The sequence below is a fragment of the Pelobates fuscus genome, chromosome 8, assembly GCF_036172605.1.
Source record: "Pelobates fuscus isolate aPelFus1 chromosome 8, aPelFus1.pri, whole genome shotgun sequence".
Classification (NCBI taxonomy): Eukaryota; Metazoa; Chordata; class Amphibia; order Anura; family Pelobatidae; genus Pelobates; species Pelobates fuscus.
Window position 1 is genome coordinate 59,360,744 of NC_086324.1, and position 72,089 is coordinate 59,432,832.

The following is a 72,089-nucleotide window of genomic DNA, read 5'->3' on the forward strand; positions in this document are numbered from 1 at the left end:
TTACAGCTAAACACAAACACCGCATAAATGTAACAGCCCTGGTCCTTAACGGTAAGAAAATTGAAAAACGGTCTGGTCACTAAGGGGTTAAAATGTTTTTTGATTTTGTTATAGAACATTTGTTTAAAATCGATTCAGGAAGAAAGACAAATATTGTCTGTTAACATCATCTGACAAATGTTGGGCAATTTTTGATCTCAAAAAGTTGTTTAGGTTCTTTAAACTGGTAAATATTGTTTATGTACGATGCATATCAAATGTGGGATCCCTAGCCAGCTGACCCTTTGCTCTGGTGGACAGACAAACAGTGAGACAGATGGACGTAATTTGAAACATACACATACATACCTATTCACCTTCAACCCTATGCGATCAAACATTTATTGAGACACCTTGCTCCTATAAGTTGCAATGTAATTGTTACACTTACCTGTGTATTTGCTTTAACCCTGACTCATAGAGATGGAGCCTACAGTTAGTAACCTGTTACCATTAAAGTTACCATTAAAGTGGTATATATTTGTATTATTTGTTTTTCTTCACGTTCTTATTAATCATGCTCCAGAACCTACTTGTCGGACACCAATATGGGCTTCTCATAATAACATATTGGATGCCTGAGGCATAAATTGCTATGGATTTTTGCAATTATCCTGATCATGCTTTCCTCCAAAACATCCTGACTTTTATACAACCTACCTTTCACCATGTTTTCCATTGTTGGGTCATATTTTGTTATTCATTTATTACCAACATTCTGAACTAGGGAATATAAAGAAGAAATAAAAAATAGTGTACATAAAGACAGAGACAACCTATCAAAATTAACGGTACTGGAGATAACACATGATTTCAAAACAAAAACATAGCAATATATTACAGTAGCAAAATTGTTAAAGGGACATTACAGGCTTCTTGCTTGAGGAGCAAATCTGCAGGACGTCAGGATCATGACTTCATATCTTGGTGGCCAGCACTCAGTTCATCCTGTGGGGGACAGACATGATGCAGAAGACATGAATCATCAGCCCAGCACCAGCACAGAAAGACATACTCTTGTAAGGGATGTGTACAGTGAGTCTTGTGTCTCAGTATGGGGTCAATGTGTGCTAGTGTGTGTGCCATTGCTTTTGTCAGTGTGTTTGTACTGGTCAATTTGTATGTTAGTGTATGTTAATGAATGTGTGTGTACATTATTGATTGCATGTTAGTGTTTGTGTTTGTATGGGCTACTTTGTGAGTGTCAGTGTGTGCGCTAGTGTGTTTTAATGTGTTAATTAGTGTATGTAAGTGCCAGGTTTTGGGCTTCTGTGATTTTGTTTTAATGTGTGTGTGTCTGTGTCCACATGTCATTGCTTTGTATGTGTATCTGAAAGCATGTGTGTGGGTCAGTGAGACTGTATGTATGTATGTATGTATGTATGAGCATCAGTGATTGTGTTAAAAAGTACATCCACCCTTTAAAAATATTCTTTAAGTCTCTCTCTCCCTCTGTCTCTTTCTATATATATGTATATGCAGTTGTTATCAAAATGAATTCCCAGTGAAAATAAGAATTATTGTCAACATTTACAGACTTCCAGATGTTTACAATGTGCAACACAAACAAAACCAATTGAAATAGCTCAACACAATGAATGGTTTCCCCAAATGTAAATGAAAATGCAACTTGTAATGACTTCTCCAATCTCAAAATTATTCAAAACCCTAAAGAGAATGCCTCACAACAGCACAAATATGTACAACATGTGTTGTATCAAGCACACCTGATGCAACTTATTAAGGGCTTCATTAGTTGCACCAGGTGTACTTGAGCTGGAACACTTGGGGTTTGTTGAGTGTCACATTTGACTGTATGTTAGAAATATGGCTAAGCCAAAAGAATGGTCCACTAAGTTACGAGAAGAGATCATTGCCCTTCACAAACAAGCAACAGTATACAAAAAGATAGCAAAGGCACTGAAAGTTCCTAGAGACACCGTTGAAAGCATAGTTCGCAAGTTCAAAGTTGAAGGAACAGTGATTACACTACCTGGACAGGGCAGAAAAAATAAGCTATCACTGGCTGCAACCAGATTTCTGAGAAGGGAGGCTGTGCAAAAAACCCTTGAGGGACTGTAAAAGACGTGCAGCAGTCCCCTAGCCACCACTGATTAAAATGAATTACACCTTCCTCCCTCACCTTAACAATAGTGCCAATGTGGGGCTAATGAAACTAATACCTGAAAATAAAATTATATAATTGCCATCTGAAGTCTTCTATCTTCTAACGCTTATCTTCAACCCCAAAAAGGCCATATGAGAATCAAGAATTCCTGACTCAACTAATGAAAATAATAATAATAATCATTTGCAAAAAAATAAAAACGACAAAAAATATTCAAAAGTGTGATGCAATAAAATGTGCCTACATGAAGCAATACAAGTATGCACACTCTGAGAGAATTGCGACTTGACAGTCAGAGCGGTCTGATGGGCTAGTTTACTATCCAGTCCATCACATGGCTCCTATAAGGTTTATCTCTGCTATGAGAACCCAGTCTGCTGCAAGAACTTGTGTTGTAAAGATTGATTAATTATATTGTGTAGTGTTTTTTGTTTTATTTGTAGTTTTTTTTAATTTCATTTAGTTGCGTCGCTTGATGGTGGATTTTTTTTATTTGCCAATTTTTTGGTCTGAAGAGTTTGGAAAAAAAATAAAAGATTTCAGATGGGTAAGTGTAATTTTTTACTGTATAGTTATTAGTTGTATTGCCCACCCTCTCACTATTAGTAGGGTTAGTGGGGTAAGTAGGGACATTTACTTTTATTAGGGGTGGCTAGAGGAGGAAAGAATGTGGACATGCCACTGTTTGGGGGAGCGAATAAGTGAGATAGACAGGCAGTGAGAGAGGCAGCTATGGAAAGTGTGTGTGACTGAGAGAAGCAAAGACTGAGAGTGTTATGTGATTGAGAGAGTGGGAGTGTACAGGGTGGCCCATAAGTCCCTACACATCCATATATCTCACTTCTTCAAGAAAGCATATCAATTAAACTGTTAGCAGGTTTTTATCCCCCACCCTTCATGACACCTCTCCTGCAACTGTCAAAAATTACCTACTAAGCCCTCAGCGAATACTTTTCTAACAACTTACTTCGTACCCCTACTTTTATCCCTACTTGTGTCACTATACCCCACTCCCTCTGGAATGTAAGCTCATTGAGCATGGCCATCCACCTCTCTGTTCCTGTACGTGGAGTTGTCTGGTTACAATTAAATGTCTGTTAGTCCACCCTTTGTACAGCGCTACAGAATCTGATGGCGCTATATAAATAATAAAATAATAATATCTTATGTATCCAGTGTATATGTGTGCTGGATGAGTAGGTACTTATGGGCCACCCTGTACATGTGACCTATCACATCAATTTTGAGTTTCCCGCTTGGTGATGCTCTCTGTGCCATGTGACTCCGGTAGTCACATGTTTCCTAATACATGTTACTAGTAACATATTCCTACTGATTTGAGGCTCCAACCCTTTACTTCCTGTAGCAATCTGCACCATGTGACCTCTCCAGTCACGTGACTGCAGTGACATCACGGGGCCTTCAGCTGGATGGGAACTAGCCGCTACCCAGGAGAGTCGGACAGGCTCAGAGCACCGTGGATAGAGGTGAGAGAGAGAGAGAGATCTGGATCCATTGTACTTGTGTCCCTGGGCTATATAGGAGACAGGGATGTGGTTATTCTATATAGAATGTTGGTGATCACCAGGGTTATATTCTCCTCTGTGCTGTGTGACAGGCAGGGAGTATTATGTGACAAGCAGTGACTGCTTGTGCTGAGCAGGAGAGCGACTTAATATTATTAATAGCGGATCTATAGACAGACACTAAACTCACACCAGTAGTAAACTGGAGCTAAAATAGCCGATATGTGACTACTGCGAATTTGGGAGAATCAGATCATAAATATTGCTTCCAGTTTTGCTTCTCAATTCCCTGCAGTTAGGAGTTTTTAAATTAAGCTCTTTATGCTCTTCCATATCTACTGGTGGTCAGCCCTGGTTATTTAGTATGTGTAATCAACATGCTGCAGGGTAACCTCAGCTCAGACTGTCAGGATTCTTCTTTTGGTATGCAGTAGGTTACAAAGCATATATGTCATGTATACATAATGCTAGCTGCTGCTGGATAGTGACCGCGGTGGTTGCTTTCCTGACAGCTATAATTGCATCCTGCCCCTTTAAGATTATAGCTCTTATCCCTCAGGTTCAATGTTAACCGTGCTACTAGAGAACAAAGGAGGTCGGGATAAAATGATTTCTGCTTGAGTACTCAGCCCAGGTGGTGGACTGGGAGATAGTGTCACAGCATGACATGCCCAAAGAGAGAGAGAGAGAAATGACACACTGGCATTAAGTAGAAAATAAATGTTGGTTGGTTTCTAAGATTCTGAGCAGCTTAAAAATTCAGAAAATTGTGTTACATGCTGATTAAGTAGCCAAATAATGTTCCTGCAGGGTTGTTTATTAATGTTAATTGGCTGGAATTCAAAATATTAATTCACCAAACATCAAGTTGTCATTCCTTGAAAACCAATTTGCAAAATTAAGTGATTATAAATCTCTGCAGTCACACTATAAATTCTCTCTGCCATCACCTGCAAATTCCTTTGCTACCTCTTCTCTCATTTCCCTATTTTATCTTTAGATTGTAAGCTCACGGGGAGAGCCATCTACATTTTTGTGTCGGTCTGTTTATATTGTATTGATTTCCAAACTGTACAGCGCTGTGGAATATGTTGGCGCTTTATAAATGCAAGTAATAAAAAAATAAAAAAAACTGCTATTTTTATTGGGGGAGGGGGGAGGGAGTTAAAGGGACACTATAGGCAGCCAGACCATTTCATCTCATTGAAGTGGTGTGGGTGAAGTGTCCCTGTCACCCTTAGCCCTTCAATATAAAATATTCAATTTCAGAGAAACTGCAATGTTTACAATGCAGTGCTAAGACTGCCTTTAGAGGCGCTTCCTGCTGTTTTCACAAAGTTTGATTCCGTGAAATGACGCTGGATGTCCTCACGCTTTTCACGAGGACATCTAGCGTCCTCAAAATCCCCAGAGGAAAGCTTTCCTATGAAAAAGGCCTGATGCGCTCGCAAAACACATTAGGTATCCCCTTTGACGCTGATGTCGAAGGATGCAGAGCTAGAGCCAGTAACGAGGGACTTCCGTGCAAGCCCTTTGAGTGCTGCTGAAGGGGGGCCGTGAGGGGAGGGGAGCAGTGGAACACTTTAGTGTTAGGAATACAACTGTGTATTCCTAACACTGTAGTGTTTCTTTAAAACTCCCAAGTGAATTATACATTTTAGGCCAGAATAGCAAATTTGAAAACCTAGCTAACTTGGATAATTTTTCCAGTTCAGTTCTTTTCTTTTAGCATACATTTTGAAATTCAATGCATTTCACATTTTAGTGTGTCATTTTGACAGTATGTTTGTCGAGGTCTGTTTTGTATTGGTTTAATCTCTGTAAGGCCCAAGCATTCCTTTACATACCTGGTGGATTTATTTAGCCTTTTTTTTTTTTTTTTTTTTAAATTATTGGGAAAGTATTAGATTTCAGCACAAAAAATAGTATTTTTATCTTGAAACTATTAACTCTGCTCACATATGGATTACCTTTTTAAAACTATGTCCTTAATTTAATAATCTTTCCAAATAATTTAATACTGTTCGAGAAACTTTCCAAATGATTTATCCATTGAGGTCTCTTGGAAGTTTTGTAGATAAATCATTTGGAAAGTAAAGTATTGGATCATTTGAAACACTTATTAAATGGAGGCCTCCTTTGGCATCGCTGTAGCGTATATTTAATGCAGTGTTTGCTCTAAGTCAAATAGGCTTTTTTCAGAGATGTTGTGTAATGAATGATAAATACACTGTTCTCAACCTATTAAACAAGCAGATTTGACAGACGCAGATTGGTACGCACACTATTATCCACACTCAATGAGGGAAATAGTGTTGTCAAAACCTTTCCATCTAATTTTTGGTGCAATTTATTTAATGTCGGATTTATAGACATAACATGGCTGAAAGTATTAAATGCAAAAATTATGAGTTCCTATATCCAAATATCAGTTGGTGGAGTAGATAAAGATAAAATCCTCTTTTAGTGTAGTATTTCTTGACATTTTGGTACTTTGCATTCCAACTTGTCTTTTTGCATGAACGTTTTAAGGGATTATTCGCTAAGTGGTGTATTGAAAAGAAGGCTGCAAAATGCAGGATAACATATGTGACTATAGCAGAGTTGGTTAATTTGTTTACTTAAATGAGAAATGTTGGCCTAAATTTAGCTATTTGATTTTCAATTTACTGCAAATCAGAGTTTTGACAAACACCAGACTATGACTAAGATGGAGAATTTTTCCAGATCTGAGTATTTTGCATTTTAATTCTCTACAATTCAGACTTTAGCGAATAACTTTGATTTAGTGTGTGCTGCTTGAGTGCAGCTCAGTCCTGCAGAAATGTTTTGTGAATAGTTTTTCCTATTTTTTGGGGGGGACCTAAAGTAATAGCATGCGATAGCTATCTCACCTCTAAACTGGTCACTTCATTACTTTTTTGCAAGGGTTCATGCTTGCATTGATTAGATTGGGATATAACAGCATTGCTGTCTGTACCATTGTTTAGACCTTGTTTTACAGTTAGCTGCACTGCGATCGAGGGGGATACTATCTAACCCCCCCCCTAGGTGCAAGTTGCTGCATTACATAAACTAACAGCCATCTTATGTCCCAGTAAATCTGTTGCCACTAGCGGCATGGTTGCTTTATTGTGTCTGAGGATGTGAATTTATAGGCTTACAGTTGTATAAGCGACACTACAAGTCACACGACATTCTAACAACCATTCAAGCCTAGTCCTTGTGACCAGTCTCCTAGTTATACACTTCAGCTAGGTATACCTGCAGTATACCCTCGGAGCTACTAGACTTGACCCTATGTATAGTTATTAAAGTCACTAGTCTACTGCTATTTAAGAGCTTTTTTATAAGTAGCTGTTTATTACTAGGATACATCAGAGGTGAGCCATTCTGGCTTGATTGCACCATATAGACTATTCTATCTCGTACCTATGCTATCTCATTATCTACTATATTAACGTTGGTTTATTTATTTATCTATCTATTTATTTATTTATCCTATATTCCAGTTTATACTCTGCAAGTTTGGAAAATATTCTTTTTCCCAACAATCTGAGTATTTTTGCTTTTTCCTATGTGTAAAAACAAGAACTGACATTGAAAGCTCGATCTGATGACCACAGGTGGTTTTACACAATCAATTAAACTTTTCTTATCAAGAGCCTTAAAGAGCTGGTACTGTATCTCCAGATAAAGTCCTTTATTGTATACACATGCAAGGTCACAAAATCAAAGGCCATTGCTGCTTAATATTAACTCCAGATGAGGCACACGTGCCAACTAATGTTTAAATGCTTCGCCAGGTGCCCAGTAAGACTACGGCCTAACAGTAGTGCTTTTGTTTACACAACTTCATCAGTGGAAACCCTGTAAGAATTTTATTGCCTCTTGCAAAATACAGTTATGTGTCTGGAATGAAGAGCTTGCTGGATTGGATTATTATTTGTTTTGGAGTTGGAGGGGGTAGAACACGTGACCTTTCAATATGTGAAAAGTCCCTTTTGGTTACAATAGGAAAGCTGATCTCTATGCCAACTGATTACAGAACATAATCGAATGTCTTCATTAACCGTTGCTTGTCAGCTGCTTGGCTTTGAGTTATGGGCAAGCTGCCACTCTGTTGCGTTAATGGGATTCTTTTTAATAGTGATTGAGAAGCAATCACCTCTTCTCAACAGCGTTGATAATGGAATTTACACTTCTAAATTATCACTGCCATTTCCGTCTAACTGGACAGAGGTGACAGGCCGAGGACATTCGGCTACCCCACCCACAGTGTTCTCATCCAATCATCTGGTCATAAACAATTTCACATCAAACTTTGGGATAGCGCCCAGATTATTATTACACCAAGCTGTAAAGGTTGTTACTTGGATTGTCCTTTTAATGAAACACTGTGGCAGATTATCCGAAATCAAATCCAAATAATATTCCCTTTGTGCTTTTCACAAGTGCTTATTCAGTAAAATGTGAATTGAAAACAAAGTTGCAAAATACAGGCTAAAATGTAGTTAAAGAATTTTCCCACATTTGGTATTTTTGACTACATTTACCAGTTTGGCGTTCAGTTTACTACAGATCATTGTTTAGTGAATTGGCTCATTAGTGTTTTTCTGCGTAATTAAGCATAAGCGTTTTTGTATTTAAATTCAGATATCGCAATCCGACACACTAGGTCAAATAGCCACTAGGCCGAGCTATAATGGTTATGTTGGTCAGTGTTCCTTGAAATACATGTCTCCTAGAGTTGCTCAGTTTGTAGAGGGGAAAGTGTGTGTTAGGTAGATGTAAGGGTAAATGTGAGTGTTGGAACTCACAGCTCCAAAAATAACCTTTAACCCCTTAAGGACACATGACATGTGTAACATGTCACGATTCCCTTTTATTCCAGAAGTTTGGTCCTTAAGGGGTTAACATGCAGAGCTGTAATTGTCAGGATTTGCTATAGTACTGAACCGAAAAAGTTAATAAACTTAGCTGTCAGTTTATCTAAACAGTTGCAATAATTTACACTGAGAAGGATGTCATAATCACCAATCTATGTGATGCACAGAAGGACCCTTACAGGGTTATTCAATAAAGTGAGAATTGTCAGGAAATCCACTTGAATTCAACATCAATTTAGAATTTAGGGCCAATATAACAAAACTGAAAAAAAATCAGCTATTTTGACCTGAAATTTTAAATTCACTTAGAATTATTGATAATTCTCACTTTAGAAAAATAACCGTTTTTAGAGTATCACTGGTTTTGTTCATCGCCCGTCTGAAGCAGTCTCGTAATCAAAAAGAAAAATCTGTCTTAAAGGAACAGAAGCATGCTTCCTTTAGCTTGAAATCTCTAATCTATCTTACTTCAATAAGAAACATCTGTGTTTTGCAAATATTATTATTATTATTATTATTACCGTATATTTTTTATTTAAAAAAAAAAAAAAAATGTATCTAGTGGTATACTTTACAGGTGTAAATAAAAAAAATAAAAAATAAAATATATATATATATATATATATAAAATTAATTATATGCTGTATTAACGGCTGCACTCAGTCTTTAAATAAAATATAACTTATTTCAGAGTTGTAAAAAACAGGATCTACGTTTCAGTCCCAGTTGGGGACTTTCATCAGGATCAATGTTGCAGCCTGAGTGCAAGGATTTTTTTGTGTCACTTTACCCCACTCCCTCTAGCATGTAAGTTCATTGAGCAGGGCCCTCAACCCCTCTGTTCCTATGTGTCCAACTTGTCTAGTTACAACTACATGCCTGTTCGTCCACCCATTGTAAAGCGCTGTGGAATTTAAAGGACCACTCTAGGCACCCAGACCACTTCAGCTTAATGAAGTGGTCTGGGTGCCAGGTCCAGCTAGGGTTAACTAATTGTTTTATAAACATAGCAGTTTCAGAGAAACTGCTATGTTTATCAATTAGTTAAGCCTTCCCCCTAATCCTCTAGTGGCTGTCTCACTGACAGCCGCTAGAGGCGCTTGCGTGATTCTCACTGTGAAAATCACAGTGAGAGCACGCAAGCGTCCATAGGAAAGCATTATGAATGCTTTCCTATGTGACCGGCTGAATGCGCGCGCAGCTCTTGCCGCGCGTGCGCATTCAGCCGACGGGGAGGAACGGAGGCGGAGAGGAGGAGGAGAGCTCCCCGCCCAGCGCTGGAAAAAGGTAAGTTTTTACCCCTTTCCAGAGCCGGGCGGGAGTGGGTCCCTGAGGGTGGGGGCACCCTCAGGGCACTCTAGTGCCAGGAAAACGAGTATGCTTTCCTGGCACTAGAGTGGTCCTTTAATGGCACTATATAAATAACATAATAATAATAATAATAATAATAATAATAATAATAATAATAGAATATAGTGCTCACTGTATCTTTAAGTGAAGAAATAAAAGTATGAAATGTACTTGCAGTATACCGAGCAGGCTCACTGTATAGCGTATGGGTGGTATAAGGATTCTTTGTGCTTCTAGGGAACAGTAAAAAGCGATGATGTCAGGTCAGGTATTTAAAATAATAAAACAAAAAGGAATATGGCAGCTATGGTATGGAGCCAAAAAAAATCCTTTATTTAAATAGAGTAAAAAAGTTTCTAGGCGCGTTTCGCCTATACAGGCTTTTTCAAGTAGAAACTGGTATACAATCTACACATAATTGTCATATCTGTTTGTGTATATATATATGTATGTATGTGTGTGTGTGTGTGTGTATATATACCGAAATTAGGCTTATCCCGTAAAAACATTTTTATAAATTTTTTTATTTTTGTAGTTCATAGTTTAACAGACATGCTTGCATTAACAATTCAGATGATTATATATCACAATGAAAGATAGTAAGGATAACATGAAAAATCAAGAACACAGCACTTGGAGTGGGGGGAGAAAGAAACACTATGGGAGGGGGGGGGAGAAAAAAACACTATGGGACAGGGGAGGGGGAGAGAGGAACATTAACCGGGGGGACCACTAAAAGAAGGGAGAAGGGGAGTTTTTCACATTAGATTAATTACATTAATGAAAAAGTCTAATATTAATAAAATTATAGAAGAAAAACATATTTTAAATGATTTGGGGAAAAAAGTATTGCACCCGGCCACTTCACTTTTCTGCTGCCTGAGGGAAAGGATTTCCAGCATATTTTTTATATTCTCTTTGAATGCACGTTTTGATGCTCATTAAGTACCATTTTGCCTTCTATGCTAACTGCTTTGTCACTTGAGTTCTTGAACTCTCTGTTCTACAAGTGTAGGCTCTCAGGCAGCTGATAAAATAAAGAGGGTATTTTGCACATCGACGTGTCAGAATGTGGTTGTATTACTTCATATACCAGCAGGCAGGAAGCTGATCTACCGTTTCCTCTACTTCACCGTTGTACATTAATTTGTACATGCATGTTCCTATTTATAGTAAACATTTTATGTTGAAAATTATGACTAGAGTTTTGGATCAGTGGTGGCCACTATAGAGTTGTGGTTTCATATTTTCTTTTTTTTTTTCCGTTATTAAGCTAAACTTTTTTTGGTTACTATAGTGTCCCTTTAAGTCTCACTTTATTACATAGCCCTATAAATGTCAGTTGAGCAAGGAGCTGCAAAGTGTAGCACTTTGTGCACTTGTGCACCAGGAGCAAAAACAAGGCATGGCAGCTCTGATCTAAACAAACAAACATTTTTTTTTTTTTTAGACAATCTTTATTTTTCAAAGAGTTTTTTTTTTTTCCTTTTACACAAATAGTAAGTGGCAAGGTACATAACAGTAAAGTCAGTAAACATATGAACAGTAGTACTTCTCATCCAAATAGTTTTTTACACATATGGTAGGTGGCAAAGTACAGAACAGTGAAGTCAGTGAACATATGAACAATTGTACTTCTCAACACACGGTCAATAATCTATTACATACTAAATGCTTATCTGTTCAGTTGGCAGAAGTAACATAGCAATTTAATCGGTGTCTACAATTTGTATGGACTGAGAGGCGTGTAGAGCAACGGTGGTGGTGGTCTGAATGAATCTCTCCACCTGAGTGGTATCTCCGGGCCTCAGTCCGTGGCTTCTACCGTGTGATTTATACATTAGGACGGCTCTGCGTCACATTAGTGTGGGTGTGTACTGCCATGAGTAATCATTGTTTGCCGTGTTACATCTCCCTCTGTACCACTAACGCCCGTTAGTTTTCCTACATCCTCTGTGTGCCCTTGGTTCAGAGTATGACCGGGCTCATCGCTGAGCCGCACTATCCGGGAACACTTCTGGGGTAATAGGTACTCATATTTGCCCAAATTCCAGTCCCAGGTTGACCTCAAGAATGTGTAGGCGAGGGCCTGGTAAGCTAACATTTTCACGTTCAATTTTTGGCGTGGGTGAGGATTGGGCTGGGGGTATGTTTGCTTATGGTACCCTAGTGTCAGCAGGAGGCTCGAGTCCGTCTAGAGTCTGGCTAGGTAGTCAGGAGAGTTACGTTATGCATGTGACCTCCGGTCTTACGTCCATCATGCCCCACATGGCCTCTCAAGTCCATAGTCTCGTGTTTGCTTGCCAGTGAGTCCCTCTCAAGGGTCTGTCCAAGTCGGTCAAGGGGGGAATGTCTGTCGTCCAGTCCGGGGAAGGGGTGAGGGACGGGGGAGGGGGGTGGAGGGGAGGGTGTCTGTCGGGGTTAACCGTGCGCTTGGTTGGTCCCTACGGTTCCCTGGGATGTTCCTCGGGGATTGGTGGTTCCGCTGGCCAGATACACCTCCCAGGGATACCAGGTCAATGCACACTGCTCTTGTCTGCCATAAAGGTCCGCCGTCAGGGACTCCATCGAGTGGATTTCCTCCACCTTTGTTATCCATTGCTGGAGGGTTGGCGCCCCCCTCTGTTTCCACATTGCGGGGAGAAGGGCCTTAGCCGCATTAAGCAGGGGTAAGGTTAAGGACTTCTTATAGGTCTTGATGGGCACGGTGGTGTGGTGTAACAGCATCGTTAGGGGGTCCAGGCGCATCCCTGTCCCTGTTATTTTGTTTATCTCTACCCTGATTCTCTCCCAGTATGTGTTGATGTCTGGGCATTCCCACCATATGTGGATGAATGTGCCTCTGTGTGTGCCGCATCTCCAGCATGTGTCCGGTGTGCTGTCGTTCGTGCGGTGTAGTATGTCTGGCGTTCTATACCAGCGGGTCAGGATTTTGTAATTTAGCTCTTGATACTTCGAGCTGATGGAGCACTTGTGGGTGAGAGTGTAGATTTTGTCCCATTCCTGTGGGGTGAGTGTGTCCCCTGAATCTGTCTCCCAATGCCTCCTGAACTTAAGGTCTACATCCCCAGTGGTCTGGGCCATGAGCCAAGCATATATGGTAGAAATCCCTCTGTGTATCTGTAGTCTATGTGTACAGAGGAGTTCAAAGTCGGTGAGAGGCCTGAGTAGGTGCCCCCGGCCAGGTAGAGAGTGATAGTATGTGTGGATTTGGTGGTATCTGAACCGTTCAAGTAACGTTGGAGGTCTGTCCGGGCATAGCTCCGTGAGTGGTTTAAGTCCCCGCGTGTTACTCCATTGGTGCAGGTACATCCAGTCAGCCTGCTGGAGTCCAGCTAAGTCTCGTCGGGTCAGTGCGTCTGCCAAGTCTGGGTTGTGGGTGATGGGGGTTAGAGGGCTAGGGGAGGTAGTGAGCCTCATTTTGTAGCGTACGGCTGTCCATACCCTGATCGAGGCGTCAATAAGGGGGTTACCAGTGCGTAAGTCAGAGTATGTGGCGGTGTGTAGCCACAGTCTGGAGGGAATTTTCCTGTCCGTTTGATCCAGTTCGAGGGTTACCCATTGCTTTGTGGGGTATTGTACGTGCCAGTCTGCCAGCCTGTGTAGGTGTGCGGCGCGGTAGTAGGTCTCAATGGAGGGCAAACCCGTGCCTCCTTTCCGCTTTGGGAGTTCCAGCGTGGATTTTTTAATCCGGGTCTGGCGGGATTTCCACACGAATTGTCGAATAGCAGTCGACAGGGAGCTAAAAAAGGCTTTGGGCACGGTGATCGGTACTGTTTGGAAGAGGTATAGGATCCTGGGCAACACGTTCATCTTGATCGCATTGATGCGTCCAAACCAGGAGATATAGTAAGGGGACCATTTCTTGATGTCCACCGTCAGGGAGTGTAGCAGTGGTTGGTAATTGTGTAGGTATAATTGGGATGGGTCTTTGGGCAGCCAAATTCCTAAATATTTCAGTTTGGTGTCACACCATTTGAAGTGGTATTGGGAGTATAGGTGGGGTGGGGGGCCGCGTGGGGGAGGGAGGTAGAGGGCCTCTGACTTATCTGTATTGAGTTTTAAGTTGGAGAGTGTTCCGAACTCCCGAAATGCTGTGAGGAGGTTCGGCAGGGATATCAGTGGCTGAGTGAGGAAAAACAGCATATCGTCGGCGTATGCTGCCACTCTGTATTCGTGGCGACCATGGGAGAAGCCGGAAATTCCCCCATTCCGTCTGACCGCCCCCAGGAAAGGTTCCAGGGAGAGGGCAAACAGGAGGGGGGAGAGCGGACATCCCTGTCGAGTGCCGTTCCTGATTTGAAAAGGGGCGGACAGTGCTCCATTGATTCGGATCCGTGCCGTGGGATTAGTGTATAGGGAGAGCATCCAGGACAGCATGTTGGGGCCAAAGCCCATGTGCGAAAGGGTGCTCTCCAGGTACGACCAATCCACCCGATCAAAGGCCTTTTCAGCATCTGTCGACAAAAGCATGAGCTCCCTACGTTGCGACCGCGCTATGTGGAGAATGTTCAGGGCCTTTATCGTATTGTCTCTCCCTTCTCTGCCCGGGATGAATCCGACCTGATCGGGGTGTATGAGGTGTGGGAGGTGGCGCGCAATTCTCAGGGCTATAGCTTTCGCAAACAGCTTCAGGTCCGCATTCAGTAAAGAGATAGGGCGGTAGCTCGCGCAGTTCGCCGGGTCCTTCCCCTCCTTAGGTATCACGGTGACTATGGCTGCTAAAGTGTCAGTGGGGAAACGGCCCCCCTCCAGTATGGAGTTGAGGCCAAGTAAAAGGTGTGGTAGCAAAACATCTTTGAACGTGCGTAGATACAGTAGGGGAAGGCCGTCTGGGCCCGGTGCTTTGTGGGCTTTGGAAAGTTTAAGGGCCGCCGCCAGCTCTTCCGCCGACAGGGGACGTTCCAATTCTTCTCGCATTTCCGTGGTCAATTTTTTATCTATGTTGCGTTCTAGGAACTCAGCGATCTGCCGGGAGCGCAGGGCTCGGGCAGCGTCTGATGTGGTTTGGGGTATGTTGTACAGTTCCGTGTAGTAGTCTACAAACGCTTGTTGGATCCCGACGGGCAGACGGGTTTCTGTCCCGGCCTTGGGTCTAATTTTATGGATGTGGCTCGCCCTCCTCCGGTCTCGGAGCTGGCGGGCCAGCAATCTCCCGCTCTTATCGGAGTGTTCAAAAAAGAACCTAGCCGACTTCCTAATGGTGCGCAGGAGGCCCTGGGCTAGTATGTCCCTCCTCTGTTTCCGAAGCGTCGTCAGTCGGAGGAATATATCCTCGTCCTGATTTTGCTTGTGGGATTGTTCTAGTGTCGCGATTTGCGTGTTCAGTGTGTTTAGTTGTCGTGCGTTGTCCTTTTTCCGCTGTGTGCAGACCTTTATATAGTGACCCCGTATGACACATTTGTGTGCCTCCCACACTGTCAGCGGCTGTACATCAGGGGTAGTGTTTGTGTCGAAATACTGTTGCAATGTTAGTCTGGCCGGGTCAGTGTCCCCCAGGTGTAGGAGCATGTTCTCATTTAGCTTCCATTGCCTTTCAATGGGTTTGTACAGTGGTGATTGTATCTGGACCGTGACCGGGGCGTGGTCTGACCCCGCCATCAAGCCTATAGTCGCCTTACGGAGCAGTGGCAGGGCTTCTTGTGCCACAAAAATGTAATCAATCCGGCTATAGCGCCGGTGCACAGCCGAATAATAGGAGTAGTCCCTACAGTCAGGGTTAGCCGCCCTCCAGCAATCAACTAGTCCACATCGTGTCAGAGCCCTCCCGGCAGCGCGGATGCAGTGACCTGGTATCGAGCTTTCCCCTCTAGAGGTGTCTAGTCTAGCATCCAGTGGCATGTTAAGATCTCCTGCCATAACTAAGAGTCCCTCCCTGAAGTTATCTAGTTTCGCAAGAGTTTTGGCTAGAAAGGTGTGTTGGTTGCGATTCGGGGCATATAGGCAGGCGAATGTGTAAGAGTGTTGTGCTATTGTCCCCTTCAGGAACAGGTATCTACCCTCTGGGTCTGGTCGTTGGTCAGTACATATGAACGGGGTGTTATGGGAGAATAGGATCGCCACACCCGCTTTCTTTTCGTCTGGGTGGTTCGAATAGTATCCCGTGGGGTATCTCCCGTTTTTAATGGTGGGTGCCTCCGATCCCCTGAAGTGCGTCTCTTGCAGGAACGCGACCGAGACACGCTCCGACCATAGGGTGCGGAGTATTTGGGTTCGTTTCTCGGGCACGTTCATGCCTCTAACGTTATTTGACCAAAGAGTGAGTGGTGCCTTTTCAGCTTTAGGGCTCATCCTCGTCTGCACGGGGTGTGGGGGGGACAGTGTCGTCAAGGATGGGGGGGGAGGGGTATAGGAGGGGATGGGGAGTACAGTCGGGTCGGTGTCAGTGGGGGTGTCAGTCCGTGTGGTAGGTAACAGGTACTCGCCTCGGAGTTAGTCGCCTCCCGGTGTTCAGTCCCCTCGGGGTGTGTCACCAGAGTTGCCTCCGAGTATATGTATAGCGCGAGTCAGTTACAAGGGCACGTGGGTCGCCCGTACAGGTGTGTTCCGTCGTGTGTGTCACCCTGCTCCCCTGGATCCCAGCACACTGAACAAGATTAGTCGGAATCGTCCCTATCAGTCCGGGGGGCTCGAATGGGGCAGTGCCCCGTAAACCGCCTAAATGCCTCCCTAGGCCTTAATGGCCCCTTAGTGGGTACGAGTTGTAGCGTTTCAGCTCGATAGTCCCCATTGGGACCGGATGCAACCTCGGGCTCCCACCCCGGCCCTCCCTCCCCCAACCAACGGGAGCCGTGGGGTGTCCCTTACTCCCATGTGGGTGCGTGTGCGGCCAGAAGCAGCATAAAACTTATAAACAATAGAAACAATTTAAACCTTAAAGCAGTACATTACAGTTCACAACATGCAAATTCCCCTTTAACCCCCCTCCCCAGGGGCCGCTTCTCTCCCACCCGCTCGGCTGTCAGCAGGCCTGGGGCCGGGCTATGGTGCCTACGGGCAGGGCTACCATCACTGGGTTGGGCAAGATCAGGGGTGGTGCGCCTCCAAGCGTAATAGGGCTCAGTTAGGGGTGAGTCCAGGATCTGTCCCGGGGCACTGCTCAATGCTAGCTGCTGGGCTTGTATAACATGGGAAGTCCCTGCCCTCGTGTTTCCCCGGGTGTTTCATGAACCCACCAGATCCCCCCGCCCCAATCGTGTGATTCCCTCCCGTGTCAGTGTCATGCATTTCTGGGCTGTTCATTAAGCGTAGGGGCCCAAAGTAAGGGGTCAAGTACATACCCAGCGGGTCGGTAGCAGCTCCGGGTCTAGTAGCTGTGTGCTGTTTAGGCAGGCCGGCTTACGGCGTAGACCCTGGGGGGAGTAAGGTTGTCCGTCTCGGTGCCATGGAGTGTCAATGCGTAGGGCTGGGGTGTCGGGCCGACAGCCGGTTGCCCATCCTGTCGGGTTCCGGCCCTAGGGTAGATCATTCCTCATGGCTGTCCGGGCCACCCCGGCGAAATCCAGCTCCTGTGAGGCCTGTGCCCGGTCTGTCACGTGGTGCATTCTGGCGCGTTGGTTGCGTTTCGAGGATCCAGTTTGACACTGTCACTGCTGGGAGGCCCGCGGCCCGCAAGAATCGTGGGACGTCCGCTGGCCAGCGCACGATGTGCCATGTGCTGCCCACCTTCGCCTGCAGGCTAAAGGGGAACCCCCATTGGTATTGTATCCGCTGATCTCGGAGCATGGTGGTGAGGGGGCGTAGAGCCCTTCTCGCTTCCAGCGTGAGCACAGAAAGATCTTGGTATAGGGAGATTTGGGCCTCCATGTAGGTGAGGTTTTGTCGATTCCGTGCTTCCCTCATTATGTCGTCCTTCAACGAGTAGGAAAGCAGGTAGCAGATGACATCCCTTGGCGGGCCTTCTGCGGAAGCAGGGCGTAGTGCTCTGTGGGCCCGTTCAATGCCAAAGTCCGTTGGGGCCCTGTCCCCTAGGATGAGAGTGAACAGGCCCCGGAGGAGTTCCGGTAGTGCCTCCCCGGTGGACTCAGGCAGCCCGCGTATGCGGATATTATTTCTGCGTCCGCGATTGTCCAGATCCTCCAGGTTTCTCCTTAGCTCCAACAGGACATTGCCCTGCCTGGTGGCGGCTGTCTCAGTAGCTTGGTGCTGCTGTATGTTTTGGGCTCTGTCTGCCTCTAGCTCTTCCACCCTGCGCTCCAGAGCTGTCAGGTCTCTCCTCACCTCCATGACCTCTTCCCTGATCGCAGTTCGGATTTCCGCCAGTAAATCAGCTTTGTCCGTCTTGGACATCATGTTTGCCGTTATTGCGGCTATGTCCGCCGCCATTTGCGTGAGGGATTCCCCCCTGGTCGGGCTGCTCGTGGGGCTCTCAATGTTGCGCTGTTCAGGCGAGGCCGGCGCCATTTTGGCCGCGGCCTGGTGCGCCCGCGAGTCTCTCTGAGTTCCGAGGTACCCGTCCATGGGTCCCGCGGTTCGGCTCGGCGAGCCCGTCTGGGAGGGTCCCGGGGTGTATGGTTTTCTGGATTTACCCATTTTGGGTCGATTCCGGCTCGAATATCGGTGCTATAGTGTGCTGGGGCCACGGAGCTGCGGTTAGATGCGTCTTACTCCATGCACGGTCCGGCCACGCCCCCACAAACAAACATTTTAAACCCCTTAATTAAGGACCAAACTTCTGGAATAAAAGGGAATCATGACATGTCACACATGTCATGTGTACTAAGGACACATGACATGTGTGACATGTCATGATTCCCTTTTATTCCAGAAGTTTGGTCCTTAAGGGGTTAAGGGGATAAATTGGTAATGGTTTAGTGAAAGTATGCTTTTGTACCAGAAAGGGAACATTCCTTAACCCCTTAAGGACACATGACGTGTGTGACACGTCATGATTCCCTTTTATTCCAGAAGTTTGGTCCTTAAGGGGTTAAGGTTCTGTTCTTCGTCCCTTACTGTTCTCGATCTATACTGCTGCCCTTGGTAAATTCATCAGCTCCTTCCTTCCAATACCATTTCTATGCACATGACAAGCAAATCTATCTGTCCTATTCTGATCTCACTCCACCACTCTTGATTTGTGCCCCTAACTGCCTCTCTAATATTTGTAACTGGATTGTTGCTCATTTCCTTAAACTTAACTTGTCCAAAACAGAGCCTCCCTCAGCTCTACCATACCTATCTGACTCCAATTTCTCCTTCACCCCTCAAGCCCAATCACTTGCCAAATCCTACTGCTTCCATCTTAAAAACATAGCGCACATCCTCTCCTATCTAATGCTGGATGCAGCTAAGGTCCTGGTAGATTCTGCTATCCTCTCTCACCTTGACTTTTGCAATCCGTTTCTCAGTGGTCTTACACATTCCCAGCTGGCCTCGTTACAGTCTGAAATGTATTAATAAATACTGACTTCCTGTAAGATTTAGGCCTAAATTTAACATTATGGTACTTGCTTACAAATCTCTACATAAACACTGCTCCTACGTATCCTCCCATAGAACTCCCTTCTTTGCTCCGTTAGACTATCACACAGTCTCTGTTCCTTCAAAAAATAAAAACTGAAAACTCACTTTTTTAGGAAAGTATATTCATTAAACAGTTTTTCTTCCCACATTTTGAAAACCTCATCCTATTTCCTCTCATCCCAAGAATTAACTCTTCATTGTTAACTACTCTAGCAACTTGTTTTTTTTCATGTCCGTGAAATACATCCTACCCTTACCACTTGTGCCACTTTCCCCCCACTCCCTCTAGAATGTAAGCTTGTTTTAGCAGAGCCCTCAATATCCTCTTTTGCTGTCCGTCGAAATCATCTTGTTGCAAATACATGTATGTCAGTCCACCTATTGCACAGCGCTGCAGAACTTGTTGGCGCTTTATAAATTTAAGAATATTCACAACGCCCCAATGCTAATCTTTTTCCAGGCTACCTTTATCGCCACTAAGACAACTGGTTCTCAAGCATCTTTGAGGTTCCCACAAAATTCCCAAGCTCGCCAAGCTTATAGTACTAATCAATGAGGTACGTCTGATACATGGATTTTTAAAACTGCATTTAACAGCATTCTGATATTTCAGATTATATAAATCACTCACTGCAGGGTGCAATAGATATAGCACTGGGAACCAAATAAACACTTTTTTTTCAAAGCAAAGGCCTTAAGCCTTTTTCCCTAATAACTGAGACAGTTGCCTCAACACTATCTTGTAATTGACATAAATCAACATGCACCTTTCCAAATTCTTATCAATCAACCAATACCGAACCATTTAGAAAGTCAGATGTATGAGCAAACCGTCACGCGTTCAGTTTAATTAAGTTGTAGCAGAAAAGTACAAATAAAAAGTGTTCATTTGTGAAAATGAAGCAAATAAGGCTGTTCCAATTTCTATTATTTTTTTTACTAATTTATTTTTGTTTTTTTGTAAAAAAAAATTTGACACACTGTCTCTAAAATGAAGTTGCTCTGGGTGGAAGTGTTTCTTTAATGCCCTCTGTAGGCTGGAATGTTTAGAGGGGCCATGTCAAACTTTTTTTTTTTCTCTCTTTTGGTTTTCCTTTCTTTCTTTTCTTAATAATTATACTCTGCCCTCCCTTGCCAATTGCCTCTATTTAGCATATTTTCTTCCTTGTGTTGGATCTCAATATCTGGGGGCGGCCATTTTGTTCTCTTCTTCCCAGTTTGCCCTTTGGTGGGATTCATTGTACTGATGGATTGTGGGTAAATTGGATTGTCAACTGAAACTGAACCTTGTTTAAGCTCCACCCATTGTCAACTTGACTGCTTTATGTTTTGTTTTGTTTATATACACTTTATGAAAACTCGAGTGCTCAGGAAAAAAATATATATAAAGTGATTATGACACATTAAATTTATCTAATCTGCTACTATAAAGCTTAATTCTGCTGAAATTCTGCTGACAGCTGCTTTCAATCAAACATTTGTAACTTTAGTTTTGAATACGAGTGAATATAATTTATTCTAAGGCTTTAAAAATATGTATACAATATATTTATAATAATATTGCAAATAACTGAATTTAATGTCAGTGATAAAAATCACACACACACTTCTCAGAAATTGTTGTCTGACTCTCGAAAACCAGACTCAACTTTCTGTTAAAATAGAAAGAGAGACTAAAAGTAGATTATTTATTTATAGGATTAAAAGGCGGTTAAACAAGTTTCTATTTTTTTTTTCAGTTCATTTCAGTCCTAACAAGCGTTGCAAATGGCAGATTACACCCATGGGAGTACAAAGAATAGGTCATCATAAACAAAAATTAAACCTTTATTTTGTATCTCAGACATAAGTCATCGTTCAAGTATTGCAGCAGGTAACCTGTACATCTAGTAGTAAAATTAGCTGTTGCCTTTTTCTTACATCTTTTTGGCTATGTAACATATGTCCAAATATATGTGTAATAAATTGTGGGAAATTTTTGCTAAATTTTATATTTATAATTCAATCTCCATTTTAAAAAGAGTTTACAGAAGTGAATATTTTTAATAGAGGTTTTTTTTACAGGGACTATACATTGCTTTTAGAGATTTTTAATAGTCATATGAAAATTCCTTGAACAGAAACTAGTGACTGAAGTGGTCTGGGTGCACTGTCCCTTTTGCACTAAGTGAGCTCTAAGTCTGCCCACAGTGGCTGACACCTAGAGGGTTTCCTGGTTTGAAACGGACCTTTGATCCGGTATCTGATGCTGGACGTCCTCACACTTTGCGGGGGGGGGGGGGGGGGGGGGAGGAGAGAGAATCTAACGCACATACAGCATTTGCTGTGCATGTGCATTAGAGCCCACTATTCGCTGGACGGAGGAGGAGCTTCAACCCATCGCCGAGGGACATCAGCGCTGGGATAAGGTGAGTAAATAAGGGGGGTTTAATCCTTTATTTACTGGGGGTGAAGCGGTGCGAGGGAGGGGGAAGGCAGGAGTAGCGATAGTGCCAGGAATACAAAACTATAGTATCCCTTTAAGCATGGTTGGGAAAAACATGCCTGAGGATATCAGTGCAATGAAATATATTGTACAGTCTACAAAAATTATTAAAAAAAATATACATTACATCCAGTAAACACCATTCACCCAGTGTGTATAAGTTGTCTTCTGAAATTTAATGTCTACCTCATTTCACTTCATTACTTGCTCATGATATACCCTCCTCTGCAGTTTTCCTCCTGCAGGTATTAAAGGAACACTATAGTGTTAGGAAAACAAAACTGTATTTATAACACTACAGTGTCTCTCTGCGTGCCCTCTTCCTCCTCACAGCAGCAAATAAAAGGTTGATTTGTTTTATTTTTTACATTTACTCTTAACAATTACTGATGTAAGTCAATGTGGGGGGGTCCTAATGTGCACACGCATTAAAGGACCACTCTAGTGCCAGGAAAACATACTCGTTTTCCTGGCACTAGAGTGCCCTGAGGGTGCCCCCACCCTCAGGGACCCACTCCCGCCGGGCTCTGGGGGGAGGAAGGGGTTAAACTTACCTCTTTCTCCAGCGCCGGGCGGGGAGCTTTCCTCCTCCTCTTCTTCCTTGCGACGTCATCAGCTGAATGCGTATGCGCGGCAGGAGTCGCGCTCGCATTCAGCCGGTCGCATAGGAAAGCATTTACAATGCTTTCCTATGGATGCTTGCGTGCTCTCACTGTGATTTTCACAGTGAGAAGCACGCAAGCGCCTCTAGCGGCTGTCAATGAGACCGCCACGAGAGGGTTTGGAGGCTGGATTAACCCTCAGTATAAACATAGCAGTTTCTCTGAAACTGCTATGTTTATAAAAAAAAGGGTTAATCCTAGAGGGACCTGGCACCCAGACCACCTCATTAAGCTGAAGTGGTCTGGGTGCCTAGAGTGGTCCTTTAAACATTCCACATAGGAACCAATGCTTTCCTATGGGGATTTAGAAGATGCCATACGTCCTCATGCAAAGCACGAGTCAAACTCAATGGAAGGCCAGGAAGCACCTCTTAAAGGACCACTCAAGTGCCAGGAAAACATACTCGTTTTCCTGGCACTAGAGTGCCCTGAGGGTGCCCCCACCCTCAGGGACCCCCTCCCGCCCAGCTCTGGAAAGGGGAAAAGGTGTAAAACTTACCTTTTTCCAGCGCTGGGCGGGGAGCTCTCCTCTCCGCCTCCGTTCCGCGCCTCTAGCGGCTGTCAGTGAGACAGCCACTAGAGGATTTAGAGGCTGGCTTAACCCTTATATAAACATAGCAGTTTCTCTGAAACTGCTATGTTTATAAAAAAAAATGGGTTAACCCTAGCTGGACCTGGAACCCAGACCACTTCATTAAGCTGAAGTGGTCTGGGTGCCTAGAGTGGTCCTTTAAGGTTTAACACTGCAATGTAAACAAACATTGAAGTTTCTCTGAAACTGCACGGTTTGCAGCTCCAGGGCAAAAATGAGACATTGCACCCAGACCACTTTAATGAGATTAAGTGGTCTTGGTGCCTATAGTGTCCCTTTTAATCAATATTCATTTCATCATATTGTATTGGTTATGTGCAAAACTAGTTAAGTCTAAATTTAACGCACAGGTGTCAATAGTTCCAATTTTGCAAGGACTGTCCTTTAATTTGGAGTCCTGTGGACCTGTAATGCATTCTCCGGTTTGCTGGGCAGATTTCAGGATACAGGAGAAGGCAGGGCACCTGGACCAAGCTTAGATTACACCGTGCATTGTTTGCCTTCAGGTGGAAGATGGCCAGTCAGCCTGGCCACCCACTTTATGGGCAGGTCTGCCACTTTCTCTATTCGGCCTGCACAAATCCATCCTGGATGGTGGCAGGCAATATTGGCAGGCATATTAATCCTCTATATTCAGTATGCTGTTTTAAAGCACTCCCTACGTGATGGGAAATATAGCTTATTTATAGTGATGGCTATCTTTCAACCTACAGTTGTGAATTATCAATTCTAAAATCTTTACATGTTCGCCTTCCTCAGTTCAAACTCACACCTTTACTGAGATGTAAAGACGACAAACCATAAACATGTTGTGGTTAAGGGACGGAGCGACCAGCAGAGTGAGTTGCAAATATCCTGAGCTCTGTGCATATGGACTAAAAAGCGTTCTTCTTTTTTCATTTAATGTCCACTTTTTACTCCCTGCATGTAATTTGCAGTCATGGGTAAGAAAAGTAAGAAGTTGAAAGCTATTTCTAGAGAGAAAACAAAATACACCTGACATTTTCTGCTTCAGAGACTGCGGCCTAAGATGGAGCCTAACCCCAATCCATAACTCCCCTTCCTCAGATGATTGGAATCTAAATGCAAATGTATATGGAAAACAAAGGCATGTGTAGTTTCCCTCCAGACCTGGATCACTAAGCCACATATGGTGACATTGGACCTCCTTGAGAACATTTGCACGAATGTCAGTGCACCTTGACTTTGAAAATGGGAGGCACTAGATCAGGGTCTGGCAAGCTTTGGCACCCCAGGTGTTGTGGACTCTATTTCCCATCATTTTCTTATAGCCGTAATGCTGGCAAAGCATCAGGGTAAATTTAGTACACAACATTTGGGGTCCCAAAGGTTGTCTACCCCTTAACTAGGTCATGCAAATAGGAGGAAGAATCTGAAAATACAGGGCACCCTGAAACCGTTGACAACAGAGGACTCCTCCCACATTCTCAGGAGTACCCTATGTCATCGAAAGTAACTTCCCTTTCAAAATGTATTAATCCTGTTTCTATCCTATGGAGTAAAAGAGGCAGTGATGGCAGCCACTCAGGGTAAGGAACCCTTTACTTTTTAAATATCACAAGTGACATTCTTTCAAGACCTTTGCAGGTCCACATTACAATGGAAATAATCTCTCTCTCAAGTTGCAAACAATTTACAGGACTTTAAAATACCTTACCATTGGGGCCCGGCTAGAATGCTGGTTGCCACTGAGGATGGAGCTATATATAGGCTCTCAACGGCAGCTGAACCCACTGCATTTGAACAGGCCTTGGAATTCCAAGGCAATCGAAGAACACATGGCTCTCCAGCATGGACAGCATCACTTCATTTGTACCTCAAAGTTCTATTTTTTTTTTTTTTTCCACAAATCGGTACCCATTGTGATTCATCTGTACTTTACGGTTTGCTTCCATGCTAGCCATGGCCCATTTAGCTTTCAAATTATATCTAAATTTCTATGGCTTCTAGTTACTTATACTTTGATTTTTTTTTTTTTTCCATAATTTTCTCTCCTTTTCTAAATGCCTCCACAGTTACTGACATGTTATTTTTCATGCGCAGGATACCTATTTTAGTCCTTTTTCTTTGAATCTTCCATTACATCTCGGAAGCTTGCTATTTCTAATGTCATAGTTCTACTCATGCATTTCAATATGTAAAATGGACTATGCTATGACACTATCTTCTATATTACATGACTATATCTGTATATGTTTCTTACTTTGAGATATATAGGGCTTTTATTAGTTGAAGTGCAGTTTTTAAGTACAGTGCTCATTTTTATGCTTCTATTAAACAGTCCTATCAGGCTCGCCCAACCACTAGATTTGTACCTAACAATATCGGCATGCAGATTGGGACAGGGTTGGCAGGTCTTGAGGGCATCAGTTATACAACATGCCTCACTGGAAATACCCATAATGGGCACACATGACTGAAAGTGTGTCAGTCTGGCATCAATACACACAAGACTGACCGACAGCCTACCAGATGACTACACTGGCACACAGCCGCTGCTGAAGTGCTCTCTGCATGGTCCTAGCGCCCACAACACAGAGTGAGTGCCTCTAATAAACACGCACAGCGCTGGCTGGGTACATTTCCCTGGTGTCCAGCATCTGGTGACAACAGGGAACACAATTAGAAAGCTGGGACAGGAACCTGAAATATGGACAGTATTGCCAAATATCCGTACTATTAGGAGGCATATGAATGAGGTTCATTGGAGTTATATTCCAAAGAAGCTGTGTAGCAAGTAGTTGACTCCCCGTGCCATTACATCTGATATATTTTAAGTTGGCTCACCAGCCTCATCTAGAATCTCGCCAAGATTGACTAGCATTATAAGGTAGCAAAGGCACACAACTTCTTGCACAGCTGTATAAATGTATCTATCCTGCCCTATTAGCACTGAGCTAGTGCTGGCTGTGTGATCGTGACAGAGAAAAGTGACCTGCCAGTTCTGAGTTCTTCATAAAAATGACTTGACTCACAAAATGTCAAAACAGGAAAAAGAAAAATGCTGACTACATCTGCTACCTTGCATTGCATTCAGCCGTTACTTGCTGTGGCTGATGGGAATCTTCTTGCATAATTTGCAATACATGCCTCTGAAGTCTTCTTGTGCATGTGCAAAGAGATCTGTGAAAGGTTTCATGGGCTCTTCGATAGAACCCCATTTTGTACTCCAACATATGATTACAATTCCGACCCAGGCTCCTGTAAACCTTATGTGCCTGGAGTTAAAGGAACACTATAGCGTTAGGAATACAAAAAGATAAGGAGACAGATAAAAATAAAATAAATAAAGCTTTACTTACTTTTTTCCAACACAGAGACTCCCTCAGCGCTGTTAAACTCTGACTCCACAACGTCCCTGCAGAGGTATGGCCTCCTCCATGATGGTCGAATCCAATGCCCCTTTATAAAGGTGGCCGCAGGCCCAGTGAGTGCTGCACGTGCTTCCAAGCTTACCCATAGGAAGGAATTTTATTCAATATATTTTTTTTTTTATTTTAAATTGGTGTCCATGTCACATGACAGAGTTTTATTAGGTCATTGCAGCAAATTCTATTTATTTAATTTTTTTTAAAAACCTGACCACTTTTTTTTAGGACTTTAAAACAAAACAAAAAAATAAAATAAGTATGTATGTATATGTATGTTAATTTACTATGGGGAGAATCGAAGGTGAATTTCAAGTGTAAGGTATGAATAGTCCAAGAGTGAAAGCATAGCTCACTGACAATTTTTCCCAGTTCTATTTTGACCTTAAATTTGAAACTCACTCTGAAATCTTGCTTTAGTGATTTAATCCTGATAAGAATTTACAGCTAACTATAAAATTCATCACACAACATACTTTTGCCCTTTTTCCGGTTAATGATTCAATAGCACTAGCAGGGCAGTGCTAAGCTAACATGACAGCAGTAGACGTGGGAGATGACAAGGGAAAAGAAAGTCCAACATGGTTATTTACTAATCTGATATTTGCCAATAATTTACAGTGACATTAAAATTTAAGGCCAAAATAGGCAAACTAAAAACAGATTTGACTATGTGATTCTTTTTTTTTCTAACTTAGATACTTTGGCTTAGAAAATCTTTGAATGGAGGACAATTATATTTTCACTGAATAACATACTTTACCCTCAGTGTATTGCATATCTACACAGTCAGGGCTCACCATTTCCACTTCTCACCAGCAAATGACAATTTAGCCCTGTCTAATAGAAAGTCACTCCTGGTGAGTGTGCCACTGCCCCTTCCCTGTCCCATATTGTTCTTCACCGCCCCTTCCCTGTCCCATAGTGTTCTTCACCCCCCCTTCCCTGTCCCATAGTGTTCTTCACCCCCCCTTCCCTGTCCCATAGTGTTCTTCACCCCCCCTTCCCTGTCCCATAGTGTTCTTCACCCCCCCCTTCCCTGTCCCATAGTGTTCTTCACCCCCCCCCTTCCCTGTCCCATAGTGTTCTTCACCCCCCCCTTCCCTGTCCCATAGTGTTCTTCACCCCCCCTTCCCTGTCCCATAGTGTTCTTCACCCCCCCCTTCCCTGTCCCATAGTGTTCTTCACCCCCCCCTTCCCTGTCCCATAGTGTTCTTCACCCCCCCCTTCCCTGTCCCATAGTGTTCTTCACCCCCCCCTTCCCTGTCCCATAGTGTTCTTCACTGCCCCTTCCCTGTCCCATATTGTTCTTCACTGCCCCTTCCCCTTTCCCAAAGTGTTCTTCACCCCTCCTTCCCTGTCCCATAGTGTTCTTCACCCCCCCCCCCCCCCTACAAAAAATTAGAATATCGGCAAAACCGATAATCGGTCGATCCCTAATCAGTACCATTATTATTGAAGTTTAGAACATGAAAGCTTATCCCCACCTTTGAAAAGACTAAACGTGAATACTTCTATAACCACTCTTTGGTAGCCACCACTTTTTTTCTTGGATAGTGTTTTACTTGCCTAAGAGAGGCTGAGTCAAAACCAATCATTTTTTCATAATATTTGCGACGTATTAAAAGAAATGTATGCAATTTATTTTAAAATAAATAAATATGAATATATTTCTAGTTTTACCATGCTATATAAACTACATTGTATCACTATGTGGCTTTTTGCTATAAAAAAAAACAAAAAAAAAAACCTTTTAAAGCTTCTGAAAATTAAGATGAACAAAAAAAAGTATCCTCTTCTCTTGGGATTGTCTGTTCCCTAACATTTTGTTTTATGTTTCCAGAGGACTATCATTGAAGATTAATCTGAATTATTTTTTTACAGCCGCAAGTCTCGTCATTCTTTTGTGAAAGGAGGCACCACTAAAGACTGAACCCAGAACACCATGGCCAGCAGAGGAAGCTCACGGGCTAATGGACTGGGTCAGACCAAAATCTGTCAGTTTAAACTGGTCCTGCTTGGTGATATGGCTGTTGGAAAGTCAAGTCTAGTGTTGAGGTTCGTCAAGGGCCAGTTTGATGAGTTCCAGGAGACTACCATTGGAGGTAGGAGATGACTGGGCGGTTTGTTTTTAATTGTGCAACTATCTTAATGACAAGGTTGTGGACAGGGATCATAATTTCTAATCACCACGTAGGAACTGGCATGTGAAAAGTCAGCTCTCTCTAGTAGAAGTTCACACATGGCGAGTGTGCCCTGGACCCTCCAGACTTGCAGTGGAAAGTAATTTCTAGGCTTGTGTAGTAGCACAGTACATTTTGAGCCCTTCTACCAAAGATTAACCGGGTTCTTTACTAAGGTGAATTTGAAATTGTGGCATAGCTCACTTAAAGAATTGTCCAATTCGGTTATTTTGTCCTGACATTTGAAATTCACTTTGAATTCTCACTTTAGTGAAGATCCCTGTCGGAGTCAAACAAGAAAGGTGAGCAATTAAAGGATATTTGTCAAACAAACATTACCGGTTTGTATTAGAAGAGGCAAAACCTGTTGTGGTGAGGAATTAGAAATTGGCTCATTACCTATTTGTGTGTGTGTGTTCAGGGTAATGTAGTGGTTCTGGTGTCTATAGCCTGTCCCTGCAGGCTGAGCACTGTAAAAGGCAGTGTTTACAATGCTTCCTAGAAAATCCTAGTGGCAGTCACTCAGACGGCCATTAGAGCTGCTTCCTAGTCCAGTGCTGCACAGGCGTTCAGCGTCTCCACGCTCTGCATGGAGGTGCTGAATATTCCCCATAGAGATGCATTGACTCTGTGCATCTCTATGAGGAGACGCTGATTGGCACAGAGGGAAGGTGAGTAAAAACATGTTTCTCATGCGATTGGAGTTGGACCGGTGGCCTAAATAGTTAAACACAATAGTGTCAGGAATACATGTTTGTATTTCTATAGTGTTCCTTTAATATAGCATAATACTTCAATGAAGGGCAGTGTTGTTCCTTTAAATAATACAGATTATCTGTGTTGCTACTTATTTACTCTGATATACTTTTTTCCAGAACGGCAGTGTTGTCTGGAGTAGTAACGAGCCAGCAGATAATTTATCAGGAAGTGTTTGTGGTAATTCACCTGGCAGATCTAGTTTGGCTTACAGACTAACTCTTCTGCCTTGTGTTTTTCTCCAACACTTATTTCACCTTGTCATCCGCATGGGAACGTGGGAATTCCTAGACCAGACATAAACCCTGTTGCAAAACATCACATGATCATAGACAAAAATACATCTGGCAGCTCTTCTGAATGCAAATAACTGCTATGATCAGTAAGCTGCTGATACTTGTGTTTGCTAAGCAAGAGTTGGCAGAGCCATAGTACCCTTATTTTCCTCCTTTTTATCTATATTAATGATTTGATAATGTAGCTATGAGCACCTAGTCTGTAGAACTTAATTTCATCTGAAACAGGGGTGTGGATTTAAAAAAAAATTAAAAAAAAATTTAATGTTCAAGTCCAAAAGATTAAAACGATAGCCTGGTCTACTTGTTTGTTGTGACAATCTACTTGTCCTGACACACAAAATAATTTCAGGCCTAGAGCCCCAGACATTGACAGGATTATTACAGAAACTTCAATTTTTCTCAAATGGAAAAACCTTATAGCCACCTTTTGCCTCAGTTTTTCCTATTCCAATTTCAAGTGTGAAAAATCTGAGTTTAGTCCGTATCCCTGAGTGTCTCGCCCTCTGCCATTTCCATAGTATGTGTGGAGTGCTGACTGTTGCCACTTGCCCACAGTATGGCTAAAGGGAGGGAAAATCTGCCTGCCCGACTCACAGAACTGCGGGTGTTGATGAGTCTTAAAACCTGTGTGATATATCTTGGGATTGCAATACAAAAGGTACTAGTTGTCAAAAAAGCTAATTAATGGAGAGTACCATAATTGTAATGTAGGGCTACTGATACTTGACATTCTACACAAGTATTGGAATATATTTAGAACATTTATATTACAGCAAGTTTACTTAATGGGGATGAGGAGACTACTTATTATACAGAGTTCAGATTGAGGGCTGGATACTAGAAATTTAAAGGGACATTCCAGACCCTAATGCACTTTAGCTTATGCAAGCTGTGTTTTTTTTTTTTTTTTTTTTTTTATATATAGATCTCCATTGCATAATTAAATGCATGCATGTGTTAATTGGGAGTATATCTACTAAACCGCTTATTTTTTACTTGGGCAGTGAACGGTCTCTATAATACAGTCAAACATATGGGCTTTTTCATAATCGATACAAAGAAAAAAAAAAAAACACATCTTGCTGGCAACCATATTCCGAATAGTGTTAACACAAAGGAGTCCACGATTTAGAACATTAGCTGTTATGTTTCAGGCGAGAGAAATTTGCTATAGAATTATTGCCTTTAGCATATTTTGTTACAGTCAGAGTCGAATTGTTTCGTTCTTAATTACCTTTTAAGAATTATATACTCTCCATTGCAAACCACCTACTGCAACATGACTGCTGTGGATAAACAGGACATCTGCTCTGCTCCAAAATTAAAGGGACAGTTGGCACCAAAACCACTACTTCTTAAAGGTTTTCTATAACCAAAAACGGTGTTTTGGGCTGTATTAAGCATTAATGACGTTTTGGAATATGGGCTGAGTGGAAGACTTGGGTGGCAAGAAGATGCCGCAATTGGTCTTCCATCACCGGAATGCTATGGGTGCATAAGTGGAAGAAGTTTTAAGAATAATATAGGTATTACTTTTTAGTTAAATATTTACAAACATATTGGCTAACGTGATGTTTGAAAACCATTGTAAAATATGTGGCACATGCAGGACCGCCATCTGGGTACAGCAAGTGGCCCGGCATTAGGGCCTGCATGGGGTCCTGTAGAGAAATGTGATCCAATTGTGGAGATATGACCATCTCCAACAACTAGACTGTATTGTGAAACTCCTATGCAAGCCCATTACCGGAGACTGTATGTTTAGCAGTCATTATCTTTGTATGTGTCTGTCTGACAGTGTGTATCCATATTGTGTGTGTGTTTTTATCTGTCTGTGTATCCATTAGTGTGCCTGTGAGTTTTGTATCTGTGTTTTTAGGACCGTGTGTTGGGGTGGCACAGCCATTAGTGTTGTAATGGCAGCCTTGGTCACATGATTCAAGTGTTAATCAAAACACGAAAGCAGTCTACCAGTACATTATTCATTTCACTGTGGTTAAAGGTACACTGTAGGCATTATAACCATTCCAACATATTGAATTGGTTATAGTGCCTGTAGTCCCCTGGCATGGTCTCTCCATTCAGTGTTACAGATTAACAGTAAATTAAAGTCTTTGGCAAACCACAGCCAAGCCGCTACTGAAGACTAGGCTAAGGCAGAGATTGATACCAGCAATGGTTGCTGTGATAGGTTTAAAACAGTCAGCGGACACTCTCAGCCAATCACTTCCTCATTCGCTCAAGCAGCTCAAAGGGGATTGGTTGCTGTGGACACTTGTTTAGTATTAAACCAATTTCAAACATTTTTAACACTGATTGAAATGATGCCAGAGGACTCCAGACACAGTAACTACTTCAATAAATTGGAATGGTTATGTGATAAGGGTTACAGTGCCTACAGTGCCTCTTTTTTATTTTAAGTGTCATATATGCTTGTGTGTGTGTGTGTGTGCTCTCTCTATCTAGGAGCCATGCTAGCATTTTGCTGCAGCCTTTAAAGTACTCCATGTCATTGGTAAAATAAACTGCTAATTTCAATTACTATTGTTAGTAGTAGTCTTATTATTATTATTAATAATAATAATAATAATATGTTATTTATATAGCGCCATCAAATTCCGCAGCGCTTTACAATGGGTGGACGTACAGACATGTAGTTGTAACCAGACAAGTTGGACACACAGGAACAGAGGGGTTGAGGGCCATTCTCAATGAGCTTACATGCTAGAGGGAGTGGGGTAAAATTACACAAAAAGGTAAGGATAGTATTAGACTAGTGACAGTTGCAGAAGAGGAATCAGTCAGGAGCTATTAACAGTTTAATTGATACGCGTTTATAAAGAAGTGGGTTTTTAACGATTTTTTGAAGGAGTGGAGACTGGGTGAGCATCTAACAGAGGAGGGAAGCGAGTTCCACAGGAACGGCGCAGCCCTCGAGAAATCTTGAAGGCGAGCATCAGAGGTGGGAGTACGGACAGAAGATAGACGTAAGTCTTCAGCAGATAATAAGGGCCTAGACGGGACATACTTGTGTATAAGGGAGGATAGATAGGTGGGAGCAGCATTATGTAGTGATTTGAAAGCAAGAACCAGAATTGTAAATTGAGCTCTATATTTTATAGGAAGCCAATGTAGGGACTGACAGAAGGGTGAGGCATGGGAGGTGCGGGCGGACAGGAAGATGAGCCTCGCTGCCGCATTCATTATGGACTGTAACGGCGCAAGTTGGAAGCACATAAGACCACTGAGAAGCGGATTACAGTAGTCAAGGCGAGAAAGGACAGTGGAATGGACCAATACCTTAGTCGCATCTGGCGTTGAGTAGGGGCGGATGCGCGCAATGTTTTTGAGATGGAAATGACAGGATTTGGCGATAGACTGAACATGAGGCTTGAAGGAGAGGTTCAGTTATTCAGTTATATAGGTTCAGTTTATTAGTTATATAGTTTCAACATTTTCCGTAGCGCTATACAATGGGGATATTTAACAATAATAACAATAAGTAATTGACATATGCAAATTATGTTATTGAAGCAAAAGCAATGAGTAGCTTTTGGCACACTCACCATGGCGGAAGTCCCATTCGCCAATGCCTGGGTAAATAGAAACTTTGAGCCATGTATGTATGTATGCATGCATGCATGCATGCATGCATGCATATATCTGTTTATGGATACATATAATTCTAATTGTTTTATTAATGCATTTTTTTCAGCTGCTTTCCTTGCTCAGTCTGTGTGCCTGGATGACACAACGGTAAAGTTTGAGATATGGGACACCGCAGGACAAGAACGATATCACAGCCTCGCTCCCATGTATTACAGAGGAGCCCAGGCGGCCATTGTGGTATTTGACATTACCAAACCGGTGAGAGCATACTACTGGTTTTGTAGCAGACACTTCATATTTACCAGCATGCCCTGGCAGTAACATGATTTCAAAAGAATATTAAAGTTTTAATTTTAAACAGAAATTTGCCGTTTAACACCAAAAAAAGTCAAGCTTCCTGAGGTACATTTAAAAACCGAAAAGAAAAAAAAAAAAGAAAAGTTTTCCACATTTTGAAGCAAGTCTAGAGAACAAAAAAAATAATAATTCTACTCTGTAAAACCAGTCAATCTTTTGTTTATCATTGGCATTTTGGGGTTTGTGTGAACTTCTCTGGGTACCAGCCAAGACTCGGTCCATCTTACCTAACATTGATACCCACAGATCTTAACACAAGCAGGGAGAGAATAATGGTGTGGTGGACCTGAGTGAGAACTGAAGTGAAACCAGTTTGGAATCTGTCTCCAGAAACAAAAGGGACTGTGCCCTGCCATGGCAACAATGAACCTATTTAACTTTAGTTTAACGGAAATGACAGGCGCTTTCTGCTAGAGCGCACCTGCCTTATCCCATGAGTTACTGTGAGTGCCCACGGCATTATTGTTTTATTTAAATTTTTTTAACTTTAATTTGCCCCTGTGGAGTGTTCCTTTAATTACAATCACACAGATTGATAAACTGCTAAATGTTAGGGGTCCTTTAACAGCAGCCCCGTGGTTTAGGTGCTCGGAGTGTTCCTTTAAGGAGATGTTTTGGTTTAAAATATGTTAGTTTTTTTTTTTGGTTTTTTTAATGTAGTAAAAGCTCTGCATTTATCTAACAAGTATAAAAGCAGAATATGTGGTCTGTCTCTCATCTTCCCTGTAAAGGTTAAGATTTATCTACTTGTCTGCAAATACTGTGTGGCATGTGATGTGTTAATCCAGATTTATATTTTTAATACTTTGTAGTACAAAGTGTGTAAAACTTGTGAGATCGCATTCCCAAAAAATTAACCCCTCAGTTATGAGCTGTTCAATAAGAGTAGATTTATGATTTGTGGAGTTAATATCCACCTCTGCTGTTTTGGCAACATTCAGTTAGGTTGGTGAACAGGCTAGTGAATAAACCTGCAGTCTCCTTTAATGATCAGCTAATGCAACCTATTTCTCAAGAAATGGGCCATCATTTTTAAATGTATTTATATGTTTAGACCTTTTTATAGCTTTAACAACTGAGATCAGAAATGTACCCACATTGGGTGATGTATTTGGGACAACTTAAGACTGGTTGACAAGAAAAGCGTCCCACATTATAGAAACAGATTTTGCCTGGAACTACAAGGTGTTCTGCGTTATGTAGGGGGACAAATTGGGGGCATACACTGGACATGCATTTATTAGTAGTCACGTTGCCGTAAAGACCAAAATATACATAGTACAGATTAATGGACAGGGCTGTGTGCGCTGTTCCTTAATCTGTATTTTGTTCCACATTATGTATCCTGGAACTAATAGACAAAATGAACATTTAATTCACTAATCACTTTAGCGGTGGTATTTTCTACTAGATTAAAAACTGCACCTTCTCTCACAGACAGTTTCCACCCCCTCCTCCAACCCACACCCTACATTGGGTAAAAGAGTGCTAACATTCTAAGTAAGAATCCTATGATTAAAACATTCTATTTATTTTATTCCTTCAAAAGTCAGGATTAAGGCATTTCCTTGTGCCGATCTCTAAGGAGTATCTGCTCTAGTAAGTGGGTTTTTATCTTGATTGCCTAAAAATAACTGTTCTACTTGTCATACTTGGACCATGTGATTATGAGCAACCGTTTGCATTCCGCAAAGACTGCCTGCTCTCTGTGTAGATTGACTTTCTGATTCCTGGAGAGCTGTAGATCTGGATCATTTTGGTCTAAAAAAACAATCATAACTTGAAGAGGTTTGGTATTTTTTTTTTAAGCTAATAAGATATTTGGATATTATTTTACAAAAATGAATCTACTTTTCACAAGCAACCATGGTATATAATGGTGAATATTCTAATTAGCCAGAATAGTAACTGAAAAAGATAAGACTTTATTTTGTAGGATACTTTTTTTTTTTTTTTTTTGTAACTACAATGTTCCTTTAAATGGATCAGCCTTGCTTTGTGGGTGCTAAATAAAAAAAAAAAATAAAAAAAACATATTTGTAATAGCTGATCTTTTTTTTTTTTTTTTTTTTTACTGTATTAAAAAGTTGAAGTTTTTCTATTTATAGTGCTTTATTTCTCTGCCCCAACCATCTAGGAAACATTTGAACGGGCAAAGGCATGGGTAAAAGAATTACAAAGGCAGGCCAGTCCTAATATCGTCATAGCATTAGCTGGAAACAAGTTTGATTTAGCAGAAAAGAGGATGATTGAATTTGAGGTAAGATTCTTTTCCAGTCTGTAATGTTATTTTGGTAATTTTAGAAAATAAACCTCTCAACTATACATAAATTTTTAAAGGGTTACTTTACCTAAACCGGAGGGGGTGGGGGGAAAATGCTAAATAAAGCAATGGAGGGAACACTCAGTGGGAGGGAGGGGAAAGCAATCTTCCTCTTGCAGGTGTTCTGTCTACAAGGGGAAGGTTATTACGTCTGTTGCCAGTGAAATATGGGTGCTGACGACAGGTGTAAAATATGCACAGAATTGATATTAGGCAGCCTGGAACAGAGTTCAAGCAGAAACACAGTACATTCAGACTCCTACCAACATGCCCACTTCAAATCACTGAAGAGGTGGTTGTAGTAACCCTTTAAAATAAATTATCAATGCCGTGCATGCGCATTAGGACTCCCCAGCCAGCAACCGCGCATGCTCAATAGGTCTCCCCCGCCGGATGACGTCATCCGGCGGGGGAGGAGCGTGGCTGGCCCTGATACAGTCACTGAAGGGGCTTTAACCCCTTCAGCAACTTGGGATGGGGGTGGGAGGGAGAGGGGACCTGCAGTGCCATGAAAATGGTTTGTTTTCCTGGCACTGGAGAGTCCCTTTAATTTATATATCTTGTTCATTGTTTGAAAAATGTATTGTATTTTTTTTTTTTCGGTTTTTGAATTCCAAATGTTGCAGTCTAAAAATCCTTGGATTTTTTTTTTCTTTACTTAAACTATGCTGATTTTTATTCTGTCCTATTCTGAAAATGTTATATGATTATTCCTTAGGAAGCTCAAGCATATGCAGAAGACACTGGACTTTTATTTATGGAGACGTCGGCAAAAACTGCAATGAACGTAAATGAATTATTTCTTGCAATAGGTATGTTTGCTGAGAATCTTTTCAGTACATTTTAAGAATGCCATCTGAATCGGAAAATACAATCATGGAGATTTCATATATACACGTATTTCCCCTTGATTATTATTTTTTTTTTTTTATCATTCATTTTGAATTGAAGAAGACAAAAAAAAGTAATGAATCTCTTGTACCATGTCCTTCATTTTAAAGAGGAAACATACAGCTGTAAATCTGTCCATAAAGCTCTGTACAAAAATATAAGGAGATAACAATAATACTTCTTATTCATTGGAAAATATTTTGCCAGTTGAGATTTATATGTACAAGTGGTTCTCATTTTCAACTTTAATTAAAGGAAGCTGTGTGCATTACATTCACAATAAACCCTCCTATAACCTAAAATCACTGGTAGAACCCCTCTTTTGTTGGAGAGAGGGTAGGCACAGACAGAACATAATCACAATAGCCACATTGAAGTACGTACTCCAGCCCCCTCAATTTTATATTTAATTTGAATGAAAGCAGCATGAAGCAGCAGAAGGGTTAAACCGAAAGGAAAGAATAGCAGAGGACTGAATGTGTAAATAATTGTTAAAGACTTTAAGGGAAAAAGAAAAGGCTGTGTATAATCGACATGTGATATTTGCCATGTGGTTTACAAAAAAAATATGTATGTATGTATGTGTATATGTATATATGTGTGTATATATATATATGTGTATATATATATATATGTGTGTATGTGTATATATGTGTGTATGTGTATGTGTGTATATATATATATATATATATATATATATATGTGTGTGTGTGTGTATATGTGTGTGTGTGTGTGTGTGTATATGTGTGTATATATATATATATATATATATATATATATATATATATATATATAATTCAAAGTTTTCCCTTCTCCACGGATGCCCTTTTCTATATATATATATATATATATATATATATATATATATATATATAGAAAAGGGCATCCGTGGAGAAGGGAAAACTTTGAATTAATAGAGGCTAAGATTAAAGCACTGCTGTAGCGGAGCTCCCTGTACCCCGACTGGGTACCTCCGCCAAGGACTGCTTCCTAGCTGGATCAGGGGAAAACCTCAGCGCTTCTGCCCCAGTCGCAGTGACTTGCTTGGGGTCCTCCTGGAGCCACTCTGTCCTGGAACAGGATAGGGGACTAACTCTATTCCCTCCCAGGGACTGGACGACACACAGTCCCGGGAGCTCTAGGCCTTACAAGGACTTTCCCTGCCAGATCCTACATGAACTGGAACAAGGTGCTGAGCAGTGATTATAGTCGTTCCCCTCCCAGTAACTAGACCATACATAGTTCTGGGAGTACAACTGGTTTAATTCATCCAAACACAGCCTTTTTATACACAGACCCCAGCAGCAGGTCTCCATTGTCTTCACCACAAGCCCTTCCCAGCAGGGCCGCACTGGCCTACCGGGATACTGGGAAATTTCCTGGTAGGCCGCCTACCCTGGGGCCACGTTGTCCTGCGGCTGCGATCAGCCGCAAGGTAGGAAAGATTGACTTTCCTGTATGCGCGTTCAATCGCGTGCTCCTGCAGCTGCAGGATCTTAAAGTGTTGGTCCTTGCTGGCCACCGGATATGAGCATACAGCTTATGCAGTCATATCCGGCGGCGGCGTTTTAGTGAGCAGAGTGACTGACAGACCAGCCCAGCCACTTACCTCCTGCTCGCAGTGCCTGGTTGAGCAGAGAATTGTGCAGGCCGGACTGGAACTGGAGGAGGACTCATCGTGAGGTAAGGGATGAGGGGCTTGGGGGACCTTCCTGTAGTGTATTTAATTAGGTAGTGGGCAGTGTATTAAATTGGGGTACGGGGAGAGAATGTATTGAATTTTGGGGAGAGGGTAGTGCATTGAATTGGGGAGGGCAATGTATTTAATTGGGGCAATGGGGGGGTGAGCAGTGTATTAAACGGGATGGGGCAGTGTATTAAATTGGGGAAAGAGCAATGTATTAAATTGGGGGGAGGGGTGCAACATATTCAATTGGGAAAGGGGTTTGTGTATTACATTGGGGGAGAGCAATGTATTAAATTGGGGGAAGGGTAGTGTATTACATCGGAGGGGGTCAGTGTATTTAATAAGGGGAGTGAGGGGACGGGGCAGTGTATTTAATTGGAGGAATGGGGGAGAGCAGTATATTAAATTGGGGAGAAAAGGGGTGGGAAGTGTTTAACATTGGGGAGAGTTGGGGTAGTGTATTAAATTGGAGGTGTGGGGGCAGTGTATTGGTGGGAGGGGGGCTGTGTATTTGGGGAGAAGGAGCAGAGGCAGTATTTTTGTTTGGGGGAGTGGGCAGTGTATTAAATTGGGGTAAAGGGAAGGGCGGAGGGGGGCAGTCTATTAGTGGAGGGACGGAAGTGAGGGGGCAGTGTATTAGTTTGTATGCTATTAGGCTGGTATACAATTATTTCCAGGGCTGGTTTTCATTCCCAGTCTGGCCCTGCTTCCCAGGAATCTCTGGACCTGGGAGATAATTGCGTTAAAGACCAGTAAGCTAATTATCTCCCAGGAACAGAGAGGTAAACACAAAAATATAAAAACATATCAATTCCCAAAATATCATAAAAACCTAAAATAACGAACGCTACAAGTAATAGATCCCCAAATAGCCCTGATCTGAGAGCCCAAGTTCTCCAAATAGCGCTCAGATCCATGCAGTGTAGGGGAAACGCCACCGTGTTAAAGTTCCGACTCGCCGCACGCGTCCTATGCCCAAAATAGTTCCAGGGCGTTTGGTGCTTTTGCCAATCAACTTTCGTGAGCTCCTGCAGCCGCAATACGGGGGGCTCTGCCTGGCTCTTAGGTAGAGTTTGTTCCTCTTTGTCTCAGGCACTTTCCCTCCCAAAAGCACTCTCCTGGCGGATTTCAAAGTGGTTCAGAACTGCGAACCAAGTTGTCCGGGAACCGCACGGTCACCTCATGCCGAAAACCGATCCATAACATTCGCGGATAAGTCCTGCTGAGGTGACCGGAAACCCAGAAAGTCCTCTTGCCAAAATTAGTTCCATAGAGGTCGCGGTCAAGTACCACTGAGGACTATTCATGGGTTTGGTTCATGCGAATGGCCGCCAAAGAACCAGCGTTCGGTTCCATTCGCATGAAGGGAAGGTGCTGAACCAGGGGCATCCAGGGAAAGCTGTTAATAGCGGCTGGGCAGAGTAACTCCCAAACGGTGTCCCAGACCTGGACCATAGTCGGTGGGCAGGAGGCCGGCTTCCACACTCCTCCAGGAGTCTGTAGCAAACGTACGTGGGAAGGAGTGTTTGTCACAACTGCCATTAAAGTGTAACGTACATATTTTGTTTTTGTGTTCATTGAAGGGACATTCTAGCATCAAAATAAAGTTATTTTAAATAAATAACGTTTGCGTATACTGTCACCGCTCAAAGCTTTGTAGTTTAGGAGTTAAATCACTTTGTTTTTGCTGCCCTAGCCACATCTTCCCTGGCTGTGACACTTGCAGAACTTCCATGAAAAAGTGTTTTATTTTTACTGCAGTGTGTTGACTTTAGAATTTTTTATCTTCTGTTCTCTTAATTGTACTTTAAGTATACACAGAATGCTTCTGTAGGATCTAGCAACCTATTGACGTAGAAAAGAAAAATTCTAAATAATTGAACACACTGTAATAGGGGAAGCTAAAAGGTTTTGATTCTCATGAAGTGTGTTAGAGAGGCTGTGTGATTCTCCAGGGGAGGTGTGACTAGGGCTGCATAAACAAAGTGATTTAAAGGTTTACTTACTACAACCTTCATGACTATTACATTGGTTTGAAGTGGTCATGGTGCCTGGACAAACATGAGCTCATAGCGAACACTGCATATGCTGAGTTTAACCCCTTTGCTGCTATTAGGGTGTCATCAGCCAGCCTTTTTTTTTTTTTTTTTTTTTTTTTTTTAATTCTTTATTTTTGAGTTTTTGATATATATTTTTTCAGGGTAGGGGTACAGAAAGAGAGTGGAGGGGGTTAGTTAACAGTACAGATTTGCGGCATCATCAAGTTTCATAAGCTATGCGTTGGCTGTCCACATGCAAGTGGGAATTCTGCCGAAACATCTTTAGTAATTGTGCGTGACTGTTTTAGTCTGTCGTTTTCCTATTAGCCTGCAATCCTGTTTCTGCTAAGGTTTGGTATGGGGTACAGAAGTAAAAGGGGTGGGGGGAAGGGTGCCCTATCTTGACGGTGTGTCGCTTGTATCTAGAGGTATGTCTGTACATTGATCTCGTCATGTATTCCGTTTGTTCAGTACCTCTGTGTTGTGGGTGTCGGTTGTTGAGGTTTGGGCCGAGCTTGTCAGGTCTTGGCTTTTGGGGTTTAGTGTGGGGGGTTATGGTGGGGCGTAGGGGTCTACATGTGGTTTCTTTGGTTTGCTATTGGGATTTTCCCTTTTGTCGTTGGCGTCGGTGAGTTGTTTGTGGTATCAGGTTTTCTTGTTGTCGTTGGTCTTGGGTGTGTGGGGTTTGGTAGGTTTTGCGTGGTTTTGGCGTCGGATGGCCTTGTAAGTTTAGGAGGGGATGATTGGGATAAGAGGGGGAGAATAGGGAGCGTGTTGACGGAAGAGGGGGGGAGTTGTTGGGGTGGTAGGGTGTCCTGTTGGGCGATTTAGTGTGTCTTGGTTCGGGGTGTGTTGGGTGTATGGTTTTTATTCAGTGTGTGCCGGTGATGTTCGGGTATTCGTATAACCATGGGTCCCAGATTTTGTGGTAGTGTTTGGTATTATCGTGAAGTAATGCGGATAATTCATCCATTTTAACTGTGTCTGTTATTTTTCGTTTAATTGCTTCCATGGTCGGTATTTCGTTGCTGCCCCATTTTTCGGCTATCGCCCGTCTGGCTGCTAATGCGATCTTTGCTATCATTTTGTTTTGGGCTCTAGGCATATCAGCGTGTGGTTTTGATAGCAGCCAGATCCACGGGTTTAGTGGGATGTCTGTGTGCAGGATTCTAGAGACCATGGTTGCAACCTGTTGCCAGACTTGTTTGATCGGGGGGCATTCCCACCACTGGTGGAGGTAGGTTCCCTTGTGGCCGCATCCCTTCCAGCACAAGTCGGTGTCTGACCTGCCCATCTGTTTTAGCTTAAGGGGGGTGGTGTACCATCTCATGAGGGTTTTATAGGCCTGTTCTTTGTGATTTACGCAGATGGAGACCGTTGCTATGGCCTCCCAAATTTCCACCCAGTCGGTGGGGTCTTCTGCTGGGCCTAAGTCCCTCTCCCAAGCCGACACGTATGTGAGAGCTCCGCCCCGGACATTTTGAATAATACGGGTGTAAAGTGCTGAGATTTGCCCCTTCTGAGTTGGGGCTTGCATGCATTGTTTCTCAAAGGAAGTAAGTGCCGTTGTGCCCGCCTTTGTGTATTCTGGTTGTGCGAGGAAGCTTTTGATCTGTATATATCTAAACAGGTCAAATGTCCGGAACGGTGTCGTTTGCTGCAGATCGGGGAATGGGGTGATATGTTGGCCCTGAAAGAAGTGGTACAGGCGTGTGAGGTTGTTGTCCTCGTAGCGCGTGAAGTCTTTAGATGACATGCCTGGGGGAAATTTTGTGTTGCGGAGTATTGGTGTGAGAGGGGATAGGGAGGTGGTTAAGCCACTTTTATGTGTGACTTTGTCCCAAATTTTGATTGTATTGATCAGTGCTGGGGTAGTTCTTGGTGTGGGAGGTCTGGCTTGTTTTGGGAGCCATATATACAGGGATGGGTGGTCTCTGCCGAACATGTCGTGCTCGAGATCCACCCATCGTTTGACTCCGTAGGGGGCGTGCAGGTTTTGAGCTTGTGCTATCTGTGCTGCTTGGTAGTAATGAATAAGGTGGGGGAGGCCGAGGCCTCCCGCCCTATTCGGGACGTATAGGGTCTGCCTCTTTATACGTATACGTCGATTGGACCATATGAACTTGTCTATTCGTGATTGTAGCTGTTTAAAGTCTGGGGTGTGTAGAGGGATTGGGAGGGTTTGAAACAAATAAAGTAGTCTGGGCATAAGGTTCATCTTTACTGAAGCCAGTCTGCCGAGCCAAGATATTGACATGCTCTGCCATCTGGCTAGGTCGTGTGTGATTTTTTGTATAATTGGGGTGTAGTTCTTGGAGTAGATTTGGGTAAGGTCTGTTAAGGTGACGCCCAGGTATTGTATTTGGTTGGAGTTTATTTTGAAGGGATAAGCCTTCTGTAGGTGCTCCAGTGTGGGGGGGTCAATGTGTATGGGTAAGGCTTCGGTTTTGTCTATGTTGAGTTTGTAACCGGATATTGTGGCGTACTGCTCTAGGGCTTGGATCAGTAGCGGCAGGGAGACTATTGGGTCGGTGATGGTGATGAGCAGGTCGTCCGCATAGGCTGCGGTCTTGTATTCGTCTTCACGGATTTTGAGGCCTTTTATGGCTGCGTTCTGTCTGAGGTTCTGCAGGAGCGGCTCCAATGATAGGGCGAATAGAATTGGGGATAAGGGACATCCCTGGCGTGTTCCGTTGTGTATAGTGAACATGGGTGATTGTGTGAGGGGTAAAAGGAGGTTGGCCCTTGGTGAGGCATAGAGTGTTTGTAGGGCTTCTAGGAAGCTCGTGGGGAATCCAAATTTTTGGAGGGTCGCGAATAGGTAAGGCCATAGTAGCCTATCAAAGGCCTTTTCCGCGTCTAGTGATAGTATTAGTGTGGGAATCTGTTTTGAGGTTGCGGCCCAGATGAGGTCGTATGTCCTTCTGGTGTTATCGCTGGCCTGTCTTGTGGGTATAAAGCCCACTTGGTCGGGATGGATGAGTTGAGGTAAGTAGGGGCATATCCGATCTGCCATTAGTTTAGTGAATAATTTTATATCCACGTTAAGTAAGGAGATGGGCCTGTAGTGACCTGGGTCCAAGTGCGTTTTGTTGGGTTTGGGGAGGAGGCAGACTGTGGCCTGGAGCATTTCCTGTGGTAATGGGTTGCCTTGTAGGATAGCGTTGAATAAGTTGCATATGTGGGGGGAAAGTATGGGGGCGAATGTTTTATAATATAGACCTGTGAACCCGTCCGGGCCTGGGCTTTTGTTTGGTTTGAGCGTTTTCATGGTGCCCGCGAATTCCTCCGGGGTTATCGGTTCTACTAGTTTTTGCGCCGCGTCGATTGACAGGGACGGTAGCGGGGTTTCAGTTAAGTAGTGGTCAATGAGTGTTTTGGTGGTGTGTGGGTTCTGCCGTATTTCAGGGCTATGATCGTATAGGGACGTGAAGTAGCTTTGGAAGACTTCTGCAATCGTATTGGGGTCCTCCGTTATGGTCCCATTTGGCATGGCTATTTTATTTATCTGTTTCTGGGTTGTGCGTTGTCTGAGTTTTCTCGCTAGTAGGGTGTCTGCTTTGTTCGCCTTGTCATAAAATAGTTGTTTGGACCACAGTAAGGCTTTTGTCGAGTCTTTTTTCATGTACTCCTTTATGTCGGTTTGGCATTTTGTGATTTTAGCCGTCAATTCTGGTGTGGGTTCGAGTTTTAGTTTGGTCTCCAGGGTTCTAAGTGTCGCCAAGGTTTGTTCTAGGTGTGAGAGCTGTTTTCTTTTGTGTATAGTTGCTTGGTTTATTATTGTCCCTCTTAGGACCGCTTTGTGGGCTGCCCATAGAGTGCATTTGGAGTCCACCGAGTCTTTGTTTATGTCAAAGTATTCTGTTAGGGCCTTGGAGATCGTGGACCGTATCTGTGGATTATGGAGGAGAGTGGGGTTAAGTCTCCATGTCCATGGTCGGTTCGTGCCTGGGATGGTGAATGTTAATGTGGTCTCCGCGTGGTCAGACCAGGTGATCTGTCCGATGGAGGTGTTCTTGAGTGAGGGTGCCATTGCCGGGGAAATTAAAATAAGGTCTATGCGGGAATGTGATAGATGTGGGTGGGAAAAGAAGGTGTAATCTAGTGTCGTGGGGTGTTGAGATCTCCAGGCGTCTATTAGGTGGGTCTGGTCTAGGAAGGTCGCGAAGAGTTTGTCGGCTTTTGCCGTTGGAATTCGGCGTTGTGAGTGGGTTCTGGCTCGTCTTCTGTCTACCGCGGGCGATGGGGTGGCATTAAAGTCGCCTCCGATTATCTTATGGTGGGAGGGGAATAATGCCAGGTGTGCTCTGAGAATGTTCCAGAATGAGCTGGTAGGCGAGTTGGGTGCATATACTGAGGTAAACGCATATTGTTGTGGGCCGATTTTGCCCGCTATTGTAAGGTACCTGCCCTGTGGGTCGGCTATGGTGGTAGTGACTGAGAGAGGGCATGACTTCCGTACTACGATGGCGACTCCGTTTTGTTTGCCTGCTGGGGAGCTGGCGAAGTGGTTCACCCGATAGTGTCGGCTCAGGAGAGGAAACTGTTTGGCTCGGGTGAAATGCGTTTCCTGGAGTAGGAGTATGTCTGCCTTAGTGTTGTTGGCCCACCTCATGAGTTGGTGCCTTTTGGAGGGGTTGTTGAGGCCTTTGCAGTTGATCGATAGGCAGGTCAGAGTGGCCGGCATCTTCTGTTTGTCGGGTGTGTGGATGTGTGTGTGTGTTTGGGGGGGAGGAGGGGGGGGGGTAGTGACTATCAAGAGATATGGGGGGGGAAGGGAAGAGGGGGAGAGAGAGGTTAGAGGTTAAATGGGGGTACTGGGGTGAACGTACCTGGTCTTACTTGACAGTTGCCAGGTGTCTTGTGGGCGGAGGGAGTTACGTCTGTGGGCTTGGGTTTGCTGATTTGTTGAGTGTGTGTGCCGCGGCCTCTGTCTTCGTTTAGGTTGAAGCGAGGTCCGGTGGTATTTCGTCTGTGTGAGGACGTGGGGGGAAGGCGGCTGGAGTACCAGGCGCTGTCCTCCCCGGGATTCTTCAGCTATTTTGATTTGCTGTTTTCTGTGTTGTGGTGGGGGTGGTTCTCCGTACCGTCTTGTTGGTCCACCTGGGGTGGGTTTGCTGTATGGCGTGTTTCGGGGGTGGTCAGGTAGGGGGATGTGGGGTTGCCTGTCTGCTTACTGAAATGGGTCGGAGGTCTTTTTTCTAGACTATTCGTCTGGGGTCGCGATGGGCGGGAATGTAGTGGCTTCATCCGTGGGTTGTCTGGGCGGGGGGATTCAGGTGTGTCTCTGTTATGGGTCCCGTTGAAGGGTTGGTCAGGTGTCAGGTCGTGGTCTTGGGGGTCGTTGAGCGTGGGTGACGTCAGTGATCGGGTTAACGGTGTCAATGGGCCCGCTGTTTTTTTTTTTTTTTTGTTTGTTTTTTTTACATTTTACTTATTTGTTTATTTAAATTCTTATTTTCTGAAAGTCCGTGTGGAAATGACTAAAGCGGGTGATAATGTTAATAGGACCAAACAACTGTGCCAGTTTTGCACAGAACAAAAATAATTTCTCATGTGCCTGATTTGAGATATCCCTTACTTTTGTGTACCTACTGTATATCATCCTGAAGGGAGGTTTACAATAAAAAAGTAAATATTTGAAAAACAAGTATTTTTAATTTTACATATTACATCCTAAAAGATTGATATACTGTGATCAGAGTGATAGAATCACAGCTACATATGTCCTGAAAACGGTTACTATCTAGCATTTATTCAGTAGACAGTGACTTCTTCCATGTCCGATGTTTGTGTCCTTTATCATCTTAGCAGATTGCCAGCAGATTCACCACCATTTGATAAATCACAAATAGTTGTTAAAACCAGTCTGGTATTCAGACATCTGTATTCTGCAAAGAAGCCAAAATCCAAAATTAGAGAAGCTATTTTTACTGTTATATTTCAAATTCATGTAGTGACATTGTATTTCATCTTCTCTCATTTTTCATTCTGTGCAGCAAAAAAAATGCCGAAATCGGACACCCAAAACCCCACTCATGCTGCCCGTCACAGAGGTGTCAATGTCCAAGGCTCGGACCAGCCGCAACAAAGCAGATGTTGTGGAAACTGACCTTAAATGCACAAAACCTCCAACAAGCATCTTCTACGCAGATTGTGAACACTGTTTAGGACACTGCTGCTGTGGCTGGCAGAAATTTATTCTGCTTATAAATATATATATAATTTTTTTTTTTTTTTTTTAAATTACTATTTTTTTTGTTCCATTTTATCATACAGTGTTAAACCAAGTTCTAATGATACTTCAATATATAGAGCTAACCATAGACCGGCGCAAGTGTATAGAACTCATCCGAGTTGCTATGTGTCAGGATTAAGGAGGAAAACCATATAATGTTTTTTTTTTGTTTTTTTTTTTCCTGAGGTTGTGCAGTTGGCTACTAATATTTTTTGCTCTCCCGATCCTCCTAAAATATTTCAGACCACGCAGCCATTCCTTATCTAATATCTGCTACTGACCTATAAATAAGAACCCTGCAAACAGAATACACGTCTGGATTTGAACACCAATGTCCAGACATCTTTCTACAACTTTGGCTAAGGTGTAAGATACTCATCTGAGTGATGCTCTGCACAAGTAGAGTGACTGTGGGTTGGCCTGGTTTTTAAGTCTTGAACCTTTATCTACTTAGTGCATTGATGGACCTTCTTGAGTAAAAAGGAGTGAGTTATTTAGGTCACATTACCCTGTATCGCTGTTTGATATTTCTCTGAAATAGTCATCCTATCCCTTAACAGAACAACACCGTGAAGACTTGTTGCACTTTAATTGTTGCCATTTCTACATGCGATGAAAAAAAAATTAAAAAGCCCACAAAAAAAATAAATAACTCACTGAACTTTCAGCTGCCTGCATCTAAATTATTTCCCTTCAGTTTTTAGGAGAATAAAAAAAGAAAAATAAATTGGTAAAACGAGCTCTGAACATGACTTTTGTATTTAAACCTTCAGATAATGTTTTACTTGAAATGAGTCTTCTGAAATATTGATTTTTAATGTAACATTAAAGCAGAGAGAATCGGTGCTCTTGTGTTTTACTTGTGTGTACCTGAATGCGAGTGCTACTGATGTCTGAGTCTGTCAAACCAATATGCCATAAAATGAATGTGTTAAAGTGTGCAGGTTTTTGTGTATCATAGTAAAACTAAAACCTATTCTCATTTAAAGGGACACTCCAGACCCCTAAAGCACTTTGACTTGATGAAGTACTTTATATGTGAAGACTGTGTCCATTTTGTTTATAATAATAAACACACAAAAAAAGTGGAGATTTACATAGAAATTGCCATTTCTGTAAATTAGGCTCGCTAAACACCCTGATTGTCATGCAAACAACCAGTCATGTTACTTCCTGGTTATTTAGCTCAGTGGAGCTAAATATAAGAGGCAAGTAATTGTTCAACGCATTTACCTTGCAAAGACTTCTCATTTTGCTGCATTAGGAAGTTGGTGATTGGACAGCATCAGAAAGTCTGAGCTTGGTTAGAAGGTGAGGACTTACAAAGGCTGCCGACATATCTGCAGCTTTTTCAAGCTGCTTTAAATATATCCCCAATTTGAAGCAGCCGAACAGACTACTAAAAGTGGAGCTCCGCCTAAACTGCTCAAAAAAAAGAGAACTTATATCAATATACCCGCTCCTACACATTGACACCCCGCGGCCCCACATCCAGAGACGACCATGGGGCGAAAGAACAAAAAAAACAAGCAACAAGAGGCATCGAAAATGCCTGACATTAGGCTCTCATTTGAGAGGCCGACTCTGTGCACGCCTGCTAAGATGGCGCTGGAGGCTCAATGCGATGGAGAAGCCTCAGTGGAATCCAAAGACGGGCAGGAGGAACAGGCTTCCACATCAGGAAGCAGCATGCACTCGGAATCAGATGCAGAGGGAGATTCATTGCCGGCGACACGGAGAGACATTAGAAACCTCCTGCAGGACTTCAGGAAGGTGTGGAAGGCAGACCTCAAAGGAGCCCAAGCGGATCTGGGTAAGCTCACAAATAGAGTAACCGATCTAGAGACAAGGGAGGCGGCACGAGATACTCGAATACAGGCCACCCACGACCAGATGGAGAAAATGACCACCCAGATCCAGAAACTTACCCGAACGACTGTGCAGGACTCCAGGCACAGGCGCCGCAACATCCGAGTCAGAGGGGTTCCTGAGCACATTGGGGGACCAGAGCTACTCCCCTTCCTGCAAAGAATGGTGACAGCCATGGGCCTAAAGAGGGGGGAGAGCAACCCGCTGCTGGTGTCAGCGTTCAGGATACGCAAATCGGCATCGGCTCCCACGGAAGCACCCAGAGACCTCATAGCAGTAACATCTGATGTGGCAGCAAGGTCTGCAATTATGGCATACTCCAGAGACACTGGCACCATCAACTTTGAGGGCAGCTCGATAACGATATATGCAGACCTACCGTTCGCGGTATTGACCGAGAAAAGGAAACTGGCCCCAACTGCAAAACAACTGCGAGACGCAAAAATTAAATACCGATGGGGGATGGACGGAACATTGGAAGTCCCAGGAGACAACATGGTGATTACACTAGATTCATCCGGTGACCCGGAAGCCTTCCTTCAGAGTCTGCATCAGTCAAGGCCACAACAAAAGACCACACAGCTATCGGGAATAAACGAACATGGCACCCCTAGAGTCTTTGCCCAGAGACTGCATATTTCGACACCAGGGGAATCTACCCAACGCAGGAGAGTGGAGATAAAACGCCTAGCTCCGATATAGGGGACTTTGCTCACCTTACCCACCTTACAACCGACACATAGACCCTAAATAACAATCAGTCCTACACACAGGGCCCATAGCCTGCAAAACATACATGTCCAACACACGAGTACATAATGAACAAAGGTTTGTCCCTCTTGATAACACTGACATAATCAGTAACACCATACCAAGTTATATGCTTGTTAAAATGTCATGGTCTATGAGACACATTGAATGCCACAACCCATACGTGAAGGCACAACATTGTCATGTTATTACGAATCATATATTGGAAAAGTGTTTTATTGTATGTAAAACTCCAATAAAATATAAATTAAAAATAAATATATCCCCAATTTAAAAATGATTGATTAAATGCTTTCATTGGTGGTATATATACTAAACCGGGATTTTGTTTTTGTAATTGGGCAATGGAGTGTTCCTTTAAGTTTTTTGTGATTGAATAGCTGGTATGTAATATTGAGAAAACAACTGTTATTTTGTTTACAAACAAATATGCTATAAATGTACTTGTCGTTGATAGTGTATCATCTGTATTGTTTTCTATTATTTTGCAAAAGAGAGGTTTCTCTAAATAGTAATACACTTACTATTTAGAGAAACCTCTCTTTTGCAAAATAATAGAAAACAAATGATATTGCCAAACAAATGCCAAATGATATTATCTACATTGGTAACTTGATGTACATTTTCTTGTCACATGACAGGATTCTTGCTTTAATACCCAGTAATGCACCATTGGTTTCTAAAACCACAACAAAAACACAAGTTATTTACCAAAGTGAGAATTACAGGGAATTCAAAATGAATTTCAACATTTAGGCCAAAATTGCTATATTGGCCAAAAATTGTCCCCTTAACCTTGCAATGTAAACAATGCAGTTTCAGAGAAACTGCAAAGTTTATATTGCAGGGTTAAAACAGCCTCCAGTGACTGTCACTAAGGAGCACGTCAAACAGTCACTAGAGGGCACTTCCTGGCTTTTCACAAAGTCTAACTTGGTGTAACGACGCTGGACGTCCTCACGCTTTGCATAAGGACATCCAGCGTCTTCAAATGCCTCACAAAGTATTGACCTAATGCTTTCCTATGGTTAGAGCCTAATGCGCCAAGTAAACTACTAAGTTATTGCTGGTTACATATCAATAAAGACAGAAGTACTTTTGCCATTTGTTACAACATTCCCTCAGAACTTAATTTGCTTTCTAGAAGCAAATTTTGGTCATTCTCTTGAAATGTGTCATGGTAAATAACATTGGTTCAAGTTTTATTAATGATGTTAAACTTGAATTTTGTAAAATATTCCCTGAATGCTGAGCTAGTAATTACACCTACTACGAGTGCCCATGCTAGCTCTCCTGTGTCCTGTAGTTGTTTTTTTTTTTTTTTATTTCATTCAGCTCAACAGAATCCACTTGGTAATGTAAAGGCACTAACGAATAGTTTTGGGTAAGTTACAAATAAGAAGTAATGTATTATTGAGACAAAGATTGGTTTGTAAACTTAGTGGCTCCCATTACACACACATGGTATAAATCAATCAATCACTTTTCCACCACGTTAAAGAGATCACCCATTATTTACTCCCACATTACATATTCTATCACTCACATTTATTGAAATTGCATTATACACTGCAGCTTTCACTCACCCATATAGCAAAAAGGGGACTGGACTCTTGTGTCCCAAGGTGTACCAGTGATGGAGAACAGCTCCACATATACTATACTTGCAACACAGAAGAAGACCTGGGCACTCTGAAAACTCTTTTTATGCAGACTTTACTATTAACTGCAGGTTAAGAAGTGAATGTTTTGGTCAAGTAGACTTTGTCAAGTCATGGTCTAGTTCTGTGGTTCCCAAACCAAAGTCATGTTTCAGTGTTTGCAGATGACTGATTCAGATAGATTTGGCATCTGGACATTCAAATGGCAATTTAAATTTAATATAGACAAATGCAAAGTTATGCAGTTGGGGCAATGAATGCACAAGCAACTTGCACCCTAAATGGTAGTGAATTAGGAATAACAACACGTGAGAAGAATTTGGGAATTGTGATCGACAACAAACAAGTCAAAATTGTGCATTGTCAACCCTAAAGTTCGGAATACCATGCTGCTAAAACTACAGCTAACCACAACCTCTGACATTCACATTAACCCAGCAATCACAGAAGGTTTGAATCCTAGTGAACTATGTAACTTTGGACATCTGGACTGGGCATATCTCCAACAATAGTACAGCTAATATGAACAAAGTCCAAAATATAGTGGTACCAAAACAAAGTCTTTAGTGGAACCTGATGGGACAGCAACGGCCTATGTAGAGGAATATTCTCCGTATGGATCAAATGGAGATGGCTTTCCAGGATCCATATGTAAAGAGAGAAGATAATAGTGCAAATACGTCTAGTAAAAAAGATGGATAGCAGGAAAAAAGGGTCTATGGTAATCCTACTCAGGTGTAGTAGAGCTAAACTAGCTCTAGTGTGGATGGCATACAGCGGTACAATCCCCGCTTGTGGGATACGTAGAGAGGTATTGGTCTTTTAATCCGTATGTGGAAGTAAAAGACAGATGATAGGACAGTACGTCTAGTAAAGATGGATAAATTATACAACAACAGGGACTAATATAGTCCTACTCACGTGTAGTAGAGCTTGAACCAGCTCTAGTATGAATGGTGTACAGTGGTATAATCCCCGCTTGTAGGATACGTGTAGAATGGTAAGTATTGTACCGATATGTAGACCATTAGAGAGAAGAGAGACAACGGATAGTGCTCCCTGTATAAAATTATATATAAGGAGTATAAAGAATAAAATGTGTACTCACATATGATTGAGCAGGCAAACTGCTCAATGACTTGGGCGTAAGTGGTATAATCCCCACCTAGGATTTCTTTGGAGTAATAGTCAGCAGGAATAATAAAATCAGGATACCAAGCAGTAGTAGTAAAAAAGTAATAAAATAAAAATATGATACAAAAATAAAATGGCACAAAGTGTGTTAAAAGTAGCCAAAATAGGCGGAGCTCAGCGGCCAAGCTGAGCGGTCGCATGCCAGACGAGCTCCGGGCCAAATGGGCAAAATCTGTGAAAATGAAAGCGACTACTCTCCACAATGCCAGTTTACATACCCCGAGGACATAAGGTTACCACCAAAGCAACGCACAATCGAGAAAACGACCACACTCAGCGTATACAACGCGGGGATGGGCCCGAGGTTAAGCTGAGGCCTGCTCGGACGGCGCACGGGAGGCGGCCGCTCCCTCCGCCGGCAACGATGCCTCTCACCGAAGGTCCCCCTGACGACACATGTCCTCCCACCCCCCTGCCGGTGAGGGATATCCCGGCAACAAAAGCCTGCAACCCTAAACTGAGATGCCAAACTCAACATGCAGACACAATTAAAATGGCGGATGCCTCGTGTTCACGGGGCCAGCAACTCGACTTGGAGTCCAGACTGGACAGACTCTTCACGGAATTCTGGGCCAAGCTGACCAACAGAATGCAGACCACCACGCTGGAACTGCCTGCCGCAACGGTGTCTCAACGCTCACAACCTCCGGCGGCAACACGAAAGAACCTGCCAATGAGGCCCAGAAAAGGCCCAAAGCGGAACCGGAGACCCGGGCAAAACACCAAGATCCCCATTACCACGCGGTATTCCAAGAAATGCAGGTCTGGGACCGATCATCGGCCTGACAACGCCGGCCACTTCTCCCCCCACACATACGGCACATCGAGTCAACCCGGGACTTACCCGTACAGACCAACCCAAACGGAGACAAGGTGCTGGAGAGTGCTGGCGGACCATCACGACCGGAGGCATATGGGACCCAGGATGCCGTGCTGGACTATGCATTCCCCCTGCAAGGGGTAGGGTGACTATACACTATAAACTCTCAGACGGGCACCAGCCTCTAATGTATGCCCCATGTACCCGTAAGAGACTTGTGGATCCTCTGGGGCACGTATACTACACCACACTCCTCGTCTTATCCATTGCTCTACTTTATCTGTGCATGTTAGTTAATTACTCTATCACCAACTGAGGCAACTGCTATCTGTTTTGTATCTGATGGCTAGATAACACAGACTAGCCTGCAACACTAGCTTAAAATACTATTTACAATTGTGACCTAGGGCAGTTTACCTAGCTTGGTGAGACCACCTATTGAAAATGGTGATAATCAATCATATGCATCTCATGGAGCAAAGTGTTTCTTTAACTTGTGAGCAGCTTACTGTCTACCCATGTGTTACCAAATGTCTGACTATAATAATTTAGCATGTTACCAACCGGATCTTATGATCCATAGCTTGTATTTTCAAACTAAAGTTTAACAACAAAAATTTTAAAAAATGAGGCATCGCAATTCTGGAAATGTAACTTAATCTTGCTGATTGATGTATCAACCCTATACTGTAAATCACTCGTACATTTCCCCCAATTTCTCTTATGTACCCCATCTTATATGCCTTTAATAAAAGAAAGATTGACAAAAAAAAAAGTAGCCAAAATACCTTTCTTTGGAATACAGAATAAAATGTTAAAATATCCACAACACTTTTCACCTATGATGGCTTTCTCAAGTGGAGACAAAAAAACATGCTTGGTAGGGTTTATATAGGGGGACTGATTTTAAACAATAAGCAGGTTCTGCGCCCAAATGACATCAAAACAATGTACATTCTCAAAATACAAAAAATTTTATACATGTATAAAGACATCAAGGCATCTTTCCCTAAATTTTGGAATTAAAACAAGGGTTGCAAAGAAGGTAAAATCGTTGTTGTCGTTGGTCACGTGATCGGCATCCATATTGGAAATCGGGCCGACCGTGTGACGTGCCGCTAGGGGTATTGGGAAATGTAGTTGATAGGCTAGGCGGCTAGTATTACCGGGCTGAGGGGAGGGAGTGTGCTGCTAGAGATATAGGGGGCATGGTTAAATGCCGTCGGTCGGGAAATAGATACAGCTAATCAAATATTCCTCTACATAGGCTGTTGCTGTCCCATCAGGCTCCATTAAAGACTTTGTTTTGGTATCACTATATTTTGGACTTTGTTCATATTAGTTGTACTATAGTCAGCTTTGGCGCAACCTTCATTTGTCTTGTCTTGTGTATCATCTTTGTTTATAGGGCTTAGAGGGAACCCTATTTTTAGGTTTGCTGCCTCCTATTTTCCCTATTTATAGTATTGGTTTATTTTAGTGCTGTTCCCATATCTCCAACAATGGTGCAATGCTATCACCTTACAAGTACTACCGGATCTGATTCCTGACAAAGCGCCATCTAAACTGGATAGGCTCTGTTATTTCCAAATGAGGTCATGCTCGCTAGCGCTGACGGGAAAGCAACTAATCCACATCGACTTGACGGCCTTTGAGACACTTTGTGCTAACCAGGCACATCTCAGTAGAGGGATTTCGGTCCTTTACTCTGTATTCTTAACTGCGCTGCCAAGGGCCCTGGCCAAATACACAGCCAAATGGGAATGGGATGTAGAAGCAGTTTTGGCAGACCAACAATGGGAGAAGATTCATGTCTTGACCTTTCAATCTGCAATGATCTCCAAACGTCAAGAGCTGAACTATAAACTATTCACGGGCTGGTGCCGAACTCCAGTAAAGTTACACCAGATCTACAAAGAAGCCTCCGAACTGTGTTGGAGATGAGGACAAGACGTAGGTACGGATACCCACATATGGTGGAGCTGCCCTAGCATATCCCAATATTGTCAACACATACATCAGGAAATACACGTTGTCCTTGATTCTGACCTACTTCTGGATCCCTTACTAATGCTCATCACACAAAACTACCCCTTTCTTCGTGCAAGAAATTCTTAAAAAAGTATCTCCTCAATACTGCCAAGTCATTGATACTATAACTGTAAAAGAACTGTACAACATGGAAAGACTTGCTGCATTCCTGCACAGACCTGCTGCTCGCTGTGTTTAGACATGGGCACCCTGACGTGGATCTGTTTCTAGGACAGTGGTTTCCAAACCAGTTCTCAAGGCAAACCTACCAGCCCAGGATTTAGGGATTACCCAGTTGTGTAAGGGTGTGTGTTTTTTTTTTCTTTCAAACATGTTAGGCACAACTGTTTAATCCCTAAATCATGGACTGGTAGGCATATCTTGAGGACTGGTATGGAAACCACATTTAGCCCTCACAACTCACAAGGTCATCCTTGCGGTTAAACCTGTAATGTCTCATAAGATACTATGTGCTATAATGTGCGACTTAACCTTGAATATCAACATTATTGTACTAAATATGGTTGTTGAAACTTTTTCTTGCCCTGTACTCTTTCATGTTTCATAAAATGGAAGAAATAAAGATTGTGAAAAAAATAAACATTTAACCCCTTAAAGGACCACTCTAGTGCCAGGAAAACATACGCGTTTTCCTGGCACTAGAGTGCCCTGAGGGTGCCCCCACCCTCAGGGACCCACTCCCACCGGGCTCTGGGGGGAGGAAGGGGTTAAACTTACCTCTTTCTCCAGCGCCGGGCGGGGAGCTTTCCTCCTCCTCTCCTTCTTCCTTGCGACGTCATCGGCTGAATATGCATGCGCGGCAGGAGCCGCGCTCGCATTCAGCCGGTCGCATAGGAAAGCATTTACAATGCTTTCCTATGGACGCTTGCATGCTCTCACGGTGATTTTCACAGTGAGAAGCACGCAAGCGCCTCTAGTGGCTGTCAATGAGACAGCCACTAGAGGTTTTGGAGGCTGGATTAACCCTCAGTATAAACATAGCAGTTTCTCTGAAACTGCTATGTTTATAAAAAAAAAGGGTTAATCCTAGAGGGACCTGGCACCCAGACCACTTCATTAAGCTGAAGTGGTCTGGGTGCCTAGAGTGGTCCTTTAAGGACACATGACGTGTGACATGTCATGATTCCCTTTTATTCCAGAAGTTTGGTCCTTAAGGGGTTAAGAAACATTGCGCATTGTCAAATTTGTCAGGTGCTAATGCCAGTAAGGTATTATCATGTATAAATAGGGGCATTAATATTTAGGATGAAAACATAATTGTGCCTCTTTATTAATCAATGGTAAGACCGTAACTTGAATAAATAAAGTGAAAGGTGGGTGGAGTGCAGTGAAAAACCGAGTGCAGGCAAGCAGAGACGCTCCTGAGGAAGTCGCAAGATGAAACGCGTTGAGCATATTCTGTGACCCTGCAGTTTGGTATCAGCGGTTTTATTTGCATATATGCTGGTTTTTAATTGTTTGTGCAATATTTTGCCTTTAGTTCATTATATCTTGAACTTGAACTTGAAAGTGGCTTACTTTGTGCACCTTAATTTCTATCTTTACTTGCACTTTGTTCATTCAGTCCAGTATTATGTTGTGTTAAGCTGCTGTACCTAAGGGTCTTTGGCCTATTGTGGCCTTTTCATTTATATATACTTTTTATTGCACATGTTTTGTGCTGTCAAGTGTGGATACTTTGTTATCAATAAATTCTTGCTATTTTTTTAATCTTTGTTTCTGTTGTGGACATGAAATATTAACCTGATTTTAGTTAGTAAAATGTCTATTTACTTTATGTAGTTTCAATCAGCATTATCCAGCTTTATATGTGATTTACCTAAAATGGCCGCTAGGGCCAGGGAGTTTCCCTTTGACATCGACTAACACCCTCATTAACAAGATGGCGCTGGAATCTGGGGAAGACCCGCAATAAACCAGTGACATCACACCCGGTAGGAAGAGCAACAAATCAACCACTTAACCCCTAACCAATTATTGATGTATTATTCCATGTTTTTTCTGACAAAGCATATGATGTAATTTTCCTTTATAACGGGCATGCCACCCCCTCTGAATAAACATGCCTCAAGTTTTTCATTAACCTGAAACTTGTGTCTGGTGTGAATTACTTCGGGAGCGTGCACGCATTATTTCTTTAATTTGGCCAGGGGCACATACACAAAATAATCAATCAATTGGATTGATATCCACTTCAGTTTCTATATTCCTTTTGTACCCCCATTTTATATTGCCGATATAGTGACTGTGGCGCCCTGTGTTTTCTGTTTTTTGGCATAACTTGAATATGCTGTGTAATTTTGGGCACCTATTCTAAAGAAAGAGGATATAGCTCTAGAAAAAGTGCAGAGCTGGGCTACAAAATTAATAAAAGGAATGAAACATTTGAGCTTTTAGCAAGGTCTGATTGGGAAGGAGTGCTAACCACAGCAGCAACGACTGTAGGTAGGAACCCATAAGGCAAGAAAACCAGAATACATGCAAATTAAAGAAAAAAAAAAGTGTATTATGTGCAAAAAACACAAAAGAACAAATGCAAAACATAACTCAATAGAAGGAAGCAAGACCTCTCGATACAGAGGTTTGCTCTGGAACACCGAGGGTTAGCACAGGAAAGCTTGCTCTGGAACACAAAGGGTTTGCACAGAAAAGCAGCTTGCTCTGGTACACTGAGGATAACACAGGATAGCAGTAAGATCTGGAGCACTGAAGGTGACAGGGTAAAAAAGGATAGAGATGCCAGACCTAAACAATATTTATGAACTGGTAAACAAGAAGGGGCAAGTCTAACCTAAATAGGGAGGAGATAATTACAAGTTAGTACCAGCTAGGAACAGATTCTGTGTAGCAGCCTACAACAGCACCTCAGAAAGATAGTGGCACTGTGATGTACTGTACAAAACTGTAGAGAGTTAAACATGTTTTGTTTAGAAAAACAGCACCTCAGAGTGGATATGGTAGCATTACACAAATATATTCTGGATTCAGGGCAAGATTAAGAGCCCAGTGGGAGCCCAGTCCACACAAGTTTTGTTCCCATACATCCCTCTAAAGTTTCCATACTTAAGCAAGAGTACGTATGTGAAGGATAGTTAGTGTTGCCACCTTTCTTGTAAAAAAATACCGGCCTTACTAATTTGCATAATTAATTATGTATGCTTGTAAATCACAAGGAGTGACCTGAGAGATAATTATGTAAAATCACCAAAAAACGACTTACATTTATTCTGCTGAATAAAAGATGGATTGTTCCCAGTGTCTCCCTGTCTCCCAGTGTCTTAGTGTCCCCTAGTCTCCCAGTATCCTCTAGTGTCTGTGTCCCCTATGTATCAGTGTTTCAGTGCCCCATGTGTCCCAGTGTCCCCTCATGTCCCCATGTCTCAGTGTCTTCTATGTATCACAGTGTCTCAGTGCCCCATGTCTTCCAGTGTCCCCATGTTGCCCAGTGTCACTTGGACACTAGGGGACACTTAAGTACCATGGGAACACTGTAAGACATTGGGACACTAGGGGATACTGGGAGACACTGAGACATAGGGACACTGGTAGACATGCGGACACTGACTGGGAGATATGGAGACACAGAGACTTGGGGACACAGTGTCTCAGTGTCTCCCAGTGTCCCCAAGTGCCTAGTGTCTCACAGCGTCCCCTAGTGTCTCAGTGTCCCCTGATCTTCCAGTGTCCCCAGGTCACCCAGTGTCCCCATGTCTCCCTGCAGCTTTTACCCCATCCCTCACTTCCCTGAGCTGTAGGCTCTCTGCAGGCTGGGAGCTGCTGTCTGAACTCTCTGTGCGGTGTAGATGCTCCCCCGCGGATCAGTGAGTAGAGAGAGGCAGGGATATGCTGTAACTCCTTGCCTCTCTCCACACACAGTGACCTCTACTGGCCAGCACAGGTATTGCAGAGTAATCTCTGTTTATACATAGAAATATGCCGGCATTTGTATTGCCGGTGTTCTGTCAAATTTCCCTACCTGTGAAAATCCCCTACCCTCGTCACTTCCGGTGAGGGGAATCAGCTGGATCCTGTGCTGCACATGTGTGCTAGCACTCCTGCTACTCCTCCACAGCAAGGTCCTGGAAGGTAAGTAAAACTAGTTTTACACTTTCATTATAGTTAGTGCATTCACTAAGCTTAAGGCATGGGACATTTAGATTTAAGTGAGGGTTCAAATTAGGGCCTGCGTCTGGGCCTGGAGCTGCAGCTCCATCAGCCCCTATGTTAATCCGGCACTGTCTGGGTTAATACAAACCATTATCTGGAATTTCATTCATAAACAAGAGTATTCATAGGACACAAGGTCATGTGTTTAGACTGAAAGAAAGGAGATTTAGTCTAAGGAAAAGGAAATGCTTTTTTACAGTAAGAACAATAACAATGCTGAATTATGTGCCTGAATAGGTAGTTTTATCAGAGTCTGTACAGATGTTTAAAGGGACACTATAGTCACCAGAACAACTACAGCTTATTTAATTTGTTCTGGTTTTTGCTGTAAACACTGTCTTTTCAGAGAAAAAGCAGTGTTTACATTACAGCCTAGTGATAACTTCACTGGCCACTTCTCAGATGGCTGTTAGAGATCCTTACTGCGTCATGGCTGCTTAAAATGCATCCAAACATTCAGTATCTCCTCCCTCTGCATGCAGACACAGAACTTTCCTCATAGAGATTCATTGATTCAATTCATCTCTATGAGGAGATGCTGATTGGCCAGGACTGTGTTTGAATCATGCTGGCTCTGCCCCTGATCTGCCTCTTTGTCAGTCTCAGCCAATCCTATGGGGAAGCATTGTGATTGGATCAGGCTATCACTTCTGATGATGTCAGCAGACTGCTTGTTTTTCTAAAGGGCAAACAGCATGCATATCTACAGCTTCAGGCTTGAATACTGTAAGCTTTTGTTATATTTATGGCGGCATGAGGGGCCCAGGGGTGCTAGATGGTGGTTTTAACACTTTAGGGTCAGGAATACAAGTTTCTGTTCCTGACCTTATAGTGATCCTTTAAACAGCAACTAGATTAATACTTGCAAAAATGTAGTATTCAGGGATAAAAAATTTAATATGTGAGGTAACAGTTTCTTGATCTGACGAGAGATATTTTTTTGCCCTCTTGGCTTAATAGCAAAAACAGATGTGAAAAAGGCTGAACTTGGTACTTTACGTAACTGTAAATATTTGGGATTTTAACTTAGAATCACAAAACTCCTCGTCTATTAGCCTTTTAATTTGTTTCATGATACGTCCATATGGCATACGTCCAAACTTATCCTAATCTTCTGGAGATAGACTACTGTCTAATGGTGCCACTTATCTAAAAGCCTCTGAATGGCTTGCAATCTTCTTACCAATTATAATTAATAAGCCTTGCATTACCACATCTAACGTAATTCTGTTCACTTGTGAAATTAAAATAATGTACCAGCAGTTCCAATCATGTTGTTATTATATCCTAAATATCTGAAAACAAGGGTGTTTATGTCTAACCAAAATGCATTTATCAGTTTGTAAACAGGTAAGAAAAACTGATGGCTGAAATTATCTTTAAATTTAACCCCTTAAGGACCAAACTTCTGGAATAAAAGGGAATCATGACATGTCACACATGTCATGTGTCCTTAAGGGGTTAAGTATTTTTTTTTTTAATTTCTTTTTTTTATGTGCTTTACATAACAAATATTCCATACCTTGAATGTGCTATTTGGCCATCTTTTTTAGTTCTACATTCAGAGGTGAGCTAAATCGGGTAAAACGTGTCCTGTCCGCAGGCCCCTTATTTGACAGACAAAATACAAATACAATATTTTAAAATACATTTATTTCTAAGTGGCTTTCTTTCTATGTAAGCAGCTTCCACAGCCAGCTACTGTTAAATGAGTGAAGGAAATGGAAAATGTGTAGGTTAAAGTAGGTGGAAGAATATAAACCATAAGTATAATAACCGAGTATGTGTGTGTAGGCGAGTGCTTGTGTCTCTGTGTGGGTGTCTTGGTGATATGTATGAATGAGCACCAGTGTGTGCTTTGTGTCATTTCCAATGTTTCTCAGACGCCATTTAATGGAGATGAGATGTGGAGAGGGACACTTTCATAACAAAGAAAACCCTACTGTGATGGAAGCTCCAATGATATAGCCTACAGGAGAGGCATAAAGGCTATCCTCTTACCCACAGACTATGGCAGGGCCGCCATCAGAAATTGTGGGGCCCCTAACACAGCTCAAGGTCTGGGCTCCTGGGTGCCTGCCTCCAAATCCCGCCCACAGGAATACACACACACACAGACACAAAAGGACACAGACACACACACAGAAAGATACACACACACTAACAGACACAAATACTGAAACAGACATACACACATATAGACACATACACATGCATACTGACATACACACACACAAAGACATACGTACATACTGACAAACACACACAGACATATATACATACTGACATATACTGAAACAGACATACACACATATAGACACATACACATGCATAAGGAGATACAGATACAAACACACCCACACATACTGACGTACATACATACTCGCATACAGACAAACAGACATACATACTCACATACAGACAGACATCACACACAGATAGATATATACATACACAGATACATACAGACATACATGCATACTGACATACATACTGATAGATAGATATATACATACACACATACATACTGACATACACACACACACACACAGCCATATATACATACTGACATACACACACACACATACATACATACATACACACACACAGCCATACATGCATACTGACATACATACAGATAGATATATACATACATACACATACATACTGAGACACACACACAAACATATATACATACTGACAAACACACAGACATACATTCATACTGACAAACACACACAGACATATATACATACATACTGACATATATACATACTGACAAATACACACAGACAGACATACATACTGACATACATACATACTGACAAACAGACATACATATACACACACACACACACACACACACACCGCATTTATCAGCCACCCTCCTCTTACCTTTAAGTTGCAGGAGGGTGGCCTGGGATGATGGGAGCGGATGCCTCTCCTCTCCTTTTTCCTGTGCTCTGCTCTGCCTGTCCCCCGCACGGAGTAAGCTGGGAGGAAGTGACCGGCCGTCACTTCCTCCCAGCAGCACTTGCGGTGTAGATGCAATTTTTTAAAGGTGCCCGGTCGCGCTATTACACGGCCGCAGCGCTGACCGGGCCCCTGAAGATATAGGGCTCATCGGGTAGCCCTAAATGCTTGGGCCACCTGATGGGCCCCGGTGCAGATGCACTTGCGGCAGTTTCGCCGCTCCACATGGGGTCCGGGCCATCATGGTTGTCACCCCCTGATGGCGGCCCTGGACTATGGGTCTGGTCCCTGGAGCCCATAAAAAGAGCTGTTGTCCTTGTTGGTGAGCCACCCCAGACGCTTGTTGTATTATAACAGATACCCAGTGCACAGTGACCCTTGGACTATTGCATAGGCGTGCGCAGCCTGTTGCATTAGGGTGTGCACCTTAAAGCACAAACACACGCCGCGTGTATATGTATTTTTATATACACATACATACATTCACACACACACATATATATATATATATATATATATATACACAAATATAAATAGGTGCAGTGTGTGTGATTGTGAGCGGTGCAGCGTGTAAGGGGTGCAGTGTGTGTGATTGCGAGGGGTACAGTGTGTGTGTGTATTTGTAAAAGGTGTGTGGGGCACAGTGTGTATGATTGTGAGGGGTGCAGTGTGTGGGCGACAGGGGTTAGGGGGGTGGAGGGGCAGTGACAAGGGGTAGGGGGGTGGAGGGGCAGTGACAGGGGTAGGGGGTTGGAGGGGCAGCGACAGGGGTTAGGGGGTTGGAGGGGCAGCGACAGGGGTTAGGGGGGTGGAGGGGCAGTGACAGGGGGTAGCGGGGTTAGACGGTTAGTGACAGGGGTTAGGGGGTAGAGGGGTAGTGGCAGGGGTTGGGGGGTAGAGGGGTTGTGACAGGGGTTAGGGGGGTAGATGGGCAGTGACAGGGGGTGAGGGGAGTGGAGGGGCAGTGACAGGGGTTGTGGGGGTAGAGGGGCAGTGACAGGGGTTGTGGGGGTAGAGGGGTAGTGACAGGGGTTAGGGGGGTAGAGTGGTAGTGACAGGGGTTAGGGGGGTAGAGTGGTAGTGAAAGGGGTTAGGGGGGTAGAGAGGCAGTAACAGGGGATGTGGGGGAACGGAGGGGCAGTGACAGGAGGTAGAGGGGTAGTGACAGGGGTTAGGGGGGTAGAGAAGCAGTGACAGAAGGTAGGGTGGGTAGAGGGGCAGTAACAGGGGATGTAGGGGGTAGTGACAAGGGATAGGGGTGTGGAGGGGCAGCGACAGGGGGGTGAGGGAAGTGGAGGGGCAGTGACAGGGGTTAGGGGGGTAGAGGGGTAGTGACAGGGGTTGGGGGGGTAGAGGGGTAGTGACATGGGTTGGGGGGTAGATGGGCAGTGACAGGGGGTGAGGGGAGTAGAGGGGCAGTGACAGGGGTTGGGGGGTAGAGGGGTAGTGACAGGGGTTGGGGGGTAGTGACAGGGGTTGGGGGGGTAGAGGGGTAGTGACAGGGGTTGGGGGGTAGAGGGGTAGTGACAGGGGTTGGGGGGTAGTGACAGGGGTTGGGGGGTAGAGGGGTAGTGACAGGGGTTGGGGGTAGTGACAGGGGTTGGGGGTAGATGGGCAGTGACAGGGGGTGAGGGGAGTGGAGGGGCAGTGACAGGGGTTGGGGGGTTAGAGGGGTAATGACAGGGGTTGGGGGGTAGCGGGGTAGTGAAAGGGGTTAGGGGGGTCGAGAGGCAGTAACAGGGGATGTGGGGGAGTGGAGGGGCAGTGACAGGGGTAGAGAGGTAGTGACAGGGGTTAGGGGGTGGAGGGGCAGTGACAGGGGGTAGCGGGGGTAGACGGTTAGTGACAGGGGTTAGGGGGGTAGAGGGGCAGTGACAGGGATTATGGGGTAGAGGGGTAGTGACAGGGCTTGGGGTAGAGGGGTAGTGACAGGGGTTAGGGGGGTAGAGGGGTAGTGACAGCGGTTAGGGGGGTAGATGGGCAGTGACAGGGGGTGAGGGGAATGGAGGGTCAGTGACAGGGGTTGGGGGAAGAAGGGCAGTGGCAGAGGGTAGGGGGGTAGAGGGGCAGTAGCAGGGGGTTGGGTGGGGGCAGTGAGTGACAGGGGGTAGAAGGGGGTGGGGGCAGTGAGTGACAGGGAGTAGGGGCAGTAAGTGACAGGGGGTTGAAAGGGGGTTTAAATACCTTCCCTGGTGGTCCAGTGGGCGCCCTCTCTCTTCAGTCTGCAGCTCCGCCGGGAGTGAGCTGCAGACCACATGGTGAGTCTCGCGATCTCCAGGCAGAGCGTTACCGTGGCAACGCTCTGACAGGCTGGAGATTGCGAGACACCTCAGTCTGCAGCTCACTCCTGAGGCTGGATCTCCGTCAGGGCAGACGGACAGGAGGGGCCTCTCACCCGGCGGCATTGTGGGCAAGCCGCCGGCCCCCTCCTGTGTCGGGTCCTCGGACCCGACCTGTTAGTCTGCCCTAAGGCAGTGCAGCACGTAGGTGTGATTAGGGTGTGCCCAGGCCCGTGCGCACGCCTATGGACTATTGTTTGATATTGTGTTATTATGAGTGCATGTATATTTTCCCATATGGTTTGGTCCTATGTAATAAATTGAATGTATTGATTGTCCAGGTTGTATGTGCCTTTCTCCCACCCCTTTTTTCCAGCATGGAGTTGTCCCAATGTTCCAGGGACACTTCCAGACCATTTCAAACTGGCTGCCCTGTCACTCTTTAAATCCCCCGTGTGGTCCTCAGCCCTTGTTATTGTCTGTTCCCATCCTTGATTGTACCACAGCACTGCATTCACACCAATGTAATTAAGCTTTGTAGTGTAATTGGTTACTGCCCAGGTCCATGCTGCTATTGATTGGCTTGGGATATGCAGTGTGATTGGTTACTGCCCAGGTCCATGCTGCTATTGATTGGCTTGGGATATGCAGTGTGATTGGTTACTGCCCAGGTCCATGCTGCTATTGATTGGCTTGGGATATGCAGTGTGATTGGTTACTGCCCAGGTCCATGCTGCTATTGGTTTACATGGGCACACTGTGCTGTTTGGAAGGGAGGAGGATCCAGCGAGATCCTCCATAGACAGAGCCATTTTCCCTGCAGCTGTAACACTATGTTAGTAAGTGATTTGGGCATCTGAATGAAAAAAAAAAGGTAACCTGTTAGGGTTACAGCTGGTATAGTTGCGAGACAGGAAATCTTGCAGTGAGCTGGTTTTTGGGAACTTAATACGCAGGAGGTAGCTAAGTTACACGAGCAGGGTTAGTCACTAAGTGAGACTAGCTAGAAATTCAGTGTAAGACCAAAATAGCCAAACTGAACACAGAATAGACTGAGAATTTTTCTAAATCGCTATTATTGGTCTAAGTTTTGAAATTCACTTTGAATTCCTGTCAATAACCCTTTAGACATTTATGGCAATCACCACCATCTTAACATTGCAGCAGAAATGATACCTTTTTGTTGTTATAAAACGTTTAATAGCACCACTATTTCACAAGTAAAGCTTGCATGCAAGCCATCTTTATTTAGGTCAACGACGGGGTGTATTGCAGAAATCCGAATTTAACTTGTGCGTGACACTCTGATTTAATTATTCACTTTCATATTACGTAAATACACAAACACACACTAAAATAACCCTTTTCTTGCACAATGCACAGGACCTAATTACACCACCTTTTGTATAGTCAGTAATAACCAGGGTTGTCAGATACACAATGGTGTTTATTCACTAAACATTGAATGGTAGGGACATGAAAACTGAATTGCAAAATTTAGCAAAAAAAAGCCCATTTGGAAAAACACTGATCTATCACTGCTAGGTGAAATAAATAACATCGATTATATCATGACAATGACACCTGTCAAGGGGTGAGATATAGTATGCAATGGGCGAGCAAATATATTACACATAGGCAACTGAAAAGATAATGGAGGCTCTAGACTTTTTGAGGCCGTAGGCAAAACTCGAACATGAGACCCCCACTAACATACTTAGTGAAATAAAAATCGAGGTTGCATTGTGTGTGTATAAGGAGCTGTAGTTATACTGAAGTTATAGCATAGTTTGTAAAGGCCAAAGAAAAAAGTTACCTGCGCTCTTTCCACATCCCTATGTATTTTTAAACAAATGGAGGTTTTTAGTTACCTCCAATGGCCATGAGACGGTATGCCCACCTGCCACGTCAAGGCAGACCTCTTAGGTGGGTCCTAACTCTAACCATTCACCTTGCTTCCTTGAGCTTCTGGCAAAAATATCTCTAATGAGACATTATATACATCCCTACATGCTTATTAACCCTTAAAGGGGAACACATGGGATGGACAGCAGCATTGTAACCTAGCTGTGTGATACAAAAGTGAATACAAATACAAAAAAACAAGTCCTGCGCTCAAACTCCCATTACTCCTGGGCAGCAGCAATGACCATAGTACACATCAGCCAAAATACATATAGTATAAACCAAAGAAAAAAAGTTACCTGCGCTCTTTCCACATCCCAATGTATTTTTATAGTTTGTAAAGGAAATTAATTTGCACTAAACACATTTAATTTGCAAAACACATGTATCCTGATCTAAATCTCCATACAGTCCATGTATCCTGATCTAAGTCTCCATACAGTCCATGTATCCTGATCTAAGTCTCCATACAGTCCACGTATCCTGATCTAAATCTCCATACAGTGCATGTATCCTGATCTAAGTCTCGATACAGTCCATGTATCCTGATCTAAGTCTCGATACAGTGCATGTATCCTGATCTAAGTCTCCATACAGTCCATGTATCCTGATCTAAGTCTCGATACAGTCCACGTATCCTGATCTAAATCTCCATACAGTGCATGTATCCTGATCTAAGTCTCCATACAGTCCACGTATCCTGATCTAAATCTCCATACAGTCCATGTATCCTGATCTAAGTCACGATACAGTCCACGTATCCTGATCTAAGTCTCCATACAGTGCATGTATCCTGATCTAAGTCTCCATACAGTCCATGTATACTGATCTAAATCTCCATACAGTCCATGTATCCTGATCTAAATTGTCAAACAGTATATGTATCCTGATTTAATTTGCCATAAAGTTTATGTATCCCTCTATATAGCCTGATCTAACTCTCCATACAGTCTATGTATCCTGATTTAGCTCTCCATACAGTCTATATATCCTGCTCTCAGTCTCCATACAGTCTATATATCCTGCTCTCAGTCTCCATACAGTCTATGAGCTAACTCTCCATACAGTCTATATATCCTGCTCTCAGTCTCCATACAGTCTATGAGCTAACTCTCCATACAGTCTATATATCCTGCTCTCAGTCTCCATACAGTCTATGAGCTAACTCTCCATACAGTCTATATATCCTGCTCTCAGTCTCCATACAGTCTAAGATCTAACTCCCCATACAGCATGTTCTCCTGCTATCACTCCCTACACAGCATGTTCTCCTGCTCTCACTCTCCATACAGTCTATGATCTAACTCTCCATACAGCATGTTCTCCTGCTATCACTCCCCATACAGCATGTTCTCCTGCTATCACTCCCAATACAGCATGTTCTCCTGCTATTGTTATGGTACTTTTTGAAAGCAAACCAAAATGTTCAAATGTCTATCTGTTCCTGTCCAAATCAATAAAATTAAATTGCGTATATACGCTGAAGTAATTAAGTCTGACACACGAGGTTCAGGTTAAAATAACTTCGAGAAAGTTTATTGGCAAGTGAAGAAAAAGCGGGCGCGCAGGCCCTTTTAAGAGGCATTTTGCGTCATCATTGATTATTAGAATATCAGCAAATAAACACCATCAATTGGATTAATTGTTAAGTGTCGGTGTTAGTGTCTTACCTATTGGTTCAAAAATAAAAAGGTTAGTCCCGTGCCCACCCATCAGAGGTGGGATTATTCTGGACACGGGTGGGGATAAGGGGGTCCTAAACGTCATTTTACACGGTCAATGATATCAGGCTTCATGTCCAGGTGCAAGGTCTCTTATGAATAGAACATTTCATTACTACTGTGTTCTCGTGGCCTTCAAACTATACTATCTTACAAATTCTAAGGAGTAGCCGGCAAGTCTTAAGGAGTAACCAGCACCTCCTGGTATTTGTCCTTGTAGGAAAACACAGTCTTTGTCTACTGTACTAATTGGGTTGAGAAGTTCAGTCACGTAATGTAGTTTTAAAATGAACAAGTTAAGTCATGAGGACAAAATGGAGGATTGAAAGAGTCAGGTTAGGGGGACAAAATGGAGGAGGAAGTCACAGTATAAAGTTAAAATGGAGTTAGTACAATAATTCAATACAAGTACAATAGTAATTTTTAATAATTCCACATCAGTCCCCCCTATGAAATGTTAGATTCTAAGAGATAAAAACTTTATTATGTTAGTATGAGAAGACGTGTTAACCCAAAGGCACAGAAACCCCGTGGCCGCTAGCTAGGTGTTAATGCAAAGTGCAAGTCTGTCCCTAGAGCTGACCCTAATAGGCTAACTCATCCATCAGTATGGCTCTCGAACACTTCACACCCACGGGTATCCCATGGCAGCTAACCCACCACTTCTCCGCACGGGGTCTTTACCATTCACTGACAGATGCTGTCCCTAAGCTAGTCCCTTCCTAGAATTCCTGCACTTTATCAACGAAAGGGAATGTTTGCAGCGGCAGACAGGGTGAATTGATGTCTTGGGATTCTTGGTCATCAACTTCGAGATGGGTGAAAGTGGGTGCCGCTTGGTCAACAGTCTTCATGAGGGATTTTCTCAGACATGGGAGGATACAACAAAAGAGAAGAGCAAAGATAAAAAGAAAAATTAGTATAGCCATACCAATCTGCATTAAAGCCTTTTGCCATCCTGTCATCCAACCAAACCATCTTTCCCAGGGATCTTTTATCCCAGAATTCCTTTTTAACTCTTCAGACAGGTCATTTAATTTTTCTATGGCTAATGTAACTTTACCATTAGGGCCTGTGTTTTCTGGGATATATGTACAACATGTCATGGTGTCGGGCAAAATTTTACAAACCCCTCCTTTTTCGGCTAAGATCATATCTAGGGCCATTCTATTCTGGAAAGCCATTTGGGATGTGGCCTGCAGCTGCTCGGCCAACCCCTGGAGGGCGTCTCTGGTGTAATTAACAAAACGCTGTTGGTTGTAATAAATATAATTTATCCAGTTTAAATTCTTGTTTGCGGTAACTATGGTAAAAATTGATTCAAATCCTGCGGCAACTTCATCCCTTGCTTTAAACTCATTGGGCACCCCCCTAGGCACTCCAATGGCATCAATATACACATGAGGATCAAAACTTCCTTTCACTGGGGCGTCACGCTTAACCGTAGTGTGTTTGGACCCATGGGTGACGAGGTGTGTGTCAGAGATGATATGTATAGGCATAATAGCTTTAGCCAAAGTACACTCCCCCCACCACTGTTTGTCCATTCTGGATCTTAGCTGTAAATCCCCACACAACCAGTAAATATCCCCTAATGACCTGGTGTGAAACTGCAACAAGTCCATAGAGACATTTCTGTAGGTAGCACAATACCCCTTGGAGAAGTTACCCAAGAATTTACCTATTCCATCGTAATTAGCATAACAAGTGTAATTACCTTTATACACGGTAATACCATCTGGGGGTTTGACATCCTGGGTTAGGAGAGGATACTCCTTTGTCCATGCAATACATATGGACCTGTTAAAATTATAGTGATAGGCAAAAAGGCTTAAAACACATTCTTCTATATCTACTGGTAGGATTAAAGGCACGGTACCCAGGTGAGGCCGGGCACCGCCACACACATAACATGCAGTTCTATTATGCTTATTAGCATTGTATTTCATCCATTCTAACCATAGATTTACATCATTAAAACCTGTTTCAGCGGCCATGGTATCTTCAAAAGTGGGGTTAGCAATGGCCATCATGTCTTGAAAGGTCTGGATATGAGGTTTTAATGGGTTAGGGACCATATGGGTGGCCCCTTGCCACTCAGAAGAGTTGCACATATCTTTAAGGTAGAAATGCCCTAACTTTTTATAGGAACCCTTTTTCCAATACATTCCCATCACATACTGGTCTGCATCTGTTGGGCTTGGATGCTCAATGTTAAGAATTAATTTCATTGGTGTACTCCCCCCAGGCTTTCTCAAAGTCATCCTCTGGAGGAGGGATCTACCATGATCATCTACTTTAGATACGGCACTTTTTGGTTTGTAACCCCAGGCAGGCCCGGCATTCCATCCCGCCGCCCCCCAATGGTCACAATTGTGCCCCCATTGCTTGTCAACTACACAAACATATGGGTCTTTCGAATGAGGGATATCTCTATAGATGCTCTGGATTTGTGGTGTGGGAAATGGGCATTCTACAATATCACAGTAGTCAAAGGTATAAGTAGCCACCTGGGTGCACGATGAATTATACCAGAAGGTGTACCCACTAATGTCTTTGGTAATGGCTACTTGCTGGGCCTTCATAAGGCTAATTAAGGAGAAGATGTACCAGAGATACATGTTTGTGCGATATTCGCTTCCTCTGGGGCAGGAGATTTCTTGCAGTGGGAAGCGTGGACCCAATTTGGCCTACCGGCCAATTTGACGGAGGTTGCGGTAATCAGGAGAACTTGGAATGGACCGTCAAATCTTGGTTCTAGGGTATTTTTCCGCACAAACTTCTTGACCAGGACCCAATCTCCGGGAAGTAGGTTATGGGAACCTGTATCCAATTCGGGATCTGGAATTGAAGAGAAAACTTGGGCATGTATTTTGTTTAGGACACTTGCAAGTTCAGTTACATAGTCTACTAAAACATCTGATTGGAGTTGCAACTGCTGTGGATAATAACAACCTAGTCTGGGTGCTGTCCCAAATAGAACCTCATATGGGGACAGTGAATGCTTCCCTCTAGGTGTGTGCCTAACACTAAATAAAGCTATTGGTAGGCTTTCTGGCCAGGGCATCTTTGTTTCTTGTGACATTTTTAACATTCTGGTTTTTAGAGTGCCATTCATGCGCTCCACTTTACCACTACTTTGTGGGTGGTAAGGGGTATGGAAGGCTAGAGTCACCCCTAGGGCAGTCCAAATTTCTTTAGTCACAGTTGCTGTAAAGGCTGGGCCTTGATCACTCTCAATGACTTCTGGGAGTCCGAATCTACATACAATATCTGTAAGTAGGCGTCTTGCGGTTGTTTTTGCAGTGATATTGGCCACTGGGTAGGCTTCTGGCCAGCCTGAGAACATGTCCACTATTACTAGTGCATATTCATGGGGCCCACTCTTGGGCATTTGGATGTGGTCAATTTGAATCCGCTGGAAGGGGTACATAGGCTTTGCCAGGTGTTTCGCAGGTACTTTAACTGGTCTTCCTGGATTGCATTTTGCACAAATGACACAGGCCTTGCAGAAGCTATTGATCAATGTTGTGATTCCAGGTGCTTCATAATACTTCTGTATGAGGGCGGCCATAAATTCTTTTGACAAGTGTGCAGGCCCATGTGCCCATTGGACAACTGCTGGATACAAATTTCTGGGAAGACAAAATTTGAAGTTGTTGTAATATATTCCGTCCTTTTGGACAGCTCCTTTCTTTTTCCATTTCTGGATTTCTTCAGGAGTGACTGCAGCTTGCTGTTCTTGTAAAATTCGCAAATCAGTAGGAAGAGTT

At 43.2% G+C, this 72,089-nt stretch overlaps 1 protein-coding gene across 1 annotated transcript; it reads left to right on the plus strand.

Annotated features, from left to right (window-relative positions):
• The first annotated feature begins 3,626 nt into the window (after positions 1–3,626).
• Positions 3,627–47,843, plus strand: LOC134571552 (ras-related protein Rab-5B-like). Its single transcript, XM_063429893.1, has 6 exons — positions 3,627–3,654; positions 28,407–28,627; positions 33,476–33,627; positions 35,864–35,986; positions 36,768–36,861; positions 46,666–47,843. Exons 2-6 carry the CDS (start codon positions 28,468–28,470, stop codon positions 46,776–46,778), a joined length of 642 nt encoding a protein of 213 aa, XP_063285963.1. The 5' UTR covers positions 3,627–3,654; positions 28,407–28,467; the 3' UTR covers positions 46,779–47,843.
• The last annotated feature ends 24,246 nt before the right edge of the window (positions 47,844–72,089 follow it).

Excerpts from the sequence above, each read along its gene's own strand:
- LOC134571552 (XM_063429893.1), top strand. The coding sequence starts at position 28,468 with ATGGCCAGCAGAGGAAGCTCACGGGCTAATGGACTGGGTCAGACCAAA. Across the intron at positions 28,628-33,475 it reads CCAGGAGACTACCATTGGAG|CTGCTTTCCTTGCTCAGTCT; the intron begins GTAGGAGATGAC and ends CATTTTTTTCAG. Across the intron at positions 36,862-46,665 it reads TGAATTATTTCTTGCAATAG|CAAAAAAAATGCCGAAATCG; the intron begins GTATGTTTGCTG and ends CATTCTGTGCAG.